Source organism: Halichoerus grypus, chromosome 5 (genome assembly GCF_964656455.1).
Source record: "Halichoerus grypus chromosome 5, mHalGry1.hap1.1, whole genome shotgun sequence".
Lineage (NCBI taxonomy): Eukaryota > Metazoa > Chordata > Mammalia > Carnivora > Phocidae > Halichoerus > Halichoerus grypus.
Window position 1 is genome coordinate 118,776 of NC_135716.1, and position 60,948 is coordinate 179,723.

The 60,948-nt window shown below is 48.5% G+C and overlaps 4 protein-coding genes and 1 non-coding gene across 24 annotated transcripts in view; 3 read left to right on the forward strand and 2 right to left on the reverse strand.

The window, feature by feature from the left end:
* Nucleotides 1-16,383, forward strand: part of ZNF250 (zinc finger protein 250) — a 20,281-nt gene extending 3,898 nt beyond the window's left edge. For 2 of the 4 annotated variants that reach the window (XM_036105845.2, XM_036105846.2), the window contains exons 2-6: nt 3,191-3,285; nt 3,515-3,656; nt 3,861-3,974; nt 4,160-4,222; nt 14,754-16,383. In XM_036105845.2, coding sequence (XP_035961738.1) covers nt 3,244-3,285; nt 3,515-3,656; nt 3,861-3,974; nt 4,160-4,222; nt 14,754-16,078 — 1,686 coding nt within the window. In that variant the 5' untranslated portion in view covers nt 3,191-3,243 and the 3' untranslated portion in view covers nt 16,079-16,383. The remainder of the gene's footprint in view (nt 1-3,190; nt 3,286-3,514; nt 3,657-3,860; nt 3,975-4,159; nt 4,223-14,753) is intronic. The other 2 variants (XM_036105847.2, XM_036105848.2) reach the window with 1 other exon arrangement.
* A 5,915-nt stretch (nt 16,384-22,298) lies between these two features.
* On the reverse strand, nt 22,299-39,978 carry ZNF34 (zinc finger protein 34). Of its 10 annotated transcripts, none has more exons than XM_078071807.1 (7): nt 39,418-39,968; nt 35,334-35,499; nt 35,182-35,222; nt 33,578-33,622; nt 33,073-33,155; nt 32,090-32,209; nt 22,299-30,285 (listed from the first exon to the last, which is right to left on the reverse strand). In XM_078071807.1, the coding sequence occupies exons 2-7, from the start codon at nt 35,355-35,357 to the stop codon at nt 28,922-28,924; spliced, it is 1,677 nt and encodes a 558-aa protein (XP_077927933.1). In that variant the 5' UTR covers nt 35,358-35,499; nt 39,418-39,968; the 3' UTR covers nt 22,299-28,921. The 10 variants fall into 10 exon arrangements, with proteins under 10 accessions (XP_077927933.1, XP_077927935.1, XP_035961724.1 ...); XM_078071809.1 differs by lacking the exon at nt 35,334-35,499 and adding an exon at nt 32,637-32,763 and having other exon boundaries at nt 39,418-39,967; XM_036105831.2 differs by lacking the exons at nt 33,578-33,622; nt 35,334-35,499 and adding an exon at nt 32,637-32,763 and having other exon boundaries at nt 39,918-39,978.
* A 1,501-nt stretch (nt 39,979-41,479) lies between these two features.
* On the reverse strand, nt 41,480-44,562 carry RPL8 (ribosomal protein L8). Its single transcript, XM_036105818.2, has 6 exons — nt 44,406-44,562; nt 44,031-44,174; nt 43,806-43,947; nt 43,375-43,593; nt 41,900-42,015; nt 41,480-41,674 (listed from the first exon to the last, which is right to left on the reverse strand). The coding sequence occupies exons 2-6, from the start codon at nt 44,166-44,168 to the stop codon at nt 41,516-41,518; spliced, it is 774 nt and encodes a 257-aa protein (XP_035961711.1). The 5' UTR covers nt 44,169-44,174; nt 44,406-44,562; the 3' UTR covers nt 41,480-41,515.
* Nucleotides 44,563-48,089: 3,527 nt separating this feature from the next.
* Nucleotides 48,090-48,162, forward strand: TRNAQ-CUG (transfer RNA glutamine (anticodon CUG)). Its single transcript has one exon. It is a non-coding gene; the product is annotated as a tRNA-Gln (tRNA).
* Nucleotides 48,163-51,531: 3,369 nt separating this feature from the next.
* Nucleotides 51,532-57,981, forward strand: LOC118544160 (uncharacterized). Of its 8 annotated transcripts, none has more exons than XM_036105814.2 (6): nt 51,532-51,783; nt 53,688-53,798; nt 54,146-54,209; nt 54,912-55,038; nt 55,320-55,433; nt 56,211-57,981. In XM_036105814.2, the coding sequence occupies exons 3-6, from the start codon at nt 54,177-54,179 to the stop codon at nt 57,428-57,430; spliced, it is 1,494 nt and encodes a 497-aa protein (XP_035961707.1). In that variant the 5' UTR covers nt 51,532-51,783; nt 53,688-53,798; nt 54,146-54,176; the 3' UTR covers nt 57,431-57,981. The 8 variants fall into 8 exon arrangements, with proteins under 8 accessions (XP_035961707.1, XP_077927943.1, XP_077927942.1 ...); XM_078071816.1 differs by having other exon boundaries at nt 51,535-51,783; nt 54,880-55,038; XM_036105815.2 differs by lacking the exon at nt 51,532-51,783 and having other exon boundaries at nt 54,167-54,209.
* Nucleotides 57,982-60,948: the final 2,967 nt, after the last annotated feature.

Consider the following 60,948-nt stretch of genomic DNA (forward strand, 5'->3'; position numbering starts at 1 on the left):
CAGTTCTGGATGCTGGAAGTCTGAGATCAGGGTGTCTCCATGGTCAGGGAGGACCTTTTCGGGTTGCAGACTTCTTGCTGTGTCCTCACGTGGTAGGAGTGAGGAAGCTCTGTCAGGTGTCTTAAAAGGGTATTGATCCCATTGTGAGGACTCCACCCTCATGACCTAAGCATTTCCCAATGGCCTCACCTCCTAACACTATCCCACTGGTTAGGATTTCCCCATATGAATATTGGAAGGACACAACCCTTCCAACCCTAGTAACAAGCATTCTAGTATGCTTTTACTTGGTAATGTGTGAGGGTCCTTCTAGGTAGAGAGCCTTGGTTTCAGTGCTATTCTAGGACTCTCTCTCCCCCGCCCCCATCCCCAGGAATCTTCCCGTTTGCCCTCTCCACCCACCTCCATGCCTCACTCATACTGAGAGCCTGGTTTTTTGAGTTAATCTAATTGAATGAGCACCACAGCATTTGACTCTGCCCCTTGCTCTCCTCTTGAGGCCCGAAGAGGAGGGGTGTGATCTCCCTGTTTTATAGGTGAGGAGAAAGCACATACACACACTTCTTGGCCCTGGGGGCATTGTTTCTGAAGGAGGACATTATGGACATGCTCTTTGCGTCCCATCATTTCATTTACCCATTGGCTGTCTCGCACAGCTTAAATCTTTCAGGGTGCATGACCTGTCTGGAAGGACTATGGATTGGCAGTGGCACCATCCTTGAGTCTGCGTCCATTCCAGGGGAGCACCCACTGTTGAATGGTGTATCTGATTCATCTACATACTGCCAGGTGGCTTTCCTGAGAAAGAGTGTGAAGTATGGTCTCATAGCTCTTTAATTTCATTCACTTACTCAGCAAACATTGGACTGCTGGCTGCTCTGCTGGGACACGAAGGGAGAAAGAGGACTGGACGACGCAGAGGCCCTCAAGGTTGGGGGTTCAGGAAGGGCCTCAATGAGAGGGTGATATGGCCAAGCACCAGCCAAAGGGCAGGAGCCTCCCTAGCAGAAGGGAAGCCCAGACAGGGTTCTGAGCAGCCTTGTAGCAGCCGTGGAGGGGCAAAGAAGGGTTTGAAGCCAAGGACAGTCATTGTTCCCACTGCTGGGGGGAGGGGCAGGTGCACAACCCTGTTGCAACAGGGCTGGGTTCTGGGTGCGTTTGGAGGGTGGATTAGGAGTGAAAGAGTGAGGAGGAGGGGTGGCTGGGTGGCTCAGTCTGTTGAGCGTCTGACTCTTGGTTTTGACTCAGGTCATGATCTCAGCATCATGAGATCAAGCCTTGTGTTGGGCTCCACGCTCAGCGGGGAATCTGCTTGAAGATTCTTTTGCTCTGCCCTTCCCCCTGCTTGTGCGCACTTGCGTGCGCTCTCTCTCAAATAAATAAATCTTAAAAAAAAAAAAAAAAAAAAGCCAAATGCCTCCTGGGGTCAGCCGTACCCGTCTCCAGCACCCACTGGGGAGATCCTGAATGGAGTTCCTAATCCTGGCCCAGTTGCAGTGGGGCCATAGTGCAGATGACTGCCTACTTGCACCAGGTCCCCAGGAGACCAGGGCTGGATTATCCATGAAGGTCAAATTCTCATGCAGATGAGGATTGATGGAGGCCCTGGCTGAGGGCACAATATCCAGGAGACCTAGTGGGGACTGAGTTGCAGGAGGACAGGTGACCAACTGTCACCACTGCCAGCAGTGGACAAGGATCTGGCCACATGGAGGTCATAGAAGACCTGGACCAGGGCAGCTTTGGGGTAGGTGGGGAGGGTGGAGACCACACAGGGGAAGCAGCTGGACAACGCCACGGGCAAGATGACTGACCAGGAGAGATGGCAGGTCTGTGCGGTGCTCGAGAGGGTGTGGGTGTCCGGTACACCATCAGTAGGGCAGGAGGCAGAGCGGGTGGTGGCAGTGACTTTCTCATCGTTGTTCTGAGACCTGGTGAGGCAGCCTCCCCCCCCACCCCCGATTCTTTCAAATCTTATTTTTAACCTGTTTTCCAGCATCTACTGTTCATATGAATGTTAAGGTAGTTCTACTCCTTTAAGACTCCTATTAGAATCCTAATTCTAATCTAATTAGAATTAGATTTCTGTTGCATTGACACAGAAACACAGATTTGGCGGGAATGGGCATTCTTGGTGAACTGAGGGATGGAGAGAGGCCAGCCTCTCTCCACCCGAGTCTGCTATCATGTTCCTCAGAGGCAGCTGCAGTTAGGAGTTCCATGTGTATATTCCCAAAAGCTGTCTATGCAAACATACGCATACATCTGATGTTCTACAAAGAAAATGGGGTTGTAGTGCTTCCTGACTTCCTGACCCCAAGCCTTCCCTTTGGGCAGTCCGCAGTGTGAGGCATCCTGTTTGTCAAGGTGATCTTGTACCATTTTTCCTAGAGTGATCTGCCTGCTAGGTTTCTGTGTCCCTGTTGCAGACTCCCTGTGACACTCCAAAAGATGTGAGCCCCATTCCCCCATTAGGAGAGCTCTTAATCCCCCCCCCCTGTTTTTTCCAGTAATTTGAATATGACAGACACCTCAGGTTAATTTGTCCTGATATGTCTCCAGAACCTGCCCATCCCCAGGCTCCCCATAGTGCTCAGACCAAATCCCTGGATGACTCTGGACTTAATCTACCAGAATCAACCATGTGTCATGCCTCCGTTGCCAATCCCTGGTGGAGCTACCACCAGGCTGATGGCCCCAGCCTCACTAGAGCACCACGGCACAACCAGGGGAGACTGAGGCATCAACAGGCCCACAGGAGTTATGGTCAAGTGAAATATGAAGGGCCTGGAGTGTGGACCTCAAGCAAAACCAGCCATTCTCAGCCTGTCTTCCCTGGAGATTATCTCTGGAGGCAGCCTGGCCTGGCACCCACACCGGACCTGATGACGGCTTGCCATCTTTGTGAATACTCTGGCACCAGCCCTTGTGCGTGGACTGTGAGCCTGAGCAGATGGCTCCGAGTCCTTGTTAGCTCCCAGCTGACCATGAGGACCCCAGGGTCTGGAGAACAAAACCTTGTGGCTGGAGCCTTGGGGTACACAGGTGTCCCCAAACATCTCAGAGGGGATGTTCCTGGGCTCATGGTTAGAGTGTGGGGTAAGAGTGGGGGGGGCGGGGCTGGACTCCCAGAACTCAGAATCTGTGAGGGCAAGGCTGGGCCCCTCATGTGTTCCCACCTCTTCCTCAGCCCCACAGGCTCCTCTGACTTCCATCTTCCTCAGAAACCTCAGGGGATCAGGGATGGCAGCGGCCAGGCTCCTGCCACCACCGGCAGGACCCCAGGTGAGCTGCCCCCGAGGCCTCTACATTTCCTCATAGCCCTCCCATGCCCGGGGCTCCAGGTGGTAGCCTGAGTGTCACTGCCTCTATTGAATTCTGCGGCCTCTCCCCCCCGCCCCACCAAGCTGTTCACATGTGTTTCCCCTACCCTCTAACCAAGGGCATCTCCACTCCCCCCCCCACCCCACACTGCTCCATCTCAGATGTGGAGACTTAGTCCAACCTGCAGCAGCCCCTGTCATTCCAGGCCAAGGTGACCTTTGAGGATGTGGCCGTGCTCCTCTCCCAGGAGGAATGGGACCGCCTGGGCCCTGCTCAGCGGGGCCTCTACCGACACGTGATGATGGAGACCTATGGGAACGTGGTATCACTGGGTATGGCCCCTCAGCAGCCCTCTTCTGTGTCTATGTGCTTGGCCAGGGGTTGGGGGCCCTGTGCTGGGGGTTTTGGGGTCGCCTCCAGGTACTCAGCTCTAGAGGAATGTTAGTCCTGTCTGTCTCATGCCTGCAGGTCACTCAGGCGGGGTGGGGGTGTTCACAGATACTGTATTGACAAAAGGCCTTCCCTCCCGTGAGCAGGACTTCCAGGATCAAAGCCCAATGTGATCTCTCAGCTGGAGCGAGGAGAAGAGCCATGGGTCCTGGATGGGCAAGGGGCTGAGGAGTCTAGGGGCCTGGGGAGTGGCCATTCAGGTGAGTGACAGGAGCTGGCCCTCCTTGACTTGGGGTTAATCAGTTCCGGGTGGCTGTGGGCACTGACAGGTGACAGCAGGAGTAGCTTCCACCTGGGACCTCTGCTAGCAGAGGCTTAACTCAGTGAATTGCACTACTCTCGAGAAGTGTTTTGTTGTCCCTTCAACTCTCTTTTCCTTTTGCAGACAACTACAAACATGACCACATGACAGCTCGTATGCGACAAGACAGTTCACCCTGTCCGTGGGGTAGGTGTATGTCTCATCTTTCTAATCCATACAATCCCTGCAGGTGTTAATGCTCATGATTCACCAGAATGAAAAGAAATTTCCTGGGGTGCTCTGATGCAGAATATGTTCTTGTTACACAACACATACAATCTCTACAAAACTGTCGGGAGGGGTTTTCTAAATTAAAAATTTGTTTCAGTGGAATTGTTTTTTTTCCCTTGTCTTGTCACATGTAGAACATTCTTCCCTAGTCTGTCCTTGAAACAACTGAAGCCATGATTCTGAAAGTGAGGGCTCTGCTCAGGCCGTCTCCTGCAGCAGGCGGGCACAGGGTGGCCTGGCGCTAGCACTGCCAGCAGCTTGAGTCTGTGGACATGAAGGTTTGATCATGCGGTGACTTGATGCCGTGGGTGATTGAGTAACCTGCTCTACAGTTATTTTTTTAACTTATTAAAGTCATCTTGCTCATCTCGTTACTGTGGCATCAGGGAAGAAACTACCTATTCAGGAAACTTCAACCAGTGGAAATGATACTTTTCAGTGCAAATGGGTAATTATTTCTTTGGCTTACTAGCTTTATTCTATGACAGTGAGGCTTTATAAGTCAAACAAACAGTTTCCCAGTTTCAAAAAAACATAACCTTTTAAAAATAAGATGTATAAAAATTTTACTAAATAGATGACAGTAAACCCAGATTTTTTAAATGAAGAACCTATTAGTGTTACCATTTTTGAAACAGTATACACTTAATAATTGTTCTGAAGATAATAAAAAATAAACAGAAATATCCAATAGGAAAAATGGGCACAAAACTTGAACAAGTTCTGACAGAGGAGGAAAACCAAAGGGCCAATAAATGTGAGAACATGCTTGGCCTCATTATTCATCAGGAAAATGGAAATCAAGACCATTATGATTTACCATGTTAACACCTTCAGAATGAAAAAAAAAAAAAATGGAAGGATCTGACTATCAAGTTTGAATGAGGATGTAAATATGCACACTCACCTTAGGAAACAGTTTGGCATTATCTAACGAAGTTGAAAATACAGGTCCCTATGTCAAATGTTCCACTCTTGTGTATATAGTAAGGATGTTTGTTTGTAAGCACCAAGAAACATATACAAGAATCTTAATAGAAGCATGCTTCATGATAGAAAAAATTGGGAATGGGGCACCTGGGTGGCTCAGTCGTTAGCGTCTGCCTTCAGCTCAGGTCATGATCCCAGGGTCCTGGGATTGAGCCCCACATCAGGCTCCCTGCTCCACAGGAAGCCTGCTTCTCCCTCTCCCACTCCCCCTGCTTGTGTTCCCTCTCTTGCTGTGTCTCTCTCTGTCAAATGAATAAAAGCTTAAAAAAAAAAAAAATTGGGAATGACCCAAATGTCCATCAGCAGTAGAATAGACAGAAGAATAAACTGTGGTGTTTTAATAGGAAAGAACGTGTTGTAGTGAAAATGGTTTAATAACTGCTAGGGAACAATATGATGCATCAGAAACACAGGTTGAGAGAGGAAAGCAAATTGAAGAAGACCAGGTACCATGAAATTATAAAAATGTTAGAAATATGCCTAATTAAGTTATTGGTTAAAGATACAAATTTCTAAGATAAAACTATTTAAAAGAAAAAGGCGTCTACTTCCAGCCAAGATGGAGTAAACAGAGATGGGAGTCACCCTCTCACTTGAAACAACGTAAAAACGACAAGATATATGAAAACACAGCTCTCAAGGTGTTGGGCATCATTCTCTCAGTGGAAATCAGTCAAGGAAGGAAATTAATCCCCGAGAGACAGGAAACAAAGGGGTGATCTCTACAGTTGCCCCAGCTCACAGCTTGAAGAAGATTACAGTGCAGGGAGGGAACTCTGGCAGAGCCCAGTGGTCTCCCAGACTTGAGGACACATAGTCAGGAGTCCAGAGACACCAGGGAGGCTAGAAGTCCCACAGAAGAGTCCATTTGACAAAGAGAACTCTGGATATCCGCAGGGAGAGCCCTTGAGTATTAGCACTCACAAGGAAACAGTCAAATGCCAGGAAAGAGCCCCCTCTTTAGAAGGAGTAGCGGCTACAGTAGCCAGGATTTAAGATGGTCTTCATAACAGAATGAATGTTTGTGCCCCTCTCCCATTTATCTGAGGAAGCCCTAAACCCCAATGTGAATGTATTGGTGATGGAGCCTTTATGGAAGTAATTAAGGTTAAGTGAGGTAATAAGAGTAGGGCCTTGATTTGCTAGGATTAGTGTCTTTTTAAGAAGAGGAAGAGAGACCAGAGCTGTCTGTCTTGGCACACACAACCTCCCAGACCACTGCCCCATGATGTACGTGCCCTGCCTCCATAATCCCCGGGATTGTGAATATGGGTTTTACTCTTATGATTGTGTTATGTTAGGCTTTTGCTTTTAAGGAATGGAGAACCCTCTAAATGTGGGTCTGGAGGTCAGAGACAGAAGTCAGATTCAAAGAATGGGAAGGATTTGATGCACTGTTGCTGCCTTGAAGGGGGCGGGGCCACATGGCGAGGAATGCAGGTAGCAGTGAAGAGCTGAGAGTGGCAAGGAAACAGTCACCTTAGTCCCATAGCTGCAAGGGGCTAAATTTTGACAACAGTAGGAAAGAGCTTGGAGTACATTTATTGCCTGAGCCTCCACACAAGAATTCAGACTAACATGTTATTTCAGCCTTGTGATACATTGAGGAGAGAACTCACTTGTGCCATATAGCTACAGAACTGTGGGCTCGTAAATACAGGGTCCAGTGCTCACACAGGCTGGGAGTGCTGTCTGCTCCCAACAGCAAGAGTGGGAAACCTGGAACTCACAGGATCATCAGTTAGAGAGCTAACTAGTGGGGGGAAAGAGCCCTAAACACTACTCTGGTCTGATCTGACAAAGTTCAAAGGCAAGAACCATACATGCTACTTCGAAGTAACTTAACCAAGACTATTTAAGCTCTAGAATATTTCTTTTTCTTTTTCTTTTCTTTTTTTTTTTTTTAAGATTTTTTTATTTCAGAGAGAGAGAAAGAGCAGGGGGAGGAACAGGGAGAGAGAAACTAAAGCAGACTGCACTGAGTGAGGAGCCTGACACAGGTCTCAATCTCACGACCCTGAGATCACAGCCTGAGCTGAAACCAAGAGTCAGACATTTAACCAGCAGTGCCACCAGGCGCTCCAAGCCAAGGCTATTTCTAGAAATAAAAAATATCCAGCATCAAACAAGGTAAAATTCATAACATCTGACATCAAATAAAAAGTTACCAAACATCCAAAGAAGTAAGAAAATACAACCATAATTAAAAGAAAAAACAGTCCAGGGGCACCTGGGTGGCTCAGTCGTTGAGCGTCTGCCTTCGGCTCAGGTCATGGTCCCGGAGTCCTGGGATCGAGCCCCGCTTCGGGCTCCCTGCTCTGTGGGAAGCCTGCTTCTCCCTCTCCCGCTCCCCCCGCTTGTGTTCCCTCTCTCGCGGTATCTCCCTCTGTCAAATAAATAAATAAAATCTTTAAAAAAAAAAAAAGAAAAAAAGAAAGAAAAAACAGTCCTGTTAAACTGACCAGAAATGACATCAGTGATAGAATTGGGAGACAAGGATATTAAAATAAATTTATTCCATATGTTCAAGGATTAGAGGAAATACTGAGCATATTAAGTAGAAGCATGGAAGATATGTGAAAGACCCAGATCTGATTTTTTTTTTTTTTTTTTTAGATTTTATTTCTTTATTGACAGAGAGACACAGCAAGAGAGGGAACACAAGCAGGGAGAGTGGGAGAGGGAGAAGCAGGCTTCCCGCGGAGCAGGGAGCCCGATGCGGGGCTCGATCCCAGGACCCTGGGATCATGACCTGAGCCGAAGGCAGACGCTTAACAACTGAGCCACCCAGGTGCCCCCCCAGATCTGATTGCTAGAGATGAAAACAACAATGTCTGAGATGAAGAGTTCAGTGCGTAAAATTAGTGGCAGATTAGACATTGCATAAGAAGAGATTAGTGAAAACAAATTATTTTGAAACTACTGAAAAGGAAACAGAAGGGAAAAAAAAGACTACAGGATATCAGGGAGCTGTGGGACAATCTGAAATAACCTAATACATGTAGCTGAAGCCAACAAAGGAGGGATGGGAGGGTCAGAAAAAATATTTTAAGAAATGATGGTTGGAAATTTTCCAAATTTGTTGAAAAGTATAAACTCAGATCTAAGAAACTCAACGAACCCTCTACCTCATAAATGAATAAAATTACACTAAACTACATCGTAATCAAAAGAAGTGTTATAACTAAGAAGCCAACAAAGGAGATAAAATAGAACCATGAAAAGTAAGTTGATTTTTTTAAAGGAGAAAGAGAAGAGGAAACAAACCACGGATGTTTAGTGACTGCTCTAGGGTTTACAATACACATCTCTCACCATCGTTTACCTTCCCACAACGTTAACACCGTTTCACAGGTAGCGTAAGACTTAGAACAGTAGACTTCTGTAGTAGTCCGCTCAGGCTGCCATAACAAAAGGCCACTGATGGAGTGACTTAAACATGAAAAATTTTGTTCTCACAGTTCTGGAGGCTAGAAGTCCAAGACAAAAGTGCAGTTGAGTTTGTGGTGAGGGCTTTCTTCCTGGCTTGCAGACAGCCACTTTTCTGGTGCTCACGTGGCCTCTGTGTGCCTGTGAGTGCGTGGGGTGGGGGGAGGTGGGAAGTGAGTAAGCTTGCTGGTGTCTCTTCTTATGGGGCACTAATCCCATCGTGGCGGCCCTATCCTCGTGACCTTGTCTAACCCTAATCACCTCCCAGAGGCCCCACCACCAGATATTACATGAGGGGTTAGGGCTTCAACATGTAAATTTGGGGGAGGGGGAACACAAAGACACAAACATTTGATCCATTTTACAACAACCCTGTTCCTTTGTCCCAGATTCTGTGATCGTGTCGTCATAAGTTCTACTCTTGAATATGTTAGAAACCCACAGTGCGTTAACTATTTTTTTAAGTTTATTTAAGTGATCTCTACACACAACATGGGGCTTGAACTCACCACCCCAAGATCAAGAGTTGTTCCCCAGCACATAACTATTTTTGCTTTGGACAGTTCTATTTTAGAGTGATTTAGAAAACCTTTTTTACATAGTCTTGTATATTTACCTTCATTTTAACCATTTCCAAAAGCCTTTATTTCCTTGTATAAATCCGACTTTCTGTCAGGTATATTTCTGCAGCCTGAAGAATTCCCTTTAACGTTAGTTTGGATTTGATTGTTGGGTGTTTTCTCCATTGGTGTTTGTAAATTGACAAGTTTTTTCTTTTCTGCACTTTAAGGATGTCAGTCCATTGTCTTTTGACTTGTTTCTGATGATGAGTCCACTATAACTTTACATTTGTTCCTCTGTGTCGTGTGTGTTTTTCTTCTAACTGCCTCTAAGATTTTCTCTCTGGTTTTTAGCAGTTTGAATATGATGTATCTAAGTGGTATTTTAAAAACATATTTGTGATTCTAATATCTTGGATCTGTCTTTTGATGTCTTCCATTATTTTTAGAAAAATCTCAGCCATTATCTTTTCAGATATTTTTGCTTCCTGTTCTCTTTCTCTTCTGCAATTCCAACTACATCCAGGTTAGGCCATTTGATATTGACCCATACTGGTTTTATTTTTTGTTTCATACATTTGTCTCTTTCTTTTTTTTTTTTTTCTTAAGATTTACTTATTTATTTGAGAGAGAGCACAAGCCAGGGGAGCGGCAGGCAGAGGGAGAAGCAGACTCCCCGCTGAGCAGACCCCTCCCCCCCCCAATGACGTGGGTCTCGATCCCAGGACCCTGGGATCATAACCTGAGCCAAAGGCAGACGCTTAACCATCTGAGCCACCCTGTCGTTGTGGGATTTTTTGGGTAATTTCTGTTGACCTGTTTTCAAGCTCACTGGTCTTAGCTGGGTTGGGTCCACTGATGAACACATTAGAGGCATTTTTGTGTTGCTGTGTTTTTTACATCTAGCATTTCCATTTGGACTCTTAGAGTATCTCTCTGCTTAAATTCCCCATCTGATCATTCACATTGTTCCAACATATGAGTCATCTCTAATTCTAGTTCTGTTGATCACTTAGTCTCTTGACTATATGTGTGTACATGTACACACACACACACACACACACAGTCGTTCTTCTTTCTTTTGGGTGTCTCATAATTTTTTATTGAATGTCAGCTATCATTAACTGGGACAGTAGAGATAGAGGTAAATAGTGTATCTGTCTGGAAATGTAGCCTGTCCTACTAGGCTGATAGTGTGAAAGCCTGAGTCAGTCTAGTCAGGACTTGGGCTGGGCTCTGTTGTTCCCAGAATTGCCTTCAGTGCATCACTAGATTCACACTCCTGTGGCACTTCCTTGTACGTAGGGTGAGGGCTTTCAGTCTTCCAGGTGTGCCTACAAGAGAGGGTTTTCTTCTATGCTCTTGCCCCCACCGTAGCAGTAGTAGGCAGTTGCTGGTGACTCAGGGCTTGCTGGCCTTTGGGGCAGGGGCAGGGAGAAATGAGAGGATGCTCCACTGTCCTGGTCCATCCTCAGTTTTAGGCAGGTTTGTATTCCTGGGTCACAGCCCTTCCCCTGGTTGAAGCAGACTTCTCACTGCTGGGCTCATGATCATTTCCTAGCTCTCCCTCAGGAGTAGAAGATAGTTTTCTTTTCCCTTCCCAGCCATTGGAATTTTTTTTTTTTTTAAAGATTTATTTATTTATTTATTTGACAGAGAGATAGAGAGCACAAGTAGGCAGAATGTCAGGCAGAGGGAAAGGGAGAAGCAGGCTCTGCTGAGCAGGGAGCCCGATGCAGGGCTTGATCCCAGGACCCTGGAATCATGACCTGAGCCGAAGGCAGCTACTTAACCAACTGAGCCACCCAGGCGCCCCTCTTTTTTTTTTTTTTAAAGATTTATGGAATTTTTATCTGTATCTTAGAATGAGAAGTTTGCTTTCGCTCACGTAGTGACTTGCAGCTTTTGTTCTGTAGAGGAGAAGGGTTCATGTGGCTGCTTTTGTTCTCCTCTTGTAGGCCTAAGCCACCAAAAGAGGCTTCCTCTGGACCTGCTCCCAGGGGGACATGAGCCCCTGTGTCTGGAGCTCCCCGGGGTTCTTTGGAAATTCATTAATGTTTTAGCCAGGTGCTTCTTCCTTGCTTGGGTGGTGGCCTGTCTTCCATCTTCCTCTTATCTCCCTCCCTTCCATCATCAGTGCAGTTGTCTCCCCATGCACGCACCTATCTCTCCTTAGGGTTCAGGTTGTTTGGTTGCCACCATGACCTTGGCTCTATGATAGATTCAAGAAAGTTACAATTTTATAGATTACCTGACTTTTTCTTGCTGTTAGGGTGGAAGTGATATTCTTTCCAGCTTTCTCCCTCCTGGGGGAATTCAGTTAATACATAATTAATAACCAGTATAATAATATATATTGTTTTACATAATGTATAATAATAGTGATATTAACAGTAAAAGGGACATGGGATTGGTCAGTGTATCCACCCGACTTTGTATGTCAGACTGGGGTTTATGTGCTCCTGTTGGTCATGGTGAGGAGCTCTCCAGTACCACTGATGAGCAGGCAGTGCTGGGGCAGAGGGACACGGGACAGTACGCTGTCCAAGGGCACCTGGGTGGCGCAGTTGGTTAAGCATCTGACTCTTGGTTTCAGCTCAGGTCACAGTCTCGTTGAGTCTTGGGATCGAGCCCCACATCAGGCTCCACACTCAGCATGGAGTCTGCTTATGACTGTCTGCCCCCTCGGCCTCTCTCTCTCTCCCTCTTTCTTGCTCTCAAAAATAAACCTTTAAAAAAATTTTTTTGAAAACAGTAAGCTGTCAAATGGTAGTCTTAATAGGAACAAGGGCTTGGACACTGGTGGGGAAAGAGGAAGATAAGGGATCAAAAAAGAGATGTGGATCCTGAAGGCCCACCAGCCACAAGAGGTAGGGGCTTATTCTAGGAGGAAGGAAGAGCCAAGTTCTCTTTTGGACTCTTGACGTGGATGTGCTGGTGGGCCATCTAGATGGCAAGGTCTGGCAGCAAGCAGAGCACCCACCTGAGCCTGGAGAGCACTGGGAGATGGAGGAGTCAGAGTGTCTGTGTCTGGAGGTGCAGCTGAATCTCAGGGTGGGTGTGAAGAACCAGTTCATCAAGCCTGGAGTAGGACTCCAGCCTCTACAAGGAGGCCCCTCACTCAGGGGAGTCTCCCACTTCCCACTCCTGCCTCTTCTCAGATGATCAGCTGTTGAGGGTTTGCTTCCATCTGGCTGCCACCAACTTCTGCAAAGAACTATTAGCATTTGGTATGTCTTTGCCCCTCCGAGGTACCTAGCTGTCAAAAGGCAACACAGATCAAAACAAGCATATTTTATTTATTGGCCACCTTGGCCCAAATCTCTCCGAACACCAGTCAGAAGTCCCATCTTAGAAGGTCCCTTGGCTTTGTAGGGGGACTACTTGGCTTCTTTTTTTTTTTTTTTTTTTTTTTTTTTTTTTTTAAGATTTTATTTATTTGACAGAGAGAGACACAGCAAGAGAGGGAACACAAGCAGGGGGAGTGGGAGAGGGAGAAGCAGGCTTCCTGCCGAGCAGGGAGCCCGATATGGGGCTCGATCCCAGGACCCCGGGATCATGACCTGAGCTGAAGGCAGACGCCTAACGACTGAGCCACCCAGGGCCCCGGGACTACTTGGCTTCTGAATCTTTTATTTTTCAAGGGTCCATGTTGGGGGTTCCAGGTGGCCCATTAAATAGCATCTGTCTCCCCAGACCAAGTTAGGAACTAATTAAAGAGTGAAGCTTATCTCTCAATAATGCTGTTACCAGCAAGGTGTGGGGGATTTGACAATATCCTTATTCTAGATAGAACACAGTTGGAAAATGACTGGGTGCTATTCAGCATGCTTTCTAATCACAGAATGAGACCCACTTGCCACCTGATTGAGGCAGTGAAGGACCACCACAGGCCCCCATGCTGGGGACTGCCTCTGAATGTGAAGGAGCAAAGCCGAATATGGTTCCCTGAGCTGAGAATGCCCAATTCTTACGCACATGAACCAGTGAAATAAGTTACTCCACCTACCCTGGAGAGAAGGGGGAGCAAAGAAGCAGTCAACACATAGGCGCACATGCACATTTGGATGCCATCCTAGCTCCTGATCTCAATATTGCTGGATCAGCATTTGTAAATTTCCCCTCAGAGCTGCTGACCCCTCAGTACCTGTCATAGACCTTAAGTGTGTCTGTGAGAATTCTCTCCGATCTTCCTCTGCCTAGAAGGCTTTGAATTCTGGAATATCCCTCAAGTGCAACAGTTTTTAATGCTGTTCCTGGCAGAGGTCTTTGGGAAGCTGGGGGTGGCAGCACGGTGTTTGGAGTTGGCCTCCTAAGCTGCAGGGCTGAGATTGGGCACTTGAGAGTACACAAGGAGGCCTGGCTGCTGTCATGCAGTCAACTTCTTGCTTCTGGCCCTGACTTGGCATCAGCTCCACCTGTTGGGTGACACTGATAAAGATCACTCCATGAGCACAGCCCGTCCTCTCACAACATCCCTGAAGCCCCTTGAGAAGTCTTGGTCTTCTGACCGGCATCTTGTCATCTCAATGGCTTGAACTCCAAGATTTAAAACACTTGTTCTCTGGCCAGCCTCGCTGGCTCAGATGGTAGAGCATGCAGCTTTTGATCTCAGGGTCGTGAGTTCAAGTCCCACATTGGGCGTAGAGCTCACCAAAAAAAAAAAAAAAAAGTAATCAGCACACCCTGTCCTCCCCGACTCACAGCCCACAGAGTCCCCAACCTGATACTAAAAACATCTACCCCAGCCCTCTGCAATACTTCCTGCTGCCCTGCAGGCCACATTCCAGCTTAGGTGTGGCAAGACTCCCATTGTGTCTCTCCTCTTCCCAGTGCATTCTCCACAAAGAGGAGGTCACACTCCCCCATGTACAAGTCTTCTCTTCCTGTGTCTGTTGGACATGCACACAAGAGCTCACACTTCTACCAGCTCCACACCAGGTGTTGCTGTCAGCCCAACAAGGCTCTCTGCAGTCCTGGGTGGGTTTAGGGTTACATGATGGCCTCTGGAAGCCCTGTACATAAAGACTCCAGGGAGGGACGCCTGCGTGGCTCAGTCGTTAAGTGTCTGCCTTCGGCTCAGGTCATGATCTCAGGGTCCTGGGATCGAGCCCCGCATCGGGCTCCCTGCTCAGTGGGGAGTCTGACTCTCCCTCTCCCTGCTTGTTCTCTCAAATAAATAAAATTTTAAGAAACAAAGACTCCAGGGAGAGTGGGATTCGGGCAGTAATGGGCTGCCACCAGCTGCTGTGTGCCTTATGTCCGTGACACCTGCCTCTCAAACTGCCCTGTCAGCCTGGGCACGTGTCTAGTTACTGGACACAGATGCGAGTTTTCTGCTGCTCTGCAGCTCACACGGCCACGTGCATTCAGGGACCACGGCCCTGCTGGCCACCTCTGGTTACACTTGCTCTGCTGTTTTGAGTGGGTTAGCAGTTAACATTTTTACTTTGGATTTGTTGTTTCAGAATATGAAAACAAGGGAGAGAACCAAAATAGGGATTTGGGTCTGAAGCCATTTATTTCAGAGGAAGTATCAGTGCTTCTGGGGGAAACATCCACGGGATGGATTGATCAAAGACGTTATGAACGTGAGCAGAGCTTCTGCGGGAGTCCAAGCCCCGCCGGCCGGCCTGAAGCCCAGGTCCTGAGTCAGAGCGTGCCTCTCCCTCAGCATCAGGCTGTTCCCAGTGGGGAGAGACCCTACAAGTGCACCGAGTGTGGGAAGTGCTTTGGCCGGAGCTCCCATCTGCTGCAGCATCAGAGAACCCACACCGGAGAGAAGCCCTACGTGTGCGGCGTCTGTGGGAAGGCCTTCAGCCAGAGCTCCGTCCTCAGCAAACACCGCAGAATCCACACGGGCGAGAAGCCCTACGAGTGCAACGAATGCGGAAAGGCCTTTCGGGTGAGCTCGGATCTCGCTCAGCACCATAAGATCCACACGGGGGAGAAGCCCCACGAGTGTCTGGAGTGCCGGAAGGCGTTCACGCAGCTCTCGCACCTCATCCAGCACCAGCGGATCCACACCGGCGAGCGGCCGTACGTGTGCCCGCTGTGCGGGAAGGCCTTCAACCACAGCACGGTTCTGCGCAGCCACCAGCGCGTGCACACCGGCGAGAAGCCGCACGAGTGCGCGCAGTGCGGCCGCGCCTTCAGCGTCAAGAGGACGCTCCTGCAGCACCAGCGCGTGCACACGGGCGAGAAGCCCTACACGTGCAGCGAGTGCGGCCGCGCCTTCAGCGACCGCTCGGTGCTCATCCAGCACCACAACGTGCACACCGGCGAGAAGCCGTACGAGTGCGGCGAGTGCGGCAAGGCCTTCAGCCACCGCTCGACGCTCATGAACCACGAGCGCATCCACACGGAGGAGAAGCCGTACGGCTGCTACGCGTGCGGAAAGGCCTTCGTGCAGCACTCGCACCTGACGCAGCACCAGCGCGTGCACACCGGCGAGAAGCCGTACGTGTGCGGCGAGTGCGGGCACGCCTTCAGCGCCCGCCGGTCTCTGGTGCAGCACGAGAGGATCCACACCGGCGAGAGGCCGTTCCGCTGCGCGCAGTGCGGCAAGGCCTTCAGCCTGAAGGCGACCCTGATCGTGCACCTGCGGACCCACACGGGCGAGCGGCCCTACGAGTGCAGCCGCTGCGGCAAGGCCTTCAGCCAGTACTCGGTGCTCATCCAGCACCAGAGGATCCACACGGGCGAGCGGCCCTACGAGTGCGGCGAGTGCGGCCGCGCCTTCAACCAGCACGGGCACCTGATCCAGCACCAGAAGGTGCACCGGAAGCTGTGACGCCCGCTGGCCCCGGGAGCCCCCGCCCGGGAGAGGCTCCTGGCAACTCCGCTGGTGCCGTTCTGTGGCAGTGCAGCGTCCCAAGCACACGTTCCTGTGGGAAAACCGGAGGATGCCTGTTTTGTTCACCCCACATCCTGAAGTTCTGTTGCACAGTAACCACACAGTTGTAGTGACTTTTGGTAAAGACGGCCATCATTCATTCATTCCTTAACATGAGACCCTCTGTTTGAAGTAAGAAACTGAAGGAAGTTAAGACTTAAGGATTTCTTACATTCTAAATAAAGTTTTTTCTTAGAACATGACATGCCTTTCCTAAAAACAGTTATTCTAATTATTGCACATAAATTTGAATTGGATTATTTGCAGTATTCTGTCAGACCACTAAAGTGTTGTGTGGATAAAATGATATAAAAAAAGATTGTCATCAAGTAATATGGCTAGAAATCCTAAGTGTGTGGAGCCACTTGTTTTGTGTGAACAAAGGAAAAAGTCTAAGGATTAATTAGTGAGAAATGATGTAAACTTAGAAAACACTTCATCTGGTGTTTGAACTTTATTCAAGATCAGAAGGGATGTCCTAACTTTTTAAGTGAAAATTCAACTCAAAAATGGATCTTTGCCTCAAAACCCACCCTTATGACTTAAGAGACCTTGTGCCCCAGAAATCATGGGATGCCTTGGGCCTCCAGACCCCATGTGGGTTGGAGGGGAGCTCTGCACGCAGAGCCCAGACCTCATAGCTGCTGTGTTACTCAAAAGACAGTTCTTTGGTAGATAGTTTTAAAACCTAAAATTCTCAAATTCAGATAGCTTTTTTATTATCTAAAATTTCCATTTCTGTGTTTGAGGTTTTTATTTTTTACTCCTGATTGCAAGAGCATCTAGTATCCATTTTCATGTACTGTAGTGAATCTGGTTTATTCATAATTTTTAAGAGGTTTTTTTCCTCTCGAAAACATCAGCTTCTTGGGAGAAATGAAGGACTATAGTGTTGACCCATAAGGCCACAGCAATACCCTGATGCAGATAAAAGCTTGTTTTCCCCCTCTCTGGTACAGGTGAGAGGAGCCAGCCTCACAGGTGAAACTCTGGAAGCTGAGGTAGCAGGTGTACTGCAGAGAGGAGATGGGCTCCTGAAAGGAACTGACATCACTGGTGTGTACTGCAGAGCAGCTGGGACAACAGGGGCTAAGGAATTGAAGCAAAAACAGGACTTGGGATCACTAAGGTAGATGCTAGAGAGGAGGTGCACTCGCTGAGGTATTCCTTCGGAGATGGCTGAAACCTCGGAGGAGATGCTGGAGAAGCCAAGCTCATGGTGCGATTCAGAGGAGCTGAAATCCCTCCATGTTCCTGCAGACGGTAGCTGAAATCACTAGAGCCAGACTGCAGATCAACAGAAGCGTTACTGCAGAGAGCAGCTGACCCCAGTGAGATGCTAGCTCGGAAGTCCCCACAGAGGGAAGCCAGCAGCCCTCACTGGTTGAGTGTAGCTGGCGTCTGACTCAGTGACTGCCCTCAGAGCCCACCGCTATACAGGGCACAGTTCCTAATCCTGTGGAAGAGTTAGAATAAGAAACAGTCATGTTCCAGTCAAGAGGAGAATAAGAGTTCAGTTAAATACAATGTACAGAAATACTTGTTTGGAAAGACACCGTATCACAAGACAACGTAAGTGATACAGTACAAGTCATTCTGGATTGATAAATCCACCAAATCTAGGGTTTTCGGGGAAATCTGCAAAATGTATAGTTCACTTTTCAACCTTCTTAAGTGAAGTGTACTTAGTATCATTCTGCCTTTTCTTCCTGTCAGCTGCCATGGACCCATTGGTGTGTGCACAGGCTCAGGCGTCCATGGAGCTGGAAGGTGAGCTTCAGTGCCCTTCTCCCTGGGGAGGATCCCTGGGCCGTGCATTTTTGTCACCTACTCTCCAAGGACCAGGAGGTAGCACAGAACCTGCTGGAACATATGGGCAGTCTTTGTTTTTGGGAAGTGGCATCAGGCACCAAAATGACCTTTGGGGTCCCTTCACCCCGTTAATAGCCTTCTCAGCCGTTAACTGCCCATCTCTGACTGATCAGCAACATACCACACTTATTTTGGATTTTTTAATTTTTATTTAGACGTCTTTACATTTTATGCATTTAAATCTTTATCCTATTTTTCCTTACTGCTACCAAGAATTTGACACTTAGTTCTCAATTTTTCTATAATTTAGAAAACACCCAGAATTTTATTTCTGTGTACTATGTATAATCTGACATTTTCCAATAAAAAAGGAATGACTGGAACACCTATTTGTGGGTGAAGGGAGATGAATGACTTTGGTATAAGGACCTACTACAAATCAGCGACCAGAGGACATGAGCTGACAGTTCCCAATAAAGGGACGTACGATGAGGAGAGCCTGGAAAAGGCTAAGTGTGCCAGTTTCAAATAAAAACATACCACCTCCTGATCAATTAGTAAAGGGTATCCTGTAACACACAGAGCTATGAAGGTGTCGGGGCATGGGTGCTTTCACGCCTTGCTGGTGATATCCATACAATCCACCTGTGTCAAGTATAGGGCATGTCGGGACCCATCACTTCTCTGGAGAAAAATACCTGCACAGCAGGACCCAGCTTGGCAGGTGCCATGCAGTCCAGAGATGGCCCTGAGGGAGGCAGGACCACTCCTAGGGGACAGGCTGGGGAAGCTCAGGCCACCAAAAGCCACTCTGTGCAGAGGGTCTGGTGGTGAAGGCCCAGGAGGATCTTTCGTGGGAGATGGGCTTGCTCCAGGGCTGAGGAAAATCCTGGGTTGGGGGTGGGAGCAGCACTACTCTGCCCCATCTGGGTGAGTTTGGAGAATAAAAGTTCCTGAGCTGAGAAATGCAGGTGAAGTATAGGGGTCCCCAAGACTGCCCTCCCCTCTGACACCAGTCACAAATTTGGGGATTCCCAAGATCACCCTGAAGTTCAGTAATTTGCTACAAGGACTCATAGAACTCGCCTTGAAACCTGATACACACATGGTTACAGTGTATTACAGGGAACAGACACACATAAAATCAGACAAGGGATTTCATGCAGGCAGAATCCAGAAAAGTACCAAATGCGGGGTCTCTGTAAAGTCATGGACATTACTTTCCTGGCTCTGATGTGTGACAGTGTGCATGGAGTATTGCCCACAAGGGAAGCTCACCCGAGCTTTAGTATCCAGAGGTTTTTTGGGCTTGGTGACACATACAGATGGCCCCCTGCATGACACCTGAGTCTGCAGCCTCTCCAGAGGTTTGAGTAGGTGCCACATGGCCAAAGCCCCTCCCATACACCATACTGTTCTGTAGAGTCCCTGGCTCTGGCTCTGAGTAAACAAAGACTCAGGCAGGACACTCCAGCCACCCAGAAGTAGGACAAAGGCCATCCCTCCCCTGGGGTCAGGTTAATCCTTTCTGCAAAAGTGGTTAAAAGTGGGTCAGATCCCGGCCCACCTCCAACTGCTCCGTGACCTCAGTCCAATCACCTCCCTTCCTCAGCCTCAGCTTCTGATCTGTAGATGAGAATACCACCATTCACACCACAGGGCTGCGGCGAAAATGAAATGAAATCTACAAGAAGACCAGCCCAGCACTCAGTTCTGCATAGTCTGTGTGTTGGAAGTTAGTACAACTGTGAACAGGTGCAGCTATCATGGGAGGCAGGGGGCCACACAGAGAGCAACAGGCCAGGGGAGCTGCTCACCTGCCGCAAGAAGACAGAAATTGCTCCCCAACCCCAAGGGATCTTGGAGAAGCTCAGCCCACGGTCACATAACCCATGCAGGAAACAGGCTGGGCAGGGCAGGGTACACCTGGCGCTGAGCAAGGACTCACTCCCTCCTCAGCATGAAAGGCCACACAGCCCCTCCAGCAGGGACTCCAGGACAGGCTAGAGGACACTAACCCGAGGGTGCACCTGAAGACGGGCCCAGCCCTTGAGGACAGGGGTGGGAGGACCCAGATCCCGCTCTGACCTCTGGCTCAGGTCTGATGCTCTGCCTGGGTCCCTCTGCCTCAGGGTGTGTATCGGGCCAGTCACAAAGATGTGGGCGTGGGTACCACACATGCACACTGTGAGCATGACCTTTACCTTTGGGGTAAGCTGTTCTGTATTTTACCTGGAGGTGCTGACTCAAGCCTCCCCTAACAGGCCAGAGTCCTCAGCTGTCTGATCCTCTGACACCAGCAGTTCATCTCCTGACTGGTAACTGCCCACAGCTATTAACAATTATTAACAATCAGCCTGTGGTCTGAGATGACATTGCTCCCAAAGACCCTCTGTCATCAGCAGGCTGACAACTCAGGTTTTTGATCCTGTAAGCTGAGGAGGCAAGAGGATAGCAGCAGGAGTTAACCCACTAGACACCCAGACTGTCCAACTGAGAAGCAACGAGTCCCTTTGCCTGCACTCCCTCCCATCCTTAGATGAGCTTGACACTTGGCTCCTGTGTGTGTGTCACCAATGGATGGTGCCAGCCCTCTTCAGCCAAAACCAAACAGCCAAGAAAACTTGTCAAACCGTATGTTCTCTAGTTTTGCACAATGAAAACCACCAGCATATTTTTTTCCAGGTATTTCCATTAAATATGCTTCTTCAGACTGCACTGCCCCACCACACCTCCCCACCCCGTAGCCCTCCCACCCAGGGCTTCAGGGCTCCCTTCAAGGCCACAATCCCTTGGGGGTGCCCCTGGCTGAAGGGACATCCATGGAGGAGGAAGGGACCCCCAGAGCACGGGTTCTTAACAAGCAACCCAATGAGAAAGAATCGGGGCCATTAGCAGTGAGTGATAGGGCAGAGGATGTGAGAGATGGTTTTCGTTAAAACCAACACAGAGAAATACAAGTTTCCTGAGTAATCAGACAGTCAAATTCAATACCAGCCAGAGTCGTGCCTATTTAATTAGCAAACAGAGGTGAAAATTATAGTATCTAGTACAGGGAGGTTGTGTGGAACTCAGGCTGTGCTCTACTCAATTTTGCATCCTGACATGGAAGGTAAATGTTTTCCAGTGATTCAGTGTGGTCACATTACGTATTGGGAACAACCACCCTGGAAAGCATTTGCTTATATACATCAATGTCCTTTAAAATGTTTATCCTGTTGGGGTGCCTGAGTGGCTCAGTTGTTAAGCATCTGCCTTCGGCTCAGGTCATGATCCCAGGGTCCTGGGATCGAGTCCCACATCGGGCTCCCTGCTCGGCGGGAAGCCTGCTTCTCCCTCCCCCACTCCCTCTGCTTGTGTTCCTGCTCTCACTGTCTCTGTCAAATAAAGAAAGAAAATCTTTTAAAAAAAATGTTTATCCTTCTCCTGGGGCACCTGGGTGGCTCAGATGGTTGAGCATCTGCCTTTAGCTCAGGTCATGATCTCCAGGTCCTTGGATCAAGCCCCATCTCAGGCTTCCAGCTCAGCAGGGAGCCTGCTTCTCCCTTCTCCCTCTGCCCCCCACCTCCCCTGCTTGTACTCTCACTCTCTTTCTCTCTCAAATGAATAAAATCTTAAAAAAAAAAAAAATGTATCCTGTTCCTAAGAATGTATTTTAAAGACATCTTTTATAGAAAGAATAAGGCCTGATATTTAGTCACTGTGGAGTAACATATGTCCAAATACATTTTATAAACTAAAGTATGTCAATTGGATAGAATTTTGTTGCTATTATAAAGGCAGTTATCATGGAGTAATGTCATGCAGGAATCCATCCCTCCAGCTAGACAGCTATTGGCTGGCAGGAACTGTCTGAAGTAACTATTCTGGAACTGTAAAGTTTAGTCAAACACTTGCAGCTTCCAGGAGTGAGCTTGATGAAGAAGGTAGTAAATATCAGCAAATTTCAGTGAACCTCCATGTCTAGCACAGCACCTACCATGCTCATCACTTACCCCATGGCATGCAGCCATGTGGATAGCAGCCTTCATTTCTGGTATGGCTTGCTGGAGCCAGGTTACATAAGGACCTTGTCCTCCCAAGTACCAGGGTTGTGTGTTTTGATGGTTTATTGCCACTTTTGATCACTGTGAAGCTAGCATAGGTTTATCTGCCATTGTTTTAACTACTGAAACAGTTTCTGGGGTGGGGTAAAGGGATTAAAGACATAATACTTGTTTCTTCCCTTTTTGGGAGACAGAATGAAATCTCCTTCAGGATGCTGGATGACCACACAGTGGAACAGAAACTTCAAGGACCACACACATTGAAGAATAAACACTTTACAAAACTGAAAAAGTCACAGGTGGCTCCAGCCATCAACAAGTAAGATTCAGCAAAATCTGAGAACTGGGAGACTTAGAATTCCAGAATCACCACACATAACGCTCAAAACATCTGGTTCTCAACAAAAAATATTACAAAATATACAAAGAAACTGGAAAGTATGGCCCATTCACAGGGTAAAAACAACTTGACAGAAACCATTCCTGGAGGGGCGCCTGGGTGGCTCAGGTCATGATCCTGGGGTCCTGGGATCAAGTCCCGCATCAGGCTCCCTGCTCAATGGGGAGTGTGCTTCTCCCTCTCCCTCTGCTGCTCCCCCCACTTGTGCTCTCTCTCTCTCAAATTAATGAATAAAATATTTTTTTAAAAAAAAAGAAAAAGAAACCATTCCTGGAGGAGTCCAGACACTGAAATTATTAGTCAAAGATGTTAAATTAATGGCCTTAAATATGTTGAATGACTGAAAGGAAGCCATGGACAAAAAACTAAAGGAAATCAAGAAAATGATATATAAACAAAAAGAATATTAATAAAGAGACAAAACTTATAAAAAAGGAAACAAACAGAAATTCTGGAGCTGGGGGTACAATAATTGAAACGAAAAAAACTCACTGGAGCAGTTCAACAGATTTGAACAGGCAGAAGAAAGGATTAATGAACTTGAAGATAGGACAACTGAAATTATCCAGTATGAGGAGCAGGAAAAAAAAATCACAAACAATGAACAGATCCAAGAAACCTATGGAACACCGTCAAAAGTACTAACATATACATTACACAATTCCAAGAGAAAGTCAATGAACTCCAAACAGGATAAACTAAAAGAGATCCACACTGAGACACACTGTAGTCAAATTGTCAAAACCCAAAGACAATGAAAATGTTGAAAGCAGCAACAGAGAAACAATTCCACATGCACAAATGAGCCTCAGCAGGATTAATAGCTGATTTCTCTTCACAAACTATGGAAGCGAGAAGGTAGTGGGATGGTTTATTAAGTTTGGAAGGAAAAAGTTGTCAACCAAGAATTCAATATCCAGCAAAACTATCCTTCAAGAATGAAAGTGAAATTAAGACATTTTCAGATCAAGAAAAGCTGACAGGGGCGCCTGGGTGGCTCAGTCAGTTAAACGTCTGCCTTCAGCACAGGTCATGGTCTCAGGGTCCTGGGATAGAGCCCCACGTCAGGGCTCCTGGCTCAGTGGGGAGTCTGCCTCTCCCTCTCCCACTCATGCTCTCACTCTCTCTCGCTCTTAAATAAATAAAATCTTTAAAAAAGAGAGAGACACTTAACCAACTGAGCCACCCAGGTGCCCTTGTAATATATTTTTAAAAATTAAAATCATAAAAACTTTTCAATCACAATAGAATAAAATTAGAAATCAATTACAGAAGAAAAACTGGAAAATTAAGCCAAACTCTTAAACAACAAATGGGCCAAAGAAGAAATTACAAGGGAACGTAGAAAATACCCAGTGACAAATGAAAACAAAAACACAACACACCAAAGCTTATAGGATGTTGTGAAAACAGTGCAGAGAAGGAAATCTATAGCTTTATTTTTTTTTAAGATTTTATTTATTTATTTGGCAAAGAGAGAGACAGCAAGAGCAGGAACACAAGCAGAGGGAGTGGGAGAGGGAGAAGCAGGCTTCCCACCGAGCAGGGAGCCCAATGCGGGGCTCGATCCCGGGACCCTGGGATCATGACCTGAGCCGAAGGCAGACACTTAACGACTGAGCCACTCAGGCGCCCCAGGAAATCTATAGCTTTAAAAGCATACATTAAGGGATGCCTGGGTGGCTCAGTTGGTTAAGCATCTGCCTTCGACTCATGTCCTAGGATCGAGTCCCACTTTGGGCTCTCTGCTCAGCGACGAGTCTGCTTCTCCCTCTTGCTCTCCATCTGTGAACTCTCTCACTCTTGCTTGCTCTCAAATAAATAAAATCTTTAAAAAATAATAAATAAAAGCATACATTAAAAAAAAATTTCTCAGGGCACCTGGGTGGCTCAGTCAGCTAAGTGTCCAACTCTTGATCTCAGCTCAGGTCTTGATCTCAGGGTCCTGAGTTCAAGCTCCTACACTTGGCTCCATGCTGGATGGGGAGCCTATTTTTAAAAAATAATAATTAATTAATCTTTAAAAGTTCTCAATCAATAACCTAACTGTATACTTTAAAGAAAAGAGTGCCTGAGTGGCTCAGTTGGTTAAGCATCCAACTCTTGATTTTGGCTCAGGTAATGATCTCAGGGTTGTAAGATCAAGCCCCATGTTGGGCTCCACACTGAGTGTGGAGTCTGCTTAAGATTCCTCTCTCCCTCTCCCTCTGTCCCTCCCCACCACCACACATACACACAATCACTCTCTCAAAAAAAAAAAAAAAAAAAGGAAGAAAGAGAAAGAAAAAATAAACCAGGAAAAAAAGCAGTCTAAACACAAGATAATAGATAGAAGATTAATAGTAAAGATCAGAAATGAAATAATGAGCTAGAAAATATAGAGAAAATCAACAAAACTTCAAGTTAGCTCATTGAAAAGATCAACAATATTGACAAACTTTTAAGCTAAATAAGTAGAGAAAATTCAAATTATTAAAAACCAGCAATGAATGTGGGGCCATTGTGACCAGCCTTACAGAAATAAAAAGGATATGAGAATACTATGAACTGTATGCCAACAAATTAGATAACCTTGATGAAATGGACAAATTCCTAGAAACACACAATCTACCAGAGACTCATTAAGGAGAAAATCTGAATAGACTAATAACTAGTAAGAAGACTAAATCAATTATCAAAAACCTCCCAACAAAGAATGAAGAAAAAAACCCATTTGATCTTTTCAAGTGATACAAAAAAAGCTTTTGAAAAAACTTTGGTTTCTTAGGACGCCTGGGTGGCTCAGTTGGTGAAGCGTCTGCCTTGGGCTCAGGTCATGATCCCAGGGTCCTAGGATTGAGTCCTGCATCGGGCTCCTTGCTCAGCAGGGAGGCTGCTTCTCCCTCTGCCTGCTGCTCCCCCTGCTTGTGCTCTTCTTCTCTGACAAATAAATAAAATCTTTTAAAACAAAGCAAAACAAAACAACTTCACGGTTTCTTGATAAAAGCACTCAATAAACTAGAAATAAAAGGAAACTTCCTCAGCATAATGAAAATTATATACAGAAACCTAATGTAATACATAATGGTAAAGACTGAAGGCTTTAAGATCAGGAACAAGTAAAGGATGCTCACTTTTGCTACGTCTATTCAACAAAGTACTAGAAATTCTAGCCAGAGCAATTAGGCAAGGAAAATAAATACAAGGCACCCAAGTTGGAAAAGAAGTAAAACTATCTCTGTTCACAGATGACATGATCTTATACAAGGAAACCCTAAAGAGTGCACACACCAAAAAACAAAACAAAACAAAAAACAAGCAAAACAAAATCGTAGGAACAAACTAACTCAGCAAACTAGCAGTATACAAAATCAAGACATAAAAATTAGTTGCATTTCTATGCATTAAAAATAAATAATCCAAAAAAAAAAAAAAAAGAAATTAAGAAAACAATTCCATTCACAATAGCATTACAGTAAATAAAATACTTAGGAATAAATTTAACCAAGGAGGCAAAGAACTTGTACACTGAAAACCAGAAATGATCACTATTAAAGAACATATAAACAAATGAACATACATCCCATACTCATGAAGACTTGATAGGATTAATATGACAATTCCACCGTAACTGATCTATAGATCCAATGCAATCCCTATCAAAAGCTGTGATTTTGCAGAAACAGAAAATCCCATCCTAAAATTCATATGGAATCCCAGATAGGGATCCCAAATAGCCAAAATAATCTTGAGTAAGTACAAAGTTGAAGGACTCCCTTCCTGGTTTCTAAACTTCCTATAAAACTACAATAAGTGACAGTATGGTGGTGACATAAGGATAGGCATATACATGAATAGAATAGAACCCAAAAAGAAACCCCTACATATATGGTCAATTGATTTTAGACAAGGGTGCCAAGACCATTTATGAACTGTTTATAGTCCCCCCCCACACACACACACCCCACCATTCATTATGTTGAAACTCTAACCCAATGTGACTGTATTTGGAGATAGGGCCTGTCAACTGTGGATAAAGGTTAAATGAGATCATAAAGGTGGAGCCCTAATCTGATAGGGCTAGTGCCCTTATAAAAGTTAGAGACATCTGAGATCTTACCATGTGATGACTCAGTGAGAAGGCAGCTGTATTTCAGCCAGGAAGAGAATCCTCACTAGGGCTGAATCAGCCTACACCTTGATCTTGGACTTAGTTTTCAGAACTATGAGAGACAGATTTGTTTCTTTTGGTAAATTTGTTTTTTAAGCCACCAGGTCTGTGGGGTTTTTTTGTTTTTTTGTTTTTTTTTCAGCCTGAGCCAATACAGGCATACCTCATTTTACTGTGCTTTGCTTTATGGTGTTTCTTACATATTGAAGATGTGTGGTAATCCCATGGTGAGGAAGTCTATTGGCACTATTTTTCCAACAGCTTTTATTCACTTTGTGTCTGTCACATTTTGGTAATACTCTCAATACTTCAAACTTTTTCATTATTATATTTGTTATGGGAATCTGTGATCAGTGATTATGACTTGCTGAAAGCTCAGATGATAGCATTTTTTAGAAATAAAGTGTTAAGTTAAGGTTTATACAGTTTTCTTAGACATAATGCTATTGCACACTCAGTACACTGTAATGTAAACATAACTTTGCTTCACTGGAAATCTGCTGTATCACAGTGACCTGAAACTGAGCACACAGTATATCTGAGGTATGCCTATACTACTCAATGGGGAGAACAGTCTTTTCAAAAAATGTTTTAGGGAAAATTGGATGCAAAAGAAGTTGGACCCTTACCTTATACAATATATAAAAATTAGCTTAAAATAGCCTTTTGTGCATCAAAGGACACAAACGAGAGAGTAGAAAGAATTCACAGAATGAGAGCAAATATTTGCAAATCGTGTATCTGGTAAGAGATTACTATGCAAAATATACAAAGAACTCCTTTACCTCAACACTTAAAAACAAAAACAAAAACAAAAAAACAAAGAACCCAACTCAAAAATGGGCAAAGGATCTGGACAGACATTTTTCTGAAGAAGACATACAGATGGTCAATAAGTGCCTGAAAAGCTGTTCAACATCATTAGTCATCAGGGAAATGCAAACCAAAACCACAATGAGATACCACTTCACACCCATTAAAATGGACATTATTTTTTTAAAAATGGGAAATAACAAGTGTTGGCAAGGAAATCAGAACCCTCTATTCATTGCTGGTGGGGATGTAAAATGGTACAGCCACTGTGGAAGTTTGGCTGTTCCTCAAAAAGTTAAACATAGAGTTACCATATGACCCAGCAATTTCACTCCCAGAAGTACACCCAGAAGTACTGAAAGTAAGGATCCAAGGGACGCCTGGGTGGCTCAGTTGGTTAAACACCCAACTGTTGGATTTCAGCTCAGATCATGATCCTGGGGTCGTGAGATTGAGCCCCACATCGGACTCTGTGCTGGATGTGGAGCCTGCTTAAGATTCTCTCTCTCCCTCTCCCTCTGCCACTAGGTCCCCAGCCACTGCTCATGCACTCTCTCTCCCACCACCCCAAAAAGGATCCAAAAAGCTACTTGCACACCCACTCACAGCAGCAGTATGCGCAACAGCCAAAAAGCAGAAAACCAAGTGTCCATCAACAGATGAGTGGATAAACAAAACATGGTATCTACAAACAAGGTCATTTCTTTCAGCCATAAAAAAGAATGACATTCTGATACAGGCTACAAAATGGATGAACTTTGAGAACATTATGCAAAGTGAAATAAGTCAGCTATAAAGGGCAAATATTGTATTATTCCACTTATGAGAAAACTAGAATAGGCAAATTCATAGACAGAAAATAGAACAGCGATTGTCAGCGGATGTGAGACAAAGGGGAAAAGGAGAGTTATTGTTTAATGGGTACAGATTTTCTGTTTCAGATAATAAAATAGTGGTGATGGTTATACAACACTGTAAATGTATTTAATGCCACTGAACTATACACCTAAAAATGGTTAAAATAGTAAATTTTGTTATGTATATTTTACCACAATAAAAATGGCAATTATCAACTCTATTATAAAGACACACAAAAAAGTATGACTGTTAATTTTTTAAATTTACAATATGTAAAGATATGTAAATATGTAGAATTCTTTCCAGTGTGAGTTTTCTAGGATTGAGGAAATAGCAAAGCCAAGAGAATCTACGTCCTGCAATGACAAGCACACAGTATTTTCTTTTTAAAATGCTCTTAACTATGTGTGAAAGGAAGCATATATTAAATCAGCAGTGATGGATTCTTTTTCTAAGTAGGGGAGAACTACCTTTTGCTTACCTCTCTCAATTTCTCCAAAATGAACATGCACTGCTTTTGGTTTAAGAAAAGGGTTTTGTTTGTTTGTTTTTAATTAGAAATGCCCTTCATCTGTAACAACACTGTGTGGACAATAAATAAAGGGGTGGGGTAGGTCATAAGGAGGAATTGCACAGCGGAACTCATGGGCCCTTCTCCACGGTCACCTCGAGAAGTCTTCCCGGAGGTGAATCCTCTGATGCTGGCACATGTTGGAACTGTGCCGGAAGGCCTTCCCACACTTGCTACACTTGTAGGGCTTCTCTCCAGTGTGGATCCTCCGGTGCTGGATCAGATAAGTACCCTGGCTAAAGGCTTTCTTGCAATCGCTGCATTTGTAAGGCTTCTCTCCATGGTGCGACCTTTGGTGGTGGATGAGTCTGGAACTGTTGTGGAAGGCTTTCCCACACTCACTACACTTGTACGGCTTCTCTCCTGTGTGGATCCTCTGATGCTGGATAAGGTGTGTGCTCTGGCTGAAGACTTTGCCACAGTCATTACATTCATAGGGCTTTTCTCCAGTGTGGCTTCTCTGATGTTCAACAAGTTTGGTTTTTTGGATGAAGGCTTTCTCACATTCATTACATTTATAGGGCTTCTCCCCAGTGTGAATTCTTTGATGTTGGATAAGGTTAGAACTTTGGGTAAAGCCTTTGCCACATTCTTTACACTCAAATGGCTTCTCCCCAGTGTGGGTCCGACGATGTCGGATAAGGATTGAGCCGTCACTGAAGGCTTTCCCACAGTCGTTGCACTTATAGGGTTTCTCTCCAGTGTGGATTCTCTGGTGATAAATAAGGGACGAATAGGCGCTGAAGTGTTTCCCACAATCACCACACTTATAGGGCTTCTCCCCGGTGTGAATCCTCTGATGTTTCATGAGGTTGGGCCTCTGGTTGAATGTCTTCCCACACTCACCGCATCGGTAGGGGATCTCCCCTGAGTGCATCCTTCGGTGATTGATGAACTCGCAGCTCTGGCTGAAGGCTTTCCCACACTCGTCACACTTGTAGGGCTTCTCTTCACTATGAAGCCGCTGGTGTTTGACAAGGTTAGCACTGTACCTGAAGGCTTTCCCACAGTAACCACAATAATGCAATTTTTTCCCAAGAGGAATTTTCTGATCGTCTTTAACAACTAAATTTGCACTGAAGAATTCCCCCGAATCATGGACTATATTTGTCTTTTTTGACCTGTGTACTCGCTTATGGTTATTAAGGTATGATCTCTGTTCGAAACTCTGTTCACATATATCGCATTTGTGAGGTCTCTGATCAGAGACAGGGCTTGACCAAAACCTGAGGCTTCCCCCAGACCCCTGGACACTATCCTCATTGGTCAATGTGACTGGCCTCAGGCCTCTCTGCTCCACAAGCTTGTCCAGGCTCTCCTCTGGCTCCCAGACACATGCATGGGTATCTCCAGGATCAGGTCCCTGGGGAACAGCCCTCTGGAGTTGATCCAGTTCTTCCCCATCAAGCATCTCCCTTGAAGACAACTCCTTGTACTCAGTCCTGGTCCCATGACCTGAAACAACGAACACAACATCTTAGGACCACCTGTTCTGACCTGAGAAGGAAAATATGGAGATGCTGCTGACTACCTGTACAGTACCAATTCCATCATCTCCTAAGTCACAACGCCTTACAGAGATGAGAGCCTGCAGCTCAGAGGCTTAAAGACCTCACCCAAGGCTGCAATCTTGCAGCAGTGCAAGTATTTCAACCCAGGCCTGACCAATTCTTCCTGCCTGCCTTCTGCCTAAGTGGGACTGTAGAATGCCAGTCCTCACTAGAAAAGGAAAGAAGACAGAAGCTTTGTACCACCATGGAGACCAGAGGGGCTCTGCCCTGAAAGTCACGGAGGACATCTGACAGACAAAAAAATGAGCCTAAGGCCACCTAACAATAGCTAATCCACCCTAAAATCCATGGTAGGAAAATCAGTTGCCTCCTCAGGACAGCAGAGGGCCAACGTTGTGCCAACCATGGACAGAAGGGCACACCGTGACCCTCAGCTCTCCCTAGCAGGCTGAACCCATTCTTTGGGCTTTTATCAGAGGCCTGAGAGGCAACCCAGTTAGCCACCAGCCCCTTGAACTCAAGATGCCATACAGAATGCTTCCTGATACCCTCGAGCCTCCATTCCTTACTTCTTGCCTAGACATGCACACATCAACTCCACTTGCAGAAACACACCACCAGAAATGCATTCTCTGTGAGGAAGAGAAACAGTCACAACAATCCCAAAATGGGGACAACCAAGTATTAACAAGAATGGAAAATAATTTGTGGTATATTCATATGATAGAACACTGTACGGCAATGGAATAGAACATACTTTATACAACATGGCAGCCCTCACAACATTCAGATGCCCCAAATGAGACCAGACACAGAGCTAAGAGGCAGAGTGGCCTCCAGAAGTCAGAGACAAGGACCCTGTGAGGAGCAGTGGGAAATGACAGAGGAGGCCCAGTGGGTTCCGAGGGAACTAGAAATGTTCTGCATTTTGATTTGGAAGATGGTTTTTATAAAAACTCACTGAGTTATAAACTTAGGATTTATCCTGGTTCTGTAAGTATTGATATCTGAATAAACAAATTTACAAAAGAGAAATTCAAGTCCTTTAACCAGTAGATGCTTCTTAGGACATTATCAAGACGTGCAAAATAATACTTATGGGAGTTATCCATAGCAATGAAACTAGACAGCACCCTTCCCACTGGCACTTCCAGCAAAAGTGGTGACTGAGACTCATGTGTATAAAAATGGACACTCACTGAGTGAAAAAGGAGATGAGGAGATGACAGCAGTACACATGGGATCGCTGCATTCCTGTCAAGAAGTGACCTTCGTATATGGGTGTAGAACAGAGAGCACTAGAAAGGGGATAGCAGGCACACGACAGAACACACTGGTATGTGGGTGATGAGATATTCTTTCTTGTAACGGTCTATAATTGTCAAGTGGATAATTCAGAAAAGGAGAATGAAGCAATGGTCTCTATCACCATGGCCCCATCTGACCCTCCTCACAGGGCATGAGCTCTGAAGGGCAGGGCTCCATGGGGTCCTGGGGGTCCAGCCTTCCCTCTTCTCCTCTGCCAACAATGCCCCCTCTCACCCTCCTAGAAGATTCAGCTCAAGAATCACCACACTGAGGCACCCGGGCTGATGGAGGTGACCTGGACTTCAGCATAGGCTACTCCCAGGGTTGTCATGCTGCTCCTGATATACCTTGTTCTAAATGCCTGAGTCATTAACCACACATCTTGGATCCTGACAAATGCTTATTCAGCAACTGTTAGGGAAGTGGCCCCCCTCACGCACCTGAGATACTGACTCTCAGTCGCTCTTTCCCCTTGGCGCCCTGTGCATCCAGGACCCACGGCTCATCCCCTTGCTCCAACTGTGTGATCACCCCAGGCTTGGGACCTGCAGGTCCAGCTCCTGGGAAGAAAATGGGGCCTAGGGTTGGTGCCAAGAATGCAGGGCTGCACTGAGTGGATTCTCATCTGGGACTGTGGTGGGAAGCAGAACCACAGGCAAAGTGGGGTGACGGGAAGTCTGGACACTCTGGAGGGTTGGGGATGGTCGTGAAGATGAGATCTGAGCGCAGGGAACAAAAGCCCAGGGGGCTCTCTCCACCTGGAGGTACGCAATCCCTCTGGAGAGGGGTCTGTCTTGGGCCTGGGGCAGGGAGGCCATCTTATCTGGGAGCTCAGAGGAGAAAATCACTGAGCCAGCCCCACTTGGCCCCTCCTCTGTATAGACCAGGACTGCCTAGGACCACAGGGTGAAGCCCCCAGCCCAGCCCCTGCTGAACCATCAGTCCCCAGGGCTGTTCCCTGACCAGCATCCTAGTGAGGGGCCTTACCCAGGGAGACCAGATTCCTGTAGGTCTCCAGCATCACGTCCCTGTAGAGGCCCCTCTGAGCAGGGCCCAGACGGCCCCACTCGTCCCGGGAGAATAGCACGGCCACGTCCTCAAAGGTCACCTCAGCCTGGAATGACAGGGGCTGCTGCAGGCCCAGGTGTGGCTCAGGGTGGGCCCTGGGGGTGGGAGCAGCAGAACATACCAGGAGTAGTAGCACAGGGGTGACTGCAGGCATGATCCCCCAGTACAGCCCAGGGGAGTGGCCTGAGCCTCTGGTCATGAAGCCAGTAACTCCAGAAGGCTGGGGGAGTCCCAGGGTCACCCGTCCTCTGCTCAATACCCCAGACCAAGATGCCTGACAGTGTCTACTAAGGCAGAGCAGGCAGGGAAGCCCTATGTTGAGATTTCAGACCTCTCAGGGAAAATGGATGCTCACCTGGGGCAGGGCAGACAGGTGCAAAGCCGCCATCACCTGGTACCCTGGGCTTCCCAGGGGAGGAATCAGCAGTCACACTGGTGCTGAGGGAAGAGAGAGGAACACATGGAGGCCCAGGCTGGCCCCTCCTATGGGCAACTTCAGGGCCACACTCATCCCCATCGGGGCACAGCTGGTCTCCCGGGCAGACACCGCTCCCTGCCTGGGGCTGCCCTGCCCTACTCCGCCTCACTGCAGGCACAGGTGCACAGCTTTTCAGGTCATCTGTTCCCCTCAACCTGACACACCAAGCTGTCTCATTCAGGAGAAAGATGGCGATACTCATTCACTTTATATGAAAGAATAAAGACAACTTGTTAAGTGTTGAGGAGAAAGAGAAGCAAAAAAAAAAAAAAATCAACAAAAGGTACAGAACAAAGTCAAAGTACAGATGGTAAAATATACAACACTATAGAAACAAGTTCAGTAGCTGAGTAATAGTAAGAAATAAAAGGATTAGACTCACCTACTAGAAGCACAAGATTCTCTGATAGATACACACAAAATGCACCTGCATAACCAAAATAAAGTAACACAGAAAGGCTGAATATAAGCTAGACCACACAAACACTAATTAAAATAAATAGTAGCTATATACCTTTTCTTTTTCTTTTTTAAAGATTTAATTTATTCAGTTAAGAGACAGAAAGAGAGAGCACATGCATGCAAGAGCAGGGGGAGGGGCAGAGGGAGAGAGAAGCAGACTCCCCACTAAGCAGGAAGCCAGACGTGGGCTCAATCTCAGGACCCCAGGATCATGACTTGAGCTGAAGGCAGAGGCTTAACCGACTGAGCCACCCAGGCGCCCCTACATTTTCTTTACCTTTAACGCTCTTTATTGAAATATGACATTTATGCAGAAGAGTCGACAAATCCTGAACACACAGCTCAAGGGGCAGTCACAAAGGGCCCGTGCCCACAGAACCAGCACCCACGTCAGCCCTCCTGCCCCTGCAGGCTCTACTTCCTTCCTGAACTCCCGAAGGTGAGCCTCCATCCTGACTTCCACCAGCGGTGCTTCTGGTGAACTTTATCAAAGCAACTATGCTGTCTACACTCCTCTGGCTTCTTCCCTTCATCGTGATGCTTCTGAGCTTAATATGCATTGCTATGTGTGGTTTAGCAGTATGTATACCAATCAAAACAGAACAGAAAGTTAAAATCATTAATACGAACAAAAATGAGTAATACATATTAATAAAAGGAAAATCCACCCAGAAGCTGTAATTACAGACAAGTGTGTATCTACCAAGAAACTCAAAATGTAGAAAGCCAATGCTAAGTGAAGTAGCAAAGAGCAACTGGCAAACCTCCCCTGGAATGAGAGATTTCAACACACCTCCCTCAGAAACAAGTGGAACAAGTAGAGAATAGTTACTTGAAACATAGAGAATACACATTTTTCCAGATATATATTTAAAACTATTAGAAAACACCACAAACCATGCCAACAACGGAAGTTTCAACAAATTCCAAAGACTAGTAACATTTAGCAAAACATTCTCTGACCACTGTTGTTATACTGGAAATATATGATAAAAAAGTACCACCTCAGGGGAGCCTGGGTGGCTCAGTCGGTGAAGCGTCTGCCTTCGGCTCAGGTCATGATCTCAGGGTCCTGGAATGGAGCCCCAAGTCAGGCTCCTTGCTCAGCGGGAATTCTGCTTCTCCCTCTCCCTCTGCCCTTCCCCCCACTCATGCATGCTCTCTCTAAAATAAATAAATAAAATCTTTAAAAAAAATAATAAAAAGTACCCCCTCCAAGAAAAACACAGAAATGGAAACAGAGGCTACCTAAGGAAAAATGTGCCTTCTTAGTGCCCTTATTTTAGCACAAGAGAGACTGAAATAAATGATCTAAACATTCAATAAGAAATTAGACACAGAGTAAGAAAAGTGATTCAAGAAAAAATGGAGGAAAATAAAGAATACTTGATTTAAAGAAACAGAACATAATCTCAACACTGCTAATAAAACACACAAACATCTGGCAAGTCCAATGGGGGGTGGGCAGAAAAGAGATGGAAAAAGAAATATTAAGAACAAAAAAGGGAACATAATTCTACATACCATACATGCAGCAACAGTTTATCAGAGTGTGGTCCAAGACCCTGGGGACAAAATGATAAAACTTTATTGAAGGACATCAAGAAGACCTATGGAAAAACAGTGTTCATAAATAGGAAAACTCAGTATCATAAAAATTTCAATTCTCGGGACACCTGGGTGGCTCGGTCGTTAAGCATCTGCCTTCAGCTCAGGTCATGATCCCAGGGTCCTGGGATCGAGTCCCGCATCCAGCTTCTTGCTCGGCGAGGTGCCTGCTTCTCCCTCTGCCTACTGCTGCCCCTGCTTGTGCGCTCGATCTCTCTCTCTCTCTCTCTCTCGCTTGCAAATAAATAATAAAATCTTAAAAAAAAAAAGTCAATTCTCCCCAAATAAATCTATTAATTCTGTACAATCAAAATTACAACAGGACATAACATGAAATCTGAACAAAATGACTCAGTATCATAATAATGATCCAAGATTAACTAAGGCAATGCCAAAAAAGAACTAAGGTAGGCAGAGGCACGCCCTACCACGCAGCAAGACTTACTGTAAGGCTACGTTAACGAAAGTGAGATTGGAGCATAGTAAAGAAAGTAAGGAACATCCAGATCCGTGTATATGCTAATGACATAATGGCACGCTATTCAAAATGGTACCAACACAACGGATTTTCCATAGGAAAGTAAAATTCAATCGCTGCCTTCTATGGCACACAAAAATATATTTTAAGCACACTGAAGACCTAAGTGTTTAAAATAAAATTTATAGCTGTTATAAGAAAATAATATGCAAAATACAGTACATCAAGGAAAAAATTGTTTAATTTTACTCCAAAAATTTCTGTACAAGACACCACAATATTAAAAGACAAGCTGCAGAGTGAACGATATTTGTAAAAATACTTAATACATAAAAAAAAGATACACAAAATATGTTTTAAAGTGCACCAAAAAAGACCATTTATTTGAAAAATGAACACAGGATGACTTGGGAAATCAGGTAATGAAATCAAAGAGGGACACCTGGGTGGCTCAGTCAGTTAAGCGTCTGCCTTCAGCTCAGGTCATGATCTCAGGGTCCTGGGACTGAGTCCTGCATCAGGCTCCGTGCTCAGCGGGGAGTCTGCTTCTCCCTCTGGCCTCCCCCCTCATGCTCTCTCTCTCTCAAATAAGTAAAATCTTTTTAAAAAATCTGAAAAGATCTTCAACATCATTGAGAATTAAGGAAATGCAAATTCAAGACTTCTCTCCCCATAGACTGGGGAAAACATAAAATGCTTCACAACAGCAAATGTTGAGGACATAAGGGAAAATAGAGATTCTCAGAGTCCTATAATGAAACTAGTACAGTCACTCTGGAAACCCATCTGGCACCACCTGGCAGAACTTTAACCCTGCAAATTCAGTCAGGACACCTAATTCTAGGTATGTGCCCTACAGAAACTCTTGCTAATGAACACAAGAAAATACACCAGAATGTTACCAGGTACCTGTGTATAAGAAAAAAAGGGAAACAACCTCAATATCCATCATCAGGGAACAGTCAAGGTCACAGTGGTCGGAAGAAATGAACCACATCAATGTCAGAGGCAGCGCAAAGCTTTAAGGCCGAGTGAAACGGTTAAGTGTAAAATATCAATAGTATATTATGTATGTAGATTTTAAAACACTAGTAGGTGTGTAGAGGTGTAAGAAAATGTGCTGACAGCAAAATAACAACAGAGTGAAAAGGCACCTGAGGAATGGGAGAAAATATGTGCAAACCATGTATCTGATTAGAAATTCAGATCTAAAATATATAAAGACCTGGGCACCTGGGTGGCTCAGATGGTTAAGCGTCTGCCTTCAGCTCAGGTCATGATCCCAGAGTCCTGGGATCGAGTCCCGCATCAGGCTCCCTGCTCCTTGGGAGCCTGCTTCTCCCCCTGCCTCTCTCTGTCTCTGTCTGTCATGAATAAATAAATAAAAATCTTTAAAAAAAAAAAAAAAAAACAAAGAAGTGGCTCTTTAAAAGGTCCACCTCTATTTTAAAAAATAAATAAATAAAATAAAATAAAATAAAATATATAAAGACCTCACACAACTCGAGAAAAAAAAAAAAAAAAACCCAAAACCCAATGGGTTTAAAATGGGCAAAGAACCTAAATTTCTCCATAAAAGACATACAAATGACTAACAGGTAAGTGAAAAGGTGCTCAACCTAACTGGAGAACTGCAAATAAAAACCACAATGAGCTATCACCTCACGCCTGTCAGAACGAGAATTATCAAAAAGCAAAAGGTAAGTGTTGGCAAGGATGTGGAGAAAAGGGAACCCTTGTGCACTGCTGGTGGGAATGCACTGTGGAAAAGTGTGGAGGTGCCTCAAAAAGTTGAAAATAGAACCAAAAAAGACCATTTATTTAGGTCGTTGTTGGCGTGGTTTGTGGTGTTTTCTAATAGTTTTGAATATATATCTGGAAAAATGTGTATTCTCTATGTTTCAAGTAATTACATGATCCAGTAATCCCACTTCTGGTTATACTATGCAAAGGAAATGAAATCACTGCCTCAAAGAGAGACCAGCACTCCCATGCTCATTGCAGCATTATTCACAATAGACAAGATGTGGAAACAACCTAAGTGTCCAACGATAGATGAATGGATATAGAATGTGGTATATACACACAATGGAATACTACTCAGCCATGAAGAACGAGATCTTGCCATTTGCTACAACATGGATGAACCTGGAGGACATTATGCTAGGTGAAATAAACCAGACACAGAAAGACAAATACTACATGATTTCACTGATATGTGGTATCCAAGAGAGTCCAAATCATAGAAGCAGAAAGTGGAATGGTTGGCTGCCAAGTTTTGAGGGTTGGGGAAAATGGAAAGAGGTCGGTCAGAGTACAAACTTTCGGGTATGCAAGATGAAAGTTGTGGAGATCTAAAGTACAGCACTGCGACTACAGTCAACAATACTGTATTGTAACTTTGAAATTTCCTAAGAGGATAGATCTTAAATATCCTCACCACAAAGAAAACAAAAAAAGAAAATGGTACCTATGTGAGATGATGACCATGCTAATTAGATTGAATGTGATTATTTCACAATGAACACATATACCGTAAGTGTACACCTAAAATTTATAGAATTCCTGTTTATCAATTACACCTCAATAAAAATAAACAAACAAAAATGCTGTTGTTCAAAATAAGGGTTGCTTAGGGAAGCAAATGAGACTGGTGAGCTTGCATCTAAGAGCAATTCTGTTTCAACAGCTTTCTTTAAAAAAGTTGAGGGGGGTGCCTGGCTGGTTCAGTCAGTAGAGCATGTGAGTGTTCATCTCAGAGTGGTGAGTTCAAGCCCCACGTTGGCCATAGAGATTACATATATGCTTTTGTTTTGCTTTTTTTAAAGATTTTATTTATTTATTTGAGAGACAGAGAGAGAGCTAGAGAGCACAAGTGGGGTAGAAGCCTGACGCAGGGCCCAATCCCTGGACTCGGGGATCATGACCTGAGCCAAAGGCAGACGCCCAACCGACTGAGCCACCCAGGCGCCCCTGTTTTTGTTTTGTTTTTAACTACAATCCTTTCTTTCTCTATGGTTTTATTTATTTATTTGAGAGACAGAGAGCACGCAGGAGCAGGGTGAAGGGGCAGAGGGAGAGGGAGAAGCAGGCTCCCGGCTGAGCAGGGAGCCCGACCTGGGACGCGATCTCAGAAACCTGAGATCATGACCCTAACCTAAGGCAGACGCTCAACCAACTGAGCCACCCAGGCACGCCTTAACTACAAGCTTTAAATACATCCGGCAAACCCAGTCACTAGTGTTTGGTAATCCATTCTCTGTACTTTAAAGTTTTCTCTAAAAGTTTTTTTTTTTTTTTTTAACGTATTTTCAAAACAAAGACACGGTGCATTTTTTATTTAAAAAGTCTTCAGTGTCAGACCTTGAATAAAGGCCTCTAAAGAAGAAAAACAAAAATTTGGCTGCTGAGAGAAAGGCCTTGGAGCATCAGAAGCAAAGAAGGGTGGGAAAGCAGGAAGGTACATGCAGTGGGACAGGCATTTTGGGAATTGCTAAAGGCAAGAGGAAGCACAGAAACTGCAGGGGGCACGGGATGGGGGGCGGTAAATGGGGAAGACGATTAATGTAAGAGTTGACAAGAAAGTGTGTTTAGGCATTAACTGCTCCAAGCCAGAGACCAGGTGAGGGGGAATGGGGCGGGGTGGAGGGCTGGGGCGGAGTGGGGAGTACAACCTGGACCCAGAAGCGAGGGAAAAGCCCGGCTCATGCTGGGGGCTGCGGTGGCGGGCTGAGTTTGGAGAGCTGGTGACCGTCTGCCGGGTGGAGAGGCGCCGGGAAGGGAAAGGGCCTCGAGTCACCAGGCCTTGAGGGTCCCGGGCACCCCGGGACGCAGAAGCAGCCCCTTGGGACGACCTGGGAAGAGAATCCGGTGGGGAGACCCCGGGGTTCCCCGAGTCATCGGACCCGGGAGGAAGACTCTCGGGCGGGGCCGGGGCCCGGCAAGGAACAACCCCGGGCCGGAGTAGGCGGACAGCGGACGCCGGGCTGGGGAGGGCACCAGTTGGGGCTTGGGGCCCATCGGAAACCACGAAGCGGGGACAGGGCTTTTCGAGGGGGCTCCGAGAGTGGAGGCGGGCCCCGGACGGAGCATCTCGGCGGTTACAGGGAAGGGCCGGTGCCCCGCGCCCGGGAGACCTCGCGGTCACCACCGCCCCCGCCCGGCCCACACTCACCTCAGCGCCGCAGAAGAGCCGCCGCTGGGCCAGGCCCCGCTAGCCCCACCCGCCGCGCCAATCGAAACCAACCGGAAGTGACGCCCTCACCCCGCGTCCTAACCGGAGGCACCCTCTGGCCGCCCTAGGAAAGGACTTCATGTCTCGGTAGCCAGCCTCCTTGAGGAATGGGACACGCAGTGTCGCAAGTCGGGTGTGCTGCCACTAGGTGGCAGTCTGGAACCACAACCCCGAAGCTACAGACGGAGGCGGGGTGAGCAGCTTTTTCAGTGGAAACCTCGCTCTAGTGAGCCGCTGAAGGCACTGCAGCCAAAGAAGTTATCAGCCCCTTTAGAGTTGGGTAGAGAAGCCATGGGATAACCAGGAAAGAGGTCGCTTACTGGTCACTTTGTTTCAGCACACCGAACCCAGCCCCAGCTGGAGCAGGGTCCACTCTAGGGGGTAGGGCTTCCTTGGGTGCCTGCCACTGGAGCAAACCCTCCCTGATGGCCAGGTCATCTTCGTCCAGAGAACCAAGCCCAGCCCCTCCTATTTTCTCCACCACACCTAGGCTGTGGTGGGTGGTCAAGTGCAGACCAGAATGGCAAGGTTCACACTAGAGACAAGTGTGGACCCTGACAGCAAGGAGCTACGTGGCAGCCACAGAAAATCCTTCTCAGGGAGATGGGTCTCCAGGAACTCTGGGTCCACCGCCTTTCCACCTGCAGTCTGAACAAGGGGCATTCTACCTCCGCCAGCCACTTACCTCTGTTGTCCCCCAACTTTTTTTTGTCAGAGACAGAGCAAGCACAAGCAGGGGGAGCGGCAGGCAGAGGGAGAAGCAGACTCCCTGCGTAGCAAGGAGCCCGATGCTGGACTTGATCCCAGTATGCTGGGATCATGACCTGAGCTGAAGGCAGCCGCTTAACTGACTGAGCCACTCGGGCGTCCCAGTCCCCCAACCTTCTTGTCTCTGTGATTAGTTTGGCACAGTGGCCTGCAGCCCCTACTTTCACACTGGCTCATGAGGGGAACCACTGGGGCAGGGGACTCTGGGTGGCCTCTGGGAAGCAAAGCGTCCTGGTCCTGAGGCACTAATGAACCTCCACTAACATCTCTATGCCTCGTTGGCTCAGCAGCATCTGCCCTGGTTTTACCAGTTTTGATGAGCCTAAGTTTGGAACAAGGTACCATGGACAGAAACAGGAAGCCCATTTGTTGAGAAACTAGTCTTGACTCCATCCTGGTCCTTCCACTGCAAAACAGCTTCCTGGCTCTCCAACCTGTGGCTTCAGGAGCACCACTCTCATCCTGAAGCATCCACACCCTCACCCAGATCCCCCAAGTGCTCAAGAGAAATTAATGCAGATGTGAGTGAGATCCTCTGCTCCCTGTGCTGGTGTCGGGGGAGGGGGAGGTGTTCCAGGAATCAAAGTGTGAAGATACCTAGCACCCCCGTCTCTTCTCTCCAGAGCTTTCACTATTCACTGGTGCATCCAACTTTTTCTCCTTCCTACACCAAAAGCTCCATGGCAGTCCTCCCAGCAAGGATCCTTCCCTCTGAAACCATGGGCAAACACAGCTTAGGGACAGGACAGACTTTATTGAGGCCCTCAGCCCTAGTTCTCCTTCTCCTGCACAGTCTTGGTTCCCCGGAGACGCCCGGTCCGGCGGGCAGCAATAAGACCCACTTTGCGGCCAGCAGGGGCATCTCTGCGGATAGTAGAAGGTTTGCCGATGTGCTGGTGGTTGCCACCTCCAAAAGGATGCTCCACAGGCTGCAGACAGAAAAAGGTGGCATTAATATAGGAGTGTGGACCCACCTACCTCAGGACCTGGATAAGAGCGGGATCAACTGACCTGTCCCAACAAACCATAACCCAGAGCCTCATACTACAGACCCTCTGTCACAGAAGGGAGACACTCCAGGAAAGGACTGGTCCATCTAGCCTCCCAGTCCCCAATCCCTGAACACCCCAACTGCCCATTTCTGGGCTACTTACGTTCATGGCCACACCCCGCACACGTGGCCAGCAATTCCTCTTTGCCTTATACTTGTGGTAGGCACGGCCAGCCTTCAGAATGGGCTTGTCAATGCGGCCACCTCCAGCCACCACACCTATTGGGAAGATCAGGCACCTCAGGAAAGTGCACCACACCTTCCCTAAACTTCAGGACCCTAACAGGCAGAGCATCCTTACCAGTGCCCCACCCCCATACTGATCACCCTCTCACTTTACTCACACACCATCATGTGGTTCCCAAAATCTCACTAACATCTTCCCAACTACCACCAAGCAGTAAATGCCTTTGCAGCCTAGGAAATGACATCAAGTTTCCTCAAGATTGCTGGGGCAGCCAAGCCAGGCCTTTGCCCATACCATCTGCAATGGCTTTCTCGACCTATGGTTCTCTCCAGGGAAGCCCCCCTACTTTACCCCGTCTCACCAAGCAGGTCACTCATTCTAACCTCCAAATGCCAGCAAAAAGGCTGACTCAGTCTGTCACACACATCTCAACCAGTGTTGCTTCAACATACACTCAAGAACATTCCTTGGCTGGGGCACCTGGGTGGCCCGGTTCGGTTCAGTCGGTTTGGTTAAGGATCCAGCTCTTGGCTCTGGTCGTGATCTCATGGGTTATAGGTTCTAGTGGGGAGTCTGCTTGAATATTCTCTCCCTCTACCCCTCTCATGCATGCACTTTCTCAAATAAATCTTTTTTTTTCTTTTTTTTTTTAAGATTTGAGAGAGCGAGCATTGGGGGGGGGTGCAGAGAGAGAGAGCAGACTCCCCACTGAGCAGTCTGCGGCTGGGCTTGACCCCAGGACCTTGGGATCATGACCTGAGGCAAAGGCAGACCTGGCCACCCAGGTGCCCCTCAAATAAACAAATCTTTTAAAAAATAAAAGAAGGGGCGCCTGGGTGGCTCAGTCGTTAGGCGTCTGCCTTTGGCTCAGATCATGATCCCGGGGTCCTGGGATCGAGCCCCGCATCGGGCTCCCTGCTCCGCGGGAAGCCTGTTTCTCCCTCTCCCACTCCCCCTGCTTGTGTTCCCTCTCTCGCTATGTCTCTATCAAATAAATAAATAGAATCTTAAAAAAATAAAAAATAAAAGAAAGAGGGAGAAAGAGAAAGGAAAAAACAGAACAAACATTCCTTGGGTTTGTTTCAAAGGTGTTGTCGTAACACCAAATGAACAAATCAGGTTTCAAATCCTTCCTAAGGCACTTACTAGGTAGCTTAAAGTCACATATCCACGAAAAGACTGACTACTAATCCCCGTGGATGTGGGAGTACGAATCGTGGAAGTCCACATCGTGCCTGACTACACACAAGGCTGCCTAACAAGCCACAGTCCCAGCCTCACTCAACTCCCAACCAGTGATGCCCACTTCACAGATACTAGCCGGGGTCTAGCTGGTGATTGTTCACAAGCAACGCATAGCACAGAGCATCCCGCGGCTGCCGGCCACTCACCGACCACAGCTCTGTTGGCGGAAGAAATGACCTTCTTTGAGCCTGAGGGCAGCTTCACTCGGGTCTTCTTGGTCTCTGGGTTGTGGGAGATTACAGTGGCATAGTTTCCGGAGGCTCGGGCCAACTTGCCCCGGTCACCAGGCTTCTCTTCCAGACAGCACACGATAGTGCCCTCGGGCATGGTGCCCACCGGGAGCACATTGCCTATGTTGAGCTGGGCTGCAAGGAGAAGCACCGCAGGTCAGCGAAGGCCGGCTACGCAGAAAGCCCGGCACAGCACTCCGCGTCCGGCCCCCTCCTCCAGCGGTCTGGGCGTCCCAGCCGGTACGTTAAGGCAAACCGGCCGCACTACGTGAGACTTCCGCCTGGACGGGCCTCCTCGAGCACGCACCCGTTCCCTCTCCACCCCGACCTTCCATCCCGAAGCTCACCCTTCTTGCCGCAGTACACGAACTGGCCGGTGTGGATGCCCTCGGCGGCGATGAACAGCTCCGTTCGCTTCTTAAACCGGTACGGATCCCGGAAGACGACCTTGGCGAGGGGTGCACCGCGACCCGGGTCGTGGATGATGTCCTGCGGGCCGAGGGCGCGTGAGCGGCAGGTCCCCGCGGGGCCACCCGAGGCCCCACCCGCCCGGGGAGGAGGGCTCCCCGCACCTTCACGATGCCCTTGATGTAGCCGTGCCGCTCGGCGAAGTCCACGGCGCGCAGACGCGCGGCGCCCTTACGGTGCTTCACGTGCGCGCGGAACACCGAGCCGGCGCCCTTTCTCTGCCCACGGATGACACGGCCCATGGCGGTCTGGAGGTGGCTCACGGTCAGCGCCCAAGCGGCCCAGGCACCCCCGCCACCCCGGCTTCAGGGTCCCAGCTCCCCAGCATCCTCCCTCCAGGTCCCGACCCCACCGCGCCCCCATCCCTGGCCGTGCGCCCCAGGTCCCTCTCCGGAGTCCCGCCGGGGTCTCTAGCGGGCCCCAGGGCGGCGGATGGCGGTGGATGGCGCCAGGGCCACCATGCCACATACACACCCTACCTGCTGCCGAGCGCGGCCGGAAAAAGAGACGCGGCAGAGAAGAGCCGCCTTATCTTCCGGGGCGGGGCCGAGAGCCGCTTGACCTTCCGGCTCGGCGTGAGCCCGGTGCACGCCGGGACTCGTACTCGTCCCGCCGGAGCCTGGCGGCCCTGGGGCCTCTGCGCAGGCGCATTGGGATGACGGGTCCCGCGGAGTCCAGACGTCCTGGCGTCCGGCCGATATGTGGCCGGCGACCCGCTTTCCCGCCGCGTGATCAGCGTGTGGGCGGCGCCCGGGAGGGAGGTTGGAGGGCAGTCGGGACCTCACAGTAGTCTCCCGGCGGGTGACCGTCGCCCGCTGAGCAGCCGAGGAGGCCCGGAGAGGTTGAGTGACTTTCCAGAGCGACTCGCTCCGGGCGTGGGGTCGCAGGGCTCCCCTCTTGGCCTGGTGAAGGCCCCCTTCTATGACTGGAGACTCCTTGCAATGGGCTCTCTTGTAGGGCAAGGGCCCCTTTCTAGAATGAGGTGCTTCCTCGTAGGGTGAGGGCCCCCTTTTAAGGAAGCGGGTGGACCGTTTGGGAGAACGTGGTGGTTCACAGAAAACGGGGGTCTGGACGACAGAAAGCAAATGCCCGACTACCGCCACTGCGGCCGCTCCGGGGACGCTGGGACTTTGTGCCCTGCTGGGTTTTCGGAAAGATGAGAGTGGCCGTACCTGGATGTGAGTGTGGGGGAGACAGGGACATCCTGGTTGCTTGGAGAACTTGGGCGGGGCATGGGACCTCCGTGGGGGTGGAGACGGTTGCCATGGAGAGACTGGGCGACGGCCGAGGTGCGGGAATCTCTGTCGGGATGGCTGGCCCCTCCCAAGCTGGTGGAGGAGGGGAAGCCAGCCCAGGAAATAGAGCAAAACTGGGGGTTGGGAGGGGGGAGAAGAAGGGGGTGAGCAAAGGGAGACTGGGTAAGTGACCCTGGGGTGAGGGAACACGATGACCCTGCTCGGAACCCTGTGGGGAGGGGCGGATGGGGTTGGAGCTGAGAACGGGAACGAGAGCCCTGGGGGGTGTGACCTGGAGGTAAAGAGCAGGTCTACCAGGGCAGGGTTAGGGTTAGCGGGCATAAGCCGCTGAGTGAGGGCTTCCTGGAGTTACACGGAGGAGTGGGAGGGGCCTTCAGGAGAGGGTGCCTGGAGGTGGGATCCCTGCCTGAATGAGAACTGCCCACAGGCAGGTCAAGGTAGAGCTTGACCAGGGCTGTGGGTGTGCGGGTGAGGCCAGTAGGGGGAGAGAAAGCGGGGGGAGGGGAGTAAGGCAGAGGTCCCAGTGGACAGAGGCTTGCACTCAGGACTTTGGGGTAGGGTGTTTGCTAGCACCAGTGTGGTCAGGTAGGCCTTGGAGGGGTGGTGGCAAGAATGACATCGTGGGAAGGTAAGAGGTGAGGAAGGGGGGGCCATGTGGCCACATGCTGAAGCTACAGAGGAGCAGAGCGGACTGGTGAGGCCCCAAGAGAGGCAGCAGATGGGTTGGCAGGGATGGGAGATCAGGCACAGCCCAGGCAGGGCCGGGGGCTGAGGGGCACCTGGGCCTCCTTGGGGCAGAATGAGGGGTTTTGAGGTCAGCCTGGGATAGGCGCAGAGGACCAGAAAGGCAGAGAGAGTGTGGAATGGAGGTGGGGACAGTACTTGGACACTCAGACTGTGGGGTCCCGAAGAAGGTCCCATGGGTCTCTGTGATGGGATATGGTGGGGGAGAGGCCCTCTACTCTCCCTTTCCTGGAGCTGGATGCAGCCGGAAGGTGACTAACCAGGCCCACTGCAGGACGAGTGTTCAGAGCCTTGCCATTGGTAGATGGTCAGTAATGTGTGAAACAAAGGCAGAAGAAAAATATTAAATTTCCTTACTACCTACAGCCCATTGACACATCTTTAAAACAGGCAGAGTGATATTCCTCTAGGAGCTCAGCTGCCTCAATGTTAATACCTTGCTAAAGGCAAAAGGCAATCTTAGCCCAACCCCCGGGATCTTGTCAGTCTACTTTAACATATAAAAATGTCTTTGGAGGGGTGCCTGGGTTCCTCAGTCAAGTGTCTGCCTTTGGCTCAGGTCATGATTTTGGGGTCCTGGGATCAAGCCCCATGTCCTGCACCCTGCTCAGCAGGGAGCCTGCTTCTCCCTCTCCCTCTGCTACTCCCCCTGCTTGTGCTCTCTCTCTCTGGTTGTCTCTCTTAAATAAGTAAAATCTTTTATTTATTTATTTTTTTTTTTTAAAGATTTTATTTATTTATTTGTCAGAGAGAGAGAGCACAAGCAGGGGGAGCGGCAGAGGGAGAAGCAGGCTCCCTTGCTGAGCAAGGAGCCTGATGCGGGACTTGATCCCAGGACCCTGGGATCATGACCTGAGCCGAAGGCAGACGCTTAATCGACTGAGCCACCCAGGTGTCCCTTAAATAAGTAAAATCTTTTAAAAAATGCCTTTGGAAACTTTCTTTATCTCTACCCCCCAAGATACATTTTGGCAATCACCCCGCCACAAGCATATGACCCACCGATATACATCTGAAGGGTCTCATGACTGAGGTTTTATTAGACAGTAATAAATGACCTTTTCCCAGCAATAGCTACCCCCCTCAAGGTCCTGGAAACCTTGCTTCCAAAATTCCTTAGAGACTTAGGCTATCTCTAACCCCCTCCCAACTTGATAGTATATAAGGGGCCACTCCTGCCTCCAGTGCAGCTCTTTCTGCCCATCAGTCCTGTCCCTGTGCTTTGATAAAACCACCTTTTTGCACCAAAGATGTCTCAAGAATTCTTTCTTGGCCTTCGGCTTCGAACCCTATCTTTCCTACATCGGTCAGTGCCACAGTCTGCGGTGAAACGGTCCGCAATGCCAGCCCGAGTTCCAAGGGATGTCTCGCAGCTGGGACCAGGGAACCCTCAAGAAGTGCTGCTCCAGGGGGCTTGTGTGCTTGGGCTCCTCCTGAAGGCCTACCTGGAGATGGCAGGCATGGACTTAAGGGAGGGGAGCCAGTGCTGGGGCTCTTGGAGGTGCCCTGCCTCATGCTCAGTGTATCTGTCCTTGCAGAGATGGGGTTCCTGGCTGGTGTGTCCCCCCCCTTCAAAGTCCAGAGACCTCTGACTTGGCTCCATCTCACTAGCCTGAATGTCAACCTCCATGTGAGAGGCCAGCAAGCTTGGCACACAGCAGGGACTCCATACATCTGGGTCACCTGACGTTGGGGGCCTCTCTAGGGACAGCCACACTGGGCATGGGGTTCTCAGGCCTCCAAGAGGGGCCCACCTGCCTCTACCATCAGATGGGACCCTCCCCACAAGGTACCTTTGCTCCTGCTGGTGAGCCCACCACCCTTTTCTAACCATCGAAGGTCACCTCTTCCCAGCGATTCAAACTTTATTCTTAGAAATTCTTTATTTCCAGGGCACCTGGGTGGCTCAGTCGGTTAAATGTTCAACTCTTGATTTCAGCTCAAGTCATGATCTCAGGGTCATGAGATCAAGCCCTGTATCTGGCTCTGCACTCAGCATGGAGTCTGCTTGAGATTCTCTCTCCTTCTCCTTCTGCCCCTCCCACTCATGCTTTCTCTCTTGAAAGAAAGAAAGAAAAAGAAAGAAAGAAAGAAAGAAAGAAAGAAAGAAAAAGAAATTCTTTATTTCCTTTTAAAGTTGTTTTTTAAAAAAGAGGGGTCAGTGCCTGGCTGGCTCAGTGGGTAGAGCATGAGACTCTGAATCGCAGGGTCATGAGTTCAAGCCCCATATTGGGCATGGAGCCTATTTAAAAAGAAAATGTTTCTTGTTACGTACACAGAATAATAATTTGGTATAAACATGTGTGCCCATAACCCTCTCCTGTCTTGTTCCACTTGACTCCCCACACCCAGCATCAGTTGCCCTTAACAGAACACTATTCATCATCTTTTATATGGGAACAATAATACTATCTTTCATAGGGTTATTGTGAGTTAAATCAGTGAATATACACAAAGGACATAAAGTGTGCCTACAAAAATCATCAGGGCTAAGGAAGTCAGAGTGGCTACACTTGGGCACCAACCAGGAAAGGTCATCTGAGTGCGACCAGAAGAGAGCCCCATAAGGCTTTGAGGTCTCCGGGCAAAATCAGCTTGCTGAAATGGGTACTAGTTTTATAGGGTAGTGTGTGAAAATTCATCGTGCAATATGCTGAAGGTATTTGTAACTCCTTTCTATGCATCTACTTTTAAAAATGATGTTTTTTTAAAAAATGTGCATGAAAACCGGTAAAAATTCCTGGGATGTCCAAAAGCTGTGGGAGGGGTGGTATTCAGGCCTGTATCTCTAAGCAGAAAAGGGAGCCCAGCTAATACCTGGGGTAAAGTTGGAGTAAAAGTTAATTCTTATATATAAATATACAAAGCAAAACAAAAAATGAAGGAAAATATACATGTTGAGACAAACCTAACAAAATTTAAGTGAAAAAAGATGAATCACTTCTTCATGCATGCTTTTAGTAGCTGAATATATATGCTGGAAGGTTATGTATGTATGTAAACAGGCATAGCTTGTTTTGTTGTGCTTTGCAGATACTGTGTTTTTTATAAATTAAAGGTTTGTGGCAACCCTGAGTTGAGCAAGTCTATTGGTGCCCTATTTCCAATAGCATTCGTTCATTTGCGTCTCTGTCACATTTTGATAATTCTTTTTTTAAAAAGATTTTTAAAAATGTATTTGAGAGAGAGCACAAGAGCAGGGGGAGGGGCAGAGGGAGAGGGAGAAGCAGACTCCCCGCTGAGCAGAGAGCCTGATGCAGGACTCAGTCCCAGGACCCTGAGATCATGACCTGAGCCGGAGGCAGATGCTTAACTGACTGAGCCACCCAGGTGCCCCTACATTTTGATAATTCTTAAAAAAATTTTTTTAAAGATTTTATTTATTTATTTATTTATTTATCTATTTATTTGACAGAGAGAGAGAGGCAGCTAGATAGGGAACACAAGCAGGAGGAGTGGGACAGGGAGAGAGAAGCAGGCTCCCTGCTCAGCGGGGCGGGGGGGGGGGGGCCCTCGACCCCACGACCCCGGGATCATGACCTGAGCCTAAGACAGATGCTTAATGACTGAGCCACCCAGGTGTCCCAATTCTTAAAATATTTTAAACTTTTTCATTATTATTGTATTTGTTATGGTGATCGGTGACCAGGAATTGAACTCTCTGAAAGCTCAGATAATGATTTGCAATTTTTAGCAATAAGATATTTTTTAAAGATTTTATTTATTTATTTGTCAGAGAGAGAGAGCTCAAGCAGGGTAAGTAGCAGGTAGAGGGAGGGGATCATGACCCACGTGGAAGGCAGACGCTCAACTAAGCCACCCTGGTGTCCCAGCAATAAAATATTTTAAAATTAAAGTGTGTATGTTGCTTTTTTAGATATAATGCTACTGCACACTTAATAGACTACCGCATAAACATAACTTTTTTAAAAAAAGATTGTTTTTTTGAGAAAGACAGAGAGAGTGCATGTCAGTGGGGGGGAATAAAGGGAGAGAGAGTCTCAAGACCACTCCATGCAGAGGGGGCTCGATCCCACGACCCTGGGCTCATGATCTGAGCCAAAGCCAAGAGTTGGATGCTCAACCAACTGCACCACCTAAGCTCCCCAAAGGATCTTTTTTTTTTTTTAAGATTTTATTTATTTATTTGACAGAGAGAGATAGCGAGAGAGGGAACACAAGCAGGGGGAGTGGGAGAGGGAGAAGCAGGCTTCCCACAGGGCAGGGAGCCCAATGCGGGGCTCGATCCCAGGACCCCGGGATCATGACCTGAGCCGAAGGCAGACGCTTAACGACTGAGCCACACAGGCGCCCCCCCAAAGGATCTTTTTGTTTTGAGAAAGAGAGAGCACTAGAAGGGGCAGGGTGCAGAGGGAGAGAGAGATAATTTTTTTTAATATTTTCTTTATTTTAGAGAGAGAGAGCAAGAGCAGGGTGAGGAGCAGAGGGAGAGGGAGATAATCTCCAGCAGACTGTGTTGAGCGCAGAGCCTGACGTGGGGCTCAAACCCAGGACCGTGAGATCATGACCTGAGCCAAAATCAAGAGTTGTACACTCAACCAACTGAGGCACCCATGTGCTCAGAGAGGGAGAGAATCTTAAGCAGCCCCATATGGGGCTGGATCTTGGGATCCTGAGATCATGACGTGAGCCAAAATCAAGAGTCGGAAGCTTAGCCAACCAGGCCACCCAGGCACCCCTCTAAACATAACTTTTATATGCACTGGGCAACCAAAAAATTCATTTGTTTTATTGCCATATTCACTTTATTGCAGTGGTCTGGAACCGAACTTGCAATATCTCCAAGGTATGCCTGTATACTTATATTAACATATGCAGAAGCACATATATATATAATGCATATATCTAAGCACATATATATAATACACATATTAATTTTCTAAGTATCCTGCAAAGTGTTTTCATTCTCTTTCAATTCCAGGTATGTTACAGAGCCCTTTGTGATTTTCTCTTTCTCCCAGAGCTATTTAGTAGGTTGCTATTTAGTTTCCAAGCATATTTGTTTAAACTATTTAACCACATCTAAATTTAACGTCCGATTTTCAGATGATGTAGTTTGTATGAGGCCTCCTTCGCAGCCTCACAGATTTCCGCTATTGTGCTAACGTCCCTCCCTCTTCAAAAAGGGTTAGTCTCGGCTTCTGCACTTTTAAAGGAAAACATTTGAGATATCACGAGTAAATAGCTTTGTTAAAGTTTTTAAAAATTACTGTGTGTAACCATTTATTCGTAAACATAGATTTAATGCGTGTGACGGGTCACACGGTAAAGCATTTTTAACTGCGAGTCTCAGAAAAGCTTGAAAGACACGATCGTGGAGGAGCTTTTTCAAAATGTGGGGGAAGAGGGTGAAGGATACACGTACCTCCCTATACTGCCTTTGTAACTTGCTGTGATGTTATAATTATTTAAACATGAAAAGTTGAAAGGGAGGGGGTTAGCCTCAGAACCCGGTTGCCTGGAATGATGTTCGACTTCTTCTCTGGCCTTTCTCGAGGTCCACGTGAATGAGTCTGCGCTCAGGTTTGGGAGTCCTTCGCCGGGACCCCTGACTCCAGCAGCCGGCTCGCCCCTCCGACCTGAGGGTTCCCGCGGGATCCGCTCCAGAGCAGCGCCTCACCCTCAGCAGCCCTCGCCATTTCTTGCCTCCGGCCCCAGGAGCCAGAGGGCGTCCATCGAGGCGCGCGGTCCTCCGAACCTCCTAGAGCGGCACTGCGGCCCGTTTCCGGGGGCGGGCCGGAAGCGGACTGCCTGTGCCCCGGCGCCGGTCCCTCGCGGTCCCGGATGGCGGCCTGGGATGAGTAGGCTCTGGCCGTGGGGCGGGGAGCGGAGTAGGGTGAGTGCGGTTCTCCGATCCCGGCCTGGCAGAGGCTGTGGTCCGCAGAGAGGCCGCGCCGAGCACCGCAGGGGGTGCTGACCCGCAGCCGGCGCCGCCCCTCGCTTTTCCTTCGGTTCTGGGCCTTAGGGAGGGTCCGGGTTCCCGTTCCCCCCAGACCGGGGCGGGAGGCGTGCGGGCCGGGTCCCGAGCCTTGCGTCCCCGGAGCCTGGGTGGCTGCGCAAAGCTGAGGCTGCAGGGGTGGGACACCTGGGAGGACCAGTTCTGTCCGCGTTGCGCCCCCCTAGTCCTCACGCCTGCGGTTGCCGGAGCGCACCCGCTCGGGAGCAGCAGCTGCTGGCTGGCTGGTGCGCGGCCTCTCCCCGGGGGTTGCGTCATAGATTGGACCGCAGGCATTCCGGAGGCAGCATGGAGTACTTACCGTGTGCGGAGGACCCTGCTGGTGCTGGGGATACCGCCGTGAACGGGCAACGTCCCTGGCTTCAGGGAGCATATAATGTAATAGAAGCGAGGCGTTCGTGTAATAGAGGCAACAAACAAGCAAGAAAGTAGTTTTTATCATTGCAAGGGCCTGAGGAAAATGCGCCAAGAGGATAGGCTTGTGGGAGATGAAGTCTCTTCCAGAAGTTAACGTATGAACTGAAACCTCATGGCTGAGAAGCCTCGCTAATCCCTTGTAGGCGAAGGAAAGTGCACGAGAATGGCCTTGGCTAGTTGAGTAACAGAACACCAGTCTGGCTGCAGTGTAGTAAGCAAGGGGGTGGGTGAAGGAGTGGGGCAAGTGCCCCAGGCCCCTGAGAAACAGGTTTTATTCTAAGTAGGAGGGAAAGAATGGCTTCTGCTGGTCCTCCAGGCCCCAATTAAGTGTAATCCCCCCAGGAAGGCTTCCCTGATCCCCCATCTAAGTTAGCACTCCCCTCCCCTTGATATTTTCTCTCTCAGGACTCTGAGCAGGAACCTGGTCTGTTTTGTTATCATTATATCCCCTGCTCCACTTTTTTCAACTCAGCACTGTTTTTCTCTGATTAAAGACTTACTCCCTGGTTCCAAAGTTAGGACCAAACTTAAGGTTGGTTTTTTTTCCCTCTAACCAGAGGGCCCTTCCCTGAGGACATGCGTTCCCCAGATATGAGCAAACGAAGACCAGCATGGTAACTTCCCCTCCTAACTGTGAAGTTGAGGGCCAGGTCTTCTGAGCTGCTTATCCTCTCGAGAGGCTCTGGTTGCCTCGTTGGGGTGAGGAGGACAGTAGATCTGTCAGCAGGGGCAGCAGCAATGGTCCCCGCAGGTCCTGCCCACAGACTGCCCTGAGCAGACAGCTCAGTGGGTGGTGGTGTGGCTCTGATCTTTGCACTTGCAGTTAATGCTGTCCAGGCACAGGTGACCCACCAAGCCTCTCAGATCGTCATGTGTACCCTGTTACACTCTCACGTGTTTAAAGGGCTCTTCTGCTGACTGTGACATAGCATCATAACTACAGGATTCTGTTAACTGATGTCTACTTTACAAAGTGGCAACTATTTAGGAGGCTCAAGCCCCACAGAAAACGGTACTGCAGAGACCTCTCCCCAACCACAAGAGCTCAAGTATCCATTGAGGAAGGGACATGGAGACCAGGGCCTACTCTGAACAGAATTGTATTTATTGGTTTTTAAATAACTTTTCTCCAACTGAAACACACATTTGTAAATAAGCAATAAGTCTTGGAGAAGTCAGAAAAATGGAGAGAAGGGAAATAAGAATCACCCAGAAAGGAACTAAGGTTAATGTGCTGGGGTGTGTGCTGCGTATGGTCTGCTTGCTTCACGTAGTAATGCAGCAGGAACGTTTTCTGATGTTCCACAACGTGATCTCACTGGTTGCAGAATCACCCACTCTCATGGAACCACTCATTCATTCCACAGACCCTTGCTGAGCACATGCCGTGTGTCAGGCCCTCCCCCAGGCTCTGGGGTTACAGCATGAATAACCAGACTGCAGGTCTTATCTCATGGGGGAAGGCGGAGAAGAAGCAAGTAAGTTGACTGCATTATGTCAGATAACAGAGGTGCTGTGAAGAAAAATACAACAGGGAGTGAGGGTAGGGAAGGAATTCTGGGGTGGGGGTGGCATTTTATATAGGTTGGTCTGGGAAGACATCCCTGGGAAAAGCAGGAGTGAGGGGTGGAGCCGTGTGGGTGAGCAGGTCTCAGGGTGTGGCTTCTTGGGATGTGAGGGGATCATCTGGGCTGACCAGGTGTGTTTGCCCCATGTCTCACCCTTTCCTGTCTCTTCTGTATCTGGGTGGTCCTTCTGGGGGGATGGACAGGGGTGGATGGTACTTGGGCCTGGGCTCCTTCCACCCAACACTCACTGTCCCCAGCGCCTGCTCTTCCCCTGACAGGGACCCTGGAATGGCGGGGCCACTTGCGACGCCCACACTCCAGGTGAGTGCCCTCTTTGGCATTTTGGCTGCCTTCATCCCCACCCCTCAGCTTTTCAGCCCTGAGCACCTTCCCGGGGGTCCCTAGGCCCACTCATGTAGCTGCCATTTCTGCAGGTGAGTCACAGGATGGATTCTGTAAGCCAAGGGTCTGCCCCCTCTCTGTGAAACTTCACAGTGCTCTGTCAACTCCTTCCTGAGGCTTTGGGTGGACGTGGGCTGCCCAGGATCTCCTGCAGCCCTTGAGCTTCCAGGGTCAGCCAGCAAGGTCAGGGTCCCTGTCCCTCCCCAGCACCTGCCTCCATCCTGGTGCGAATGTTAGCCCTTCTTCGTGCACACAGCCTTTGGCTTCTCTCCTCAGATCAGAGAAGCAGAGGACAGGACAGGAACACTCCTCACCAGTGTAGAGGCTCGACCACCAACATCTCAAGGGTATCCCCCTCCCCAGATCCCTGTTAGCCTATGGAGAGGTATGAGGCCAAGGTTGAGACCCCCACACCTCCCACGGCTTTAGGGCAATAGGACTGCTCCACTTCCCTTGGGGAGTGTTGAGGTGTCCCCTCTGTGCCAGGCATTGGGGATGCAGCCGTGACCACACAGACAGAGGCCTTGACTCCCAGAGCTGAACAGGTGCCCTGAATATCCCTGACACGGTCTCTGCATCTCCTGCCCAGATAGCCCCAGACAGCAGGGTTTGTGGTTGCAGGAGGCCATTGTGTTTGAGGACGTGGCCGTGTACTTCACAAGGATAGAGTGGAGTTGCCTGGCCCCCGACCAGCGGGCGCTGTACAGGGATGTGATGCTGGAGAACTACGGGCACATGGCCTCGCTGGGTGAGGCTTCCCCATCCATCCCGGGGCTGGGCTCAAGGGCAACCCTGCCTCTTCCATGGCCTCTTGGAGGAGTTGGTTCCTTTCCAGATTCAAAGTCCAACATGTTTGGAGGGGAAGCTGGAGGGTCGCCCCCATCTCTCCGTGGCCACCCAACTGCCCCACTCCTGGGAAAGTAGGGTTCCCAATCCATTCCAAGCACCGTGTGTCCCCTGAGGCCTCCAGCCCCACAGCCGGGCACCCTTCTGCTCCCTGACACGTGATGCTCTCCTCCCTGCATGTAGGCTTTCTTGTTGCTAAACCAGCACTGATCTCCCTCTTGGAGCAAGGGGAGGAGCCAGGGGCTTTGATTCTGCAGGGGACTGAGGAGCAAGGGTCCACAGCCAACCTGTGCCCAGGTAAGTGCAAGACAAAGCAAGGCCTAGCCTTCACACAACTTTTTGTAGCCCCCTGGTGCTTGGGCAGTGGGAAGGCTGTACATTTAGCTCCTCACAGAAGGGCCAAATTTCCTGCTAAACGCCTTGCTTGTCATCCAAGGTCACCCAGGACTAACTCGTGCAAGGAACCCAAGTGCATGAATGTCCTTCCCAGTCCTCTGAGATGTCGGGCCAGATCTGTGGGGGCAGTGGGGGTGTGAGGAGGACCCAGCAGGGAAGACCCTTGAGCTACTTTGGTTCTCCCAGCTCCCCATGGCTCACAAACCAGGGCCTGAGCTTGGGACCGCAGAGGCTGCAGAAAGGGAGGAGAGGCAGCCCGCAGTCCATGGGTCCTGCTTGGGCAGGAGCCTGAGGTGTCTGCTGAGTGAATGAACTGTGCGTGAGTGCTCAGAGGAAGAGGGGAGTGAAGGATAGCAGCACCCCACACCCTGCAGGTCTCACTCGGCATCAAGCCTGCTCCCCTCACAGTCCTTTGGACCAAGCCTGTGCTCTCCCTTCTCCCCCTGATGTCCCTCCCCTTTCGTGAGCTCCTCTCCCAAGCCAGCTTCCCACAGTGCTTAAGCCCTTATTAACTTGCCTTTAGGTCCTCTTTCTTACACAAATCCTGATTTTACAGATTCTTGGAAGAAGTTCCCAAACCTCCCTACTTTGACGTAAAGATTCTGTCTTCAAATCTCGGAGTTTCTTTAAGGAATATAGAGGCTAGGTCATCTTTCCATCTTCTGTTCATTCTTCCAGATTCTAGGATGCAGGCTGGGGTCAAGGAATCTTGTCTGAGGAGAGTGTCCTCTAAGCAGTTAGGACCACTGGGCACGGTTTGGGGGCACCTCCCTGGGGGAAGGCCCAAGTTTCCTGAACGGAATGGCAGTCCTGAGGATGGGTCAGATAAACGACCCCTCAACCCCAAGACAGGTGGCCCTGGTGGGGACCTCGGCACATCCCCCGCGGCCCTGGAGGAGAAGCAGCGAGGCTTGGGCCCCGCGGATGCTGGAGGGGAGAGGGCGTACCGGTGTGCGTGCGGCAAGGGCTTCAAGTACAACTCGCTGCTGCTCAGGCATCAGGTCATCCACACGGGGGCCAAGCCCTACCAGTGCACCGAGTGCGGCAAGGCCTTCAAGCAGAGCTCCATCCTCCTGAGACACCAGCTGATCCACACGGAGGAGAAGCCCTACCAGTGCGGCGAGTGCGGGAAGGCCTTCCGGCAGAGCACTCAGCTGACAGCGCACCGCAGAGTCCACACTCGGGAGAAGCCCTACGAGTGCGGCGAGTGCGGGAAGGCCTTCGGCCGCAGCTCCCGGCTCCGGCAGCACCAGAAGTTTCACACGGGGGAGAAGCCCTACGAGTGCGGCGAGTGCGGGAAGGCCTTCTGCCGCAGGTTCACCCTCAATGAGCACTGCCGCATCCACAGCGGGGAGAGGCCTTACACGTGCCTGCAGTGCGGGCAGCGCTTCATCCGTGGGTCCTCGCTGCTCAAGCACCACAGACTGCATGCCCGGGAGAGCCCCCAAGAAGACAGCGGCCGTCAGAGGCCCCTGCTCAGCGCGGCACAGAAGACCGCCTCGGGGGACAGGATCTACCCGTGCTCCGTGTGCCAGAAGCCCTTCAAACACAACTCCTTGCTCCTCCTGCACCAGAGGCTGCACACGGGCGAGAAGCCGTTCGAGTGCAGGGAATGTGGCAAAGCCTTCAGCCGGAAGTCCAACCTCACGCTGCACCAGAAGACCCACACCAAGGAGAAGCCCTTTGCGTGCACGGAGTGTGGCAAGGCTTTCCGCAGGAGCTACACACTGAACGCGCATTACCGGCTTCACAGCGGGGACCGGCCGTACCGGTGCCAGGCCTGCGGGAGGGCCTGCAGCCGGCTGTCCGCCCTCATCCAGCACCAGAAAGTCCACGGCCCAGAGTGTGCCCGAGAGGGCGGGAAGGACAGCCGGGGTCCCCACTGGGCTCCCCATTGAGTTGATGAACGTCAGAGAACCCGGGGTGCCTGTGTGGCTCTGTTGGTTGAGCGTCCGACTCTTGATTGTGGCTCAAGTCACGATCTCAGGGTCGTGAGATCGAGTCCTGCGTCAGGCTGGACTGCTCCCCTGCGCGTGGAGTCTGCAGGAGATCCTCTCTCTCCTTCTCTAAACAACAACGATAAAAAGGCAGAGAACCTATCTGGGGGAGGCGCCAAGGCAGAAAGCTGTCAATCCTCCCTGTTTGGCTGTACGGCAGGGCATTTCTCTTGGACGGAGAAGGGACAGGGCCGGGGCTGTGGTCGAGCAGCCTGCAGGCTGAGGGAAGGACAGTGAGGAAGGCTGAGCCAGAGTGGGGACTCCCCATGACTGTCGAGCCTGGATGTCCACCGCAGAGCAGCATTTCTAAACCATCCCGGTCTGTGCCTGGATGTACACACGGGCTTCAATAAATCACATGGGGATTGTGGGTGGGTTTTGTTTTTTTTTTCCACTCATCTGTTTTCCAAATACTGACTTCTGATCAGAAAAAAAAAAAAAAGGAAAAGATATGTTGGGGTTTTTTGGTTGTTCATTTGTTATTAAGACTGAGGAAGATCAGACCCTGTTTGCAGGGGCCCCGGCCACCTAGTGGGAAGGAGGGGCCGGGACTAGAATCCACACAGCGTCTGGCCTGGGGATGTTTGGAATTCTCAGGTGGACCAAGGGTTTGTCAGCAAGCCAGGGCAAGGCTGGAGGGTAGTGGTGGCTAAAGCCAGGACTTGGGAGCAGGGTCTCGGGAGCCCCAGCCAGGCCGAGTGTGATCTGCCTTCACCAGGCCTGTCAGCAGAAGGTGCTCACTGGGGAGGAGCCTCCTGGGGTGCTCTTAGTGACCCCTCTTCTTCATCAGCCCCCCACCCCAGGAACCCTGAGAATGCTGGCAGGCATCTGCAGCGTCTTACAAAAGGTGTGCCAGAAAGGAACCCACCAGTCCCAAGCAGAGCTGAAGACCTGAATAGTGAATGTGTCTTTTCTAATCAACATTTTTTCCCTACGTATAAATTTTTTGTAGGGCATTTGGGAAATGCAAAAACTTACAAAAAAGAAATGTAGATGGGGCACCTGGGTGGCTCAGTCGGTTAAAGCCTCTGCCTTCGGCTCAGGTCATCAGTCCCGCGTCGGGCTCCCTGCTTAGCGGGAGCCAGCTTCTCCCTCTGCCCCTCCTCCTGCTGGTGCGCGCACTCTCTCTCTCTCTGTCTGCCAAATAAATAAAATCTTAAAAAAAAAAAGAAAGAAATGTAAGGATGCCTGGTGGCTCAGTCAGTTAAAGCGCCTGATGCTTCGTTTCTGCTCAGGTCATAATCTTGGGGTTGTGGGATCGAGTCCCGAGTCTGGCTCCCCACTCAGTGTGGATTCAACTTGTCTGTCTCCCTCTGCTCCTCTCCCCACTTCTGCACTCTCTCTTTCTAAAATAAAAATCTTTTAAAAAAAATGTAAAAAACTGCTCTTTGTCACAATCTTCAGAGATCACCACAGGGTGTTTGATGTGTTTTCTTAGCCTCTTTTTTTTTTTAAAGGATTTTATTTTATTTTATTTTTAAAGATTTTATTTTTTTTTTTAAGATTTTATTTATTTGACAGAGAGCGAGAGAGGGAACACAAGCAGGGGGAGTGGGAGAGGGAGAAGCAGGCTTCCCGCAGAGCAGGGATCCCGATTCCGGGCTCAATCCCAGGACCCTGGGATCATGACCTGAGCCGAAGGCAGACGCTTAACGACTGAGCCACCCAGGCGCCCCTTTTTAAAGGATTTTAAAAAGAGAGAGCAGGGGGAGGGGCAGAGGCCGAGGGATAGAATCTCAAGCAGACTCCCAGCTGAGTAGGGAGTGACATGGGGCTCGATCCCAGGACTCCAAGGTCATGACATGAGCCACCCAGCCACTCCTCTTAGCTTCTTTCTAGTGCACACATGTGAATATTTGTTTGACAAATTGGGGTATACTTTGCTCAGAACTGTGTACCTGCTGGTTGGATGCTGCCCGTGCTCTGGCCATTTTGTGTGGTTTATTTAGCAGCCCCCTACGGTCGCTCATCTGTCTTTCCCCACATTTTCACTGTTACTGTTGACCCCACAGCAGACATGCACACATTTGCTTTTGTCCATGTGACTTCCTTGGGGCTGAGGTGGACGTTCCCTGTCGGGGGTACTGGGAGTAGGGGGGACTGTTTTTAATCCATTTGATTCATCATGAAAAATACCACTCTTGTTTTCATTTACATTTTTTTTTTAAGATTTTATTTATTTGGCAGAGAGAGACACAGCAAGAGAGGGAACGCAAGCATGGGGGAGTGGGAGAGGGAGAAGCAGGCTTCCCGCCGAGGAGCAAGCCCGACTCGGGGCTTGATCCCAGAACCCCGGGACCCCAGGACCATAACCCAAGCCGAAGGCAGACGCCCAACGACTGAACCACCCAGGAGCCCCTTTTACATTTCTTGACCTTTTAATGAATAAATTCCCTGTAAGCTCTTGTACCTGTTTATATTGGGTTTGTAAGCCTCTGTTGAGCTCCAACCCCTTTCCCTTACTGTTTCTTCCATTGTGATACAAACCTCCGGTTTTTTTGGTGGCTGGTGAGCATGGGAGAGATGAGAGGGAAACTCTTAGAATTGAGGAAGTGAATTACAAATATTTTTTTCTAGTTCTTTATTTGCTTTTAGTTATGAGGTTTTTGGGGTTTTTTTTAAGATTTTATTTATTTATTTGACAGAGAGAGACACAGCGAGAGAGGGAACACAAGCAGGGGGAGTGGGAGAGGGAGAAGCAGGCTTCCTGCCAAGCAGGGAGCCCGATGTGGGGCTCGATCCCAGGACCCTGGGATCATGACCTGAGCCGAAGGCAGACGCTTAACGACTGAGCGACCCAGGTGCCCCAGTTATGAGGTTTTTAATATGAAAAATACATGTCCCCTATGGCCAAAACTATCTTGTCCTGTTATGATTAGAAAGGCCTTCTCCACCCAAGTTTTTATAAAACATTTTTTTTAGGGGCATCTGAGTGGCTCAGTGGTTGAACGCCCGGCTCTTGATTTCAGCTCAGGTCATGATCTCAGGGTGGTGAGCTCGAGCCCTGCATCAGGCTCTGTGCTCAGTGGGGAGTCTCCTTGGGATGCTCTCTCCCTCTGTCCCTACCCATGCTCACGTGCTCTCTCTCTAAATAAATACATAAATAAAACCTTTAAAACATTTTCTTTACTTTGGTTAAATTACTGAAATAATACATATTTGTAATAAAACAACAAAATCTCAACACAAAAATAGGAAAGAAAACCCCCTCTCTTCCCTTATCCCACATTCTCATCTTACTCCCAGACATACATCTGCTAAGTTTGTAGTTCATTCCAAATCTTTTTCTCTGCATTTCAAATGTTCAGCATATGTGTCCATGTTTTCACAAACAGGATTATCCTACCAGTGTGTGCAATGACTTTTGATGTGTCCACTCACTGGGCTGAACTCTCAGAATTTCTTTCTTTCTTTTTTTT

Bases quoted from the DNA above. Each gene is read 5' to 3' on its own strand.
- ZNF34 (XM_036105819.2), bottom strand. From the start codon at position 33,397: ATGAGTATCGCCATCTTTCTCCTGAATGAGACAGCTTGGTGTGTCAGG. The intron at 32,210-33,072 runs GTGAGCATCCAT...TTTTCTTCCCAG, and splicing joins ACCTGTCTGCCCTGCCCCAG to GAGCTGGACCTGCAGGTCCC. The intron at 30,286-32,089 runs GTGCGTGAGGGG...TCGTTGTTTCAG, and splicing joins ACTGAGAGTCAGTATCTCAG to GTCATGGGACCAGGACTGAG.
- RPL8 (XM_036105818.2), bottom strand. From the start codon at position 44,168: ATGGGCCGTGTCATCCGTGGGCAGAGAAAGGGCGCCGGCTCGGTGTTC. The intron at 43,948-44,030 runs GTGCGGGGAGCC...CTCGGCCCGCAG, and splicing joins ACATCAAGGGCATCGTGAAG to GACATCATCCACGACCCGGG. The intron at 41,675-41,899 runs GTAAGTAGCCCA...TTCTGTCTGCAG, and splicing joins TGCGGGGTGTGGCCATGAAC to CCTGTGGAGCATCCTTTTGG.
- LOC118544160 (XM_078071812.1), top strand. From the start codon at position 54,033: ATGTCTCACCCTTTCCTGTCTCTTCTGTATCTGGGTGGTCCTTCTGGG. The intron at 54,210-54,911 runs GTGAGTGCCCTC...TTGTGGTTGCAG, and splicing joins TTGCGACGCCCACACTCCAG to GAGGCCATTGTGTTTGAGGA. The intron at 55,039-55,319 runs GTGAGGCTTCCC...CCCTGCATGTAG, and splicing joins CGGGCACATGGCCTCGCTGG to GCTTTCTTGTTGCTAAACCA.